Source organism: Argiope bruennichi, chromosome 1 (genome assembly GCF_947563725.1).
Source record: "Argiope bruennichi chromosome 1, qqArgBrue1.1, whole genome shotgun sequence".
NCBI lineage: Eukaryota > Metazoa > Arthropoda > Arachnida > Araneae > Araneidae > Argiope > Argiope bruennichi.
The window spans coordinates 117,970,320-118,042,408 of NC_079151.1; positions in this window are offsets into that span (position 1 = coordinate 117,970,320).

Sequence of the window (72,089 nt, forward strand, 5' to 3'; positions counted from 1 at the left end):
TGAGAGCAAATTACAGCGTATTTTGATTGAACCAATACGCAATGATCAAATTTAAAGGAGCTATTCGTTTTTTGTTGGTGTTGACAAAATATTCCTTCTCAAAATTATATTGCATTAGCGTCTTATTGCACGAAATAAATGGGAATTAAAGAAGCCAAATTGTAAAACATTTAAAAAAAGTATAATGACACTTTTTTATGTTACGTATTAAATCTAATATTTTTCATAGCGGGCAGTGTTTCACATATAAAGAGAGGTTCTGTCGCCCACCTATTAAAAATAACATTATATGAAAAGGAATCTGCAATTTCTCGGCAAATCAAAACCACTTACAAATGGGCAGAAACCTCTTATTTCGTCCTTTTCAGATTGTCTTGATGATGGGTGAAAAAGATTTTTTCTTACTTTGGTTTTTGCCGTTGTAATCTGCAAACACGTCTTTTTTCGCCTTTACCATCCCCAACGACTAATGACTTCTTTGACAGTGATCTGTGAGAAGGACTGCAGGTAATCCGAATGAAACTAATTTGCTCTGATTAACGAATTCCTTATCCTGAAAACGATTTAAGTGGGAGAGTTATTTTTTTGTTTTTGTAATGGAAGAAATTTATTCTTGTATTGTTGTCTTCAGAATAGAAGAAAATCTTTCTTAAATTATTGTTTAGGATGCAAAATTTTATAAGTATTTATTTTCAAATGTAAAGCAAAATGTGACGATTGGTTGGATGAATGGGAATGGAGTTGTCAAAAGATGATACTGCTAGATGTCTCAGTGTGTCTTTTATTGTGGTCGAACGAGTATGGGAACCGTTTAAATCCGAAGGCTCTGTATCTCCAAAACATATTTCAGACCAACGCGTGTTTAGTTACAACACGTGCAAGATATCATTTAGCTCTTTCGGCCAACAGGCAGAGAAACATGATTGTGCCGCAACTCACGGTAGATTATCTTGGGGCAACAGTGACAAGAATCTCTGCTATTACAGTGAAAAGATACCTTCGAACACAGATCTCACTTGCATGCAGATCTGCATGCAAGATGAGTAGTTGTAAGAATCTTCTTGAAGCTAGGAGAGATTCAAAGATACAAAGAGAGGTTCTGTCGCCAGCCAATGAATAATACAGATATCCCTATATTAAAAAAACATTGCATTAAAAGGAATCATGGATGGGAGGTGGGCCAGACCCCCACATTTTCGTGTATCCACAGGAATGGAGAAAACCAACCAATCCATACCGGAAGCTTCTTATCCTCAATTACGAGGTACCTCCCGTGAAATGTTAAAATTCGGTATTAGATTTCACATCTGTAGTGTAGATACCTGTCGAATTTTGGGCCAAATCGAACTACGGATTGACTGTCTGTCGGACTGTACTTTCAGTAACGTGGAAACAGGATAATTCAAAACGCAATAATTCGCAAACGCAATATCACATTTTCTATTGTATTTTGTAACTACAATTGCAGTTTTGCACTAAATCTTTGTTGTAACCGGCTGAGAAAAATGTCTCAAAAGCACAAATTCTATTTTTGGATACTATTAACTGGATTCCAGGGATAAATTGCCGAAACGTTTGCGAAGAATCACACGAAGATTCAATAAAAATGCCAAATTCGCAACAACAGTTTATATTTCTTAAATATTGTTCTCCAATGCCATGTACTGTGTTCCATAGCATGGCAAGTCTATTAGAGTATGCAAGAAAGTTTTGTGGAGACCATTCCTGCTGATTTTTCATTATTTTTTTTTATCCAAATATAGATATAATTTAATGATATCACGCGATTTGAAGGTATTTCATGCTCTCACTCTAAATTTTAATGCTTTGAATTCCCTTAAACCTGCAAATAATTATTGCCAATCAAGTAGTTCGAGTCTTAAAAGGCATTGGATTTATCTTTACGAAAAGATTCATTATTTATTGCGAAATGAGTTGTAATATTTTTCAATTTAATTCTAATAATATTTACAATTTGATTGAAGACGATTTTCTTAATTGTTGCAAAATCATAAATGCATTTGCAATATAATACTGATTCTAATTATCTATCTAATGAAATCAAAGTTTGCCATCGAATATTACTTTCCATCATCACAATATAATAAATACGTTATATTTATTTAAAAATAATTCTTTCTAAATTACATTAAAATTTTATTAATACTCAAAAAATCATACTTGCATTACTAATTATTGGCTGCATCTGTTGGATAATTTTTCCAACGATTCTAATGAGATAATATTTGAGATCTAATGTTAGACAAAAAAGCTTTATTTCCTTAATAGTTTTAGCAGCTAAATCTGAATTTGCTTAAAACATGGTAGAAAGTAAAACAAAAATCACATATTTAACTTAATTCTCGTAGATTTGCATACAAAATTGTATTTTAAATTTATGAAACAACGGTTTTTATTTTATTTGTTAAATATTTATTTTTGTCCCTGAAATGTTAAGTTTATACAAATAATTTAATTTATCACAGTCATGCATATTACATAAGCCCTTATTAGGCCAATTTGTACAATGGAATATGTAGCAATATACAGTAAGTTATAATTTTGAATTACGTAATCTGCTTCAAGGTCACGCAAATTGATTCTATACTTTTATACGTTTTTGTCCAAGCAGAGGGAAAAATAGCATTTATTCCATCTGTGTGATTGATTAACATAATACCACAGAGTTCGCTTGGGTAACATAATACCACAGAGCACTAATTTTTCTTCAATCAAATTTTTAAAAACGTGTCCAATAAAAAAAATAAATATCATTGAAATTCAGACTGAATGACGTTAATAACCATTCTCAAATAATTAACGAAAAAAATAACAAAATGTTCTTAGAAACATCCATTTTTTAAAGTATATTTATACCAAATAAAGCATCTTTAAGTCAAATGAACTTATCCCTTAGAGCACAAGCACACATCCACTTTTATTATTAGTAGTGATACAGGCTTATGTTTCCTTGAACTTTAAACTTTAAATTGTGATAGACATTTAAGACATTATCATGAGTTAATTCTTTTCATTATATGCTTTAAAGTCTGATTGTTTTCAAGTCAACTAACCGTTCGCGTCATTTAACTTCTAATTCCATACGGTCACCCACCTACTGAACGGTTTTTTATTTCTCCTGCAAAATAGGCAGCTATTTAAACATTATAACCGAATGACAACTGTTCTAAAATCAAAATAAAATTTTTACATCGAACCGCATGTTACCGGGATTTTAAAAAATCCAGAAAACAAGAATTAAGATATAGCAAATATAATCTGTTTGGTTAACGGATATATTTATTATTATTTTGAATATTATAGAATATTTTTATTTATAGAACAAAAAATTAATGAAATGAAAAAGAAAATAAATATTATAACTTTATCAGATAAAATAAGAAAATAAACAACATCTAAATTTCTTAGCCTAAAAACGGTATATAATTAAATATTTGTAAAAACATTTTCCCTTTTTTGAATTGCGGGGCAACTAAAAAAATGTGAAGTAATATATTAGAATATTTTTAATAATGTATTAAATTATAGATAAAAACGGAACAAAAACATAAAAAGTATTGGTGGAATGTATTATTTTAAGATGTTACAAAGATAATTTTTGGTTATAATAATTTCACAAATTGTCTCCAAAAACTTGAAAAACTATCTTAATATGTAACAAATTAAAATTATAAAATAATTTCAAAAATATTTGCCCTTAGGTGCATCTCGAACATTCACCCAAAATATTTTGAGCCAAATTTGGCAAATTTAGGTCAAATATTCTTCTTTGTGAAGCGGCAACAGATATATAGAAATAAAAATAAATGAATAACAAATAATGGGCCAAATTTCCTTCCTTGTAAAACGACAACAGATATAGAACAATCTAAAATTTAGAATAACAAATAAATAATAGGCTAAATTAGACAAATCTATGCCAAATCTTCTTCCTTATATAACGATGATAAATATACAGAAATAGAAAAAAAATTGGGATAACATAACTCCTAATTCTAAATGAAAATTCAGTTTAATAGATATTTGTGTAAAATGACAAAAAGAAAAATAAGCAATTAACAATGCTAAACAAGTATATAAATTAATCGCAAAAGCAAAATGTTCTGCGTGGGAAGCTAGTAAGAGTACTAAGTTCGAATTAAATAACGAGGAAAATGGCACAGAATTTCAAATTAACTGAACCAAATATTAAAAAAAATAAGTCTAAAGCTTTAAAATGTCATGTCAAGAATATAAAAAAAATATATCTCCAAAAAATATTTACGACATTTTTTTTTTCTTCTTCTTTTATTTTTATCGTTTGGTTCTGTAAATTACAATTCTTTCCTAGAACTCATTTTAAAATTAAACCTCTTTACCTGAGCTTAAGAGGAAAAATACATTTTTTTATTATCTACATTTCTCTCTAGGGACCTCATTAAAAAAACCCTTTTACTCTCTGCATTTCATTACATTTTGATTTTAAAAATAACTTCTCTCCCAGCCCGGGCAAATCTCGAAATATCTTCCATTACGCGCATTTTCTTTTGGCGTCGACACATTCCGGGAAAGGTTGAATAATGTTCCAGAAAGGGTCTGTCAACCCTGCAGAACAAATGCTGGTAAAGGGAGGGCATTGTGGGATGTTGTTGGGACAGGTACAAATGACTTAACCATTCCATGATTTTCCCACGACAAAAGCTCATCTTTCTGTGACAGACCGATTTATTCATGTTGGAGCCGTGGCATCTGACTCTGTGTGTCTGCGCCTGCCGAAAGACAATATTTTGTGGTTATTATTTTTTGTCATAGTTCGTTGACAAATAGGAATGTCATTTATTTTTTCCTTTTTAGGATTTCCTTTAGGATTACATTAGGATTTTCTGGACTTCTGTACTAGATGGATTAGACGTTGCGCAAAATTTAGAAATTTTAGATTATTTGTCTCAGAAAAATGTCAGTTCATGTTCATTGAAATAGATTCAGATAGATGTTTTATGAGGTATTGAATATTTAAGAAATGTTTAGATATATTTTGAGACCTTCCATTTTTTTCCCATTATCTGTAACAAAGGGGACCCTCCTCCCCCCCCCAGGGTGCACATTGAAACAAGGATGAGAAACTTCCGACAGGGTGGTTGGTGGGTGCACGAAAAAGTGAGGGTCTGGCTTCTCCCATTGATGACGGGGGCGTACTTCTTTAGGGAAGTGTTGTACCGTAGCCGGTGATGGCCCTTAGGACTCAACCACAGTTTCCGCCAGTGAAATTGTTGTAGCAGTCCGGTCATTCAGTATTTTTTATCAGTATGCCTTTGGGTGGGCCGGGGAGTCAGTGATATGACTTATCTATAACAATGGGATTAGTATTTTTCTCTTATTTTAAAGATCTCTTTAAATCTTTAAACTTCAGTGCATTTAGAGTGGATACTAAATATTTAACCCGTAACTATAGACATGATTTTTCCCACGCGCCCAGAGACATGGGGCCAAAATTACTGCTTTATTATTTTTCTGTTTTGTTTTTTGTAATCAGCATTGAAATTTATTTTGGAAACCCAATGCATTCTGAAAATCATGTAGTTACCAAAAATATTAAAACTATTATTATTAAAAGTGTTAAAGTTATAAGATTAAATATTAGAAAGATATTATAAGGAAAACCTAAACAATCTTTTAATGAGCTTTTACTTCTTTTAGATATTGCGGAATTGCATTGCTGTTAATAATTATTAGAATTTAACAAACAAAAATGACGAATACACTATTTTAAAATATTATTTTAAGAATATTTCTTTATTCCTTTTGCATTAGTCAAATTAAAAGCAGTTTCAGAGACATGGAGTCAATGTCTCCAAAAATAACAACAAACAGAAACAAAAAGAATAATTCGGTTATAATTTATACTTAGACTTTGGCCAACATATTGCTGAAAGAACAAGTTGAAGGTACTGAGGGGATGATTGTATTCAAGGACAAAATCCTGCTTGAGAATCAGAGCTAATGAACAACTCGGAGTCATTTTGACTCCTGTCTCCATTACTACTTAAATATATTTTTAAGACTACAAACTTTTTTGCATTATCTATACCAAAGTGATTAGATTTTTTTATTTTATAAATATTTCTATATGTCTTTAAACTTTAATGCATTTAGAGTGAATACTAAATATTTTAACCTATGTTAGCTCTCCTTTTATCCACGTTATATGACGTTCGTCTTAGTACATATTCCATATATTTTGTCAAAAATAACATAACATTGTAGTTAACATGAAAGCCAGAAACAATATATTTCCATGAGAGGCAAGGGAAATCTATACTTCAACATCTAGCGGTTAATAGAATTTTTTTTTCTTTCAATATTGCAAAAAATATTGTTTAATGAACCAATATGATCGAATTTTGTTAGGATTTATATCTATATTTTAATTAGAAAATCAAAAGAGTTACTTACCAGTCATAACTTTTGGTTTGATTTTTCTCTAATTAGTATTTTATAGAATTGTGTATTGAATGTGCATGAATTGTGTACTTATTTCGTATATTATTGAATGTGTGTCAATTGTGTATTTATTTTGTGTAGTTATTGAATTTGTGTGAATTGTTTATTTATTGAATATGTGGGAATTGTATATTTACTGAATATCTGGGAATTGTATATTTACTGAATGCGTGTGAATTATATATTTATTGAATGCGTGTGAATTGTGTATTTATTGAATGTGTGTGAATTGTGTATTTATTGAATGTGTGTGAATTGAGTATTTAATTTGTGTATTTATTGAATTTGTGTGAATTGTGTATTTATTTTGTGTATTTATTGAATTTGTGTGAACTGTGTATTTATTTTGTTGATTTTTGAATTTGTATGAATTATGTATTTATTAAATCTGTGAATCGTGTATTTATTTTGTGTAGTTATTGCATGTGTGTGAATTATATATTTATATTATAAAATGTTCATGACTTCCAAAATAATCATCAATGTTCACCTATTTTCCATTCCCACAATTTTTTAAAGAATAATTGCACTGTGTATTCTGTATGGGGAAAAACTCGGTACAAATTCTCAGAAACAATATCTATAGCGATTTCGAACATTTTTATTTTCTTTTAAAGCTCAAGATCCCTAGATGTGCCATTGATGGGTCTCTCCCCATTCACCTCCCCCCATCTACCACCCTCAATTAGAGTAATTTCATTAGTTTTATTTGAAAAACAATTCCATCACTTTAAATATCCCTATTAGCACAAAATGCCCAACAACATAGTTGTAATATCCGCACGATGTTGACAGGCATTTAGAATGCCGGACAAAATCGGGGCGATATCGTGCAATATCTTGTGCTATAAGTCTGTGTATTTTCTGTAGGCGGTTGAAGGTCACTTTTTCTACAGCGTTACTGGCACCAGACAACCAATAACGGTAGAAAATGTGACCTTGAACCGCCTACAGAAAATACACAGACTATAATAGGGGCGGATAACTGATAATAAAGATCTAGGTTTATTCAGCAAGCATAATTAAAGTACCTTCATTTGATATATTAAGTAAGATGTAGCACCTCAATGTTTATTAACAAAACTTAATACTATTAATATGGTAGGCAAAAAGCTGATAGTAGCAGGTGTGCAAGATATGTTTATCACATAAACGAGATATAAATTGCTAAAATAATTTTAATAGTATTAAAAATATTTATATTTTTTATTTCGATTAAAAATAATTTTGATGGAGAAGCACAAATACTCCGTAGTTTTGCAAAAATTTAAGAAACCAAATTCAGTACTTTTGGGATAAACTATTTGAAAACTGTATGCCAGGCATTGTCAGATAAAATAATTTCAAACCCATTGGTCCATTTTGACCTCATGAAGCAAATCTTTGCGTCACCGGAAAATCCACTAACTATTCATTCGCATCTCACGCCAATCCAATAATCCAAAAATGAAGGCTGGGGAATCGATCGCTGAGGGAAGTGCTCGATTAAAATTAAACAAGAAATTACAAATAGAGCTCCTTAAACATGGAGAGAACATCATAGAGAACAGAATTATATATTCACAGACCGACATATAAAATGAATAAGGATAAAAGTATATAAGAGAGCAAAATTATTTATTTTTAATCGGCATATAAAATGTATAAGAATAAGAATAAATAAGAGAGCAAGTTTATTTATTTTTAATAGACATATAAAAATGTATAAAAATAAGAGTGCTAAGAGAGCAAAATTATTTATTTTTAACCGACGTATAAAATGTATAAGAATAAGAGTTTATAAGAGAAGAGGTTTTTTTTATTTTTATCCAACATATAAAATGTATAAGAATAAGAGTATATAAGATAGCAGAATTATTTATTCTTCACCGGCATTTAAAATGTATAAAAATAAGAGTGAATAAAAAAGCAGAATTATTTATTTTTAAGCGGCATATAAAATGTATAAGAATAAGAGTGTATAAAAGAATATTTGTTTTTAACCAACATATAAAATGTATGAGTATATAAGATAGCAGAATTATTTATTTTTCACCGATATTTCAAATCTATAGGAATAAGAGTGTATAAGAGAGCAGAATTATTTTCTTTTAACCGACACATAAAATGTATAAGAATAAGAGTATAGAAGAGAGTAGAATTTTATTATTTATTTTTAACCGAAATGTAAAATGTATAAGAATACAAAACGAACATTAAGCCTACAAACCAATACAAAAACTAACTGGAGTAATCTTCCCAAAGTTTTCTCGCGTATCTCGCAACCTTGTTTAAATCTGGGAATTCATTCCATGGGATTAGCTAATAATAGCTACGAAATATTTGTCGTGAATTTAGCATTTTTACTGAATATATAATAAGAATTTGAAAGTTGGACATGTTTGACATGAACATTAATACAAAACAGTTGTAGTCACAATATAACATACTGCATTTCATTGATTTAATTCGTGTTTACATGCATCTATCAAATTTTGAACGAAGTCCATATATATTTCGTATACAAACTTGTGCACCAAATTTTACTATATAAATAACATAATACACTGCCTACACAAAACAATGCATAATTCATTGCGTTTTGTAATTATCAAGCTCATTTGTACTGAACAGCCATCCAGCCAGACTTCCTGTAAATGTATTTCGTTAAAACTTTGAGAGAATTTATAAATTTAGTAGTTATTCCGTATACGAAATGTCAACCCTCTAGCTAAAGTGGTTTTTAGGTTATCGTTTTCACATACAGATAGACTGACTGGCTGATAGACAGATAGACATAATACAAAAAATTTGTTTCTTGGACTCAAAGATCGGAAATGTAGAAATTCTTCAAAATTTGGGGTATCACCCCCCCCCCACCGCCTAAAATTCGGGATCTTGGACAAATCCATGAATGCCACCATTGCTCATAGTTTCGTTTTCAGACCCCCACACATGAAAGTTGTGTGCTCAATAGGAAATTAAGAAAACTGGTATTTGTGTATTAATTGTATGGCGTCGATGATCAATTGTTAAAGAATATTGATCTTTGGTGGGAATTTAGTGTTTTCACTGAATTTAGCGTAAAATCTTTGATGTCAAATTGTTGGCATAGTGTTAATACACAACTTTCAGAAAATTTCAAATGCATTCTGATCAGCTTTTTACCAACAAATTGAAACCAAATTTTGACACAGAATTAAAATTCTAATCGCAAAATCCCATACCAATTTTTATTCATTTAAGTCATTGATTTTACATGCATGAAGAAGTACACAGCAAAAGACGGTGAACATTTTGGTGTTCTTAATTTAAAATTTGGTACGAATTAATATTTTAAATATGAAGCCTGTGTATTCAGTTTTATCGATTCAACTCTGCACGTTTTGTCCGATTCCACCAAAGAACCATCGTGTAAGGGGATCAGTTGCACGTTAAATCCGTCATGACCATACGTCCTCCTGCTGGTGGGGTGTGGAGTGGGTGATGCCAGCTCAGGTGTCGTCCTCGTCATCTGACCGCAGTTCAAAATTTTGACTTTGTCATTTTGAACTTTTTAAAAAACGACATAAAAATCAATTAATCTTTTTTTCTTTGCAATTGCTTTATCATTTCAACTCTATTATCCATGCTATAAAGCTGATCTGACTGCGGTTCAAAATTACGACGTCCGTCCCAAAATAGCCCTAGTGTTGCTTTAAACGGGACGTTAATATAACTAAATTAATTAATTAAACTGCACGTTTTGTAGTTATGATATTCACTTACACTTGGACAGCCAGAATGGCATATTTCTTCTTAATGAATTACATTCAAATTTTGATAGAAATCTATAAATTTGGTGATACGTCGATATACCAAATTTCATTAGTCTATCTTAAAGCATTAATGATTCATTTTGTTCACAGAAAGGCAAACATAATTCCAAAATTTTGTTTTCCGAATTTAGAGATTCGTCAAAAATTCATGTTCGAATTTTTTTGATTATTACAATGCTCTCTTTCTCTGCATACGTTTTATGCAAAAAAGTAAAGAAAGTTCAGGATCAAAAGAAAAGTCGGTATTCCACAAAAGCCAAAAGAAAGAAAGAAAGAAATGATTCGTAATTTTAACATATTTTTTTCTTTCTTTTTTTGCTGGGAAATATTGCCAAGATTCTTGAACTATATGCTATAGTAATTAATTTGTGGGGGAGATAGTGAATAGCAATTGTTGAGATGGCAAAAGAAAAGAAAATGTTTGTATTTCATAATTAACCACTAGAGTGAATAGAGATATTTAAAAGTTTAAACAGACAATAGGAAGAAAAGTTCGTCTCTAGTAGAATAAAAATTAATTAAATAATCTGTTAATGATTTGAGTGACAGAATAAATACTGCACAGAAACTTACTCACCCTCATCCTATTTCTCAATTACTCCCTTAAATATCCCCTGTCATAAAGAAAGGTCATCTATCAATAAAATAAATCTGGACTGGAATATTCATTAATTCTCTACTGCTCGATGCTATTATTTGTTTCATAATAGTTGACGGCATTATTTTCTGATTTATTAATTCTCTACTGCTCGATTCCATTATTTGTTTCATAATTGTCGACCGTATCATTTCCTGTTTTGTTGACATGCAATTTTAATCAGGTAAAAATGCGGGAGCCAAAATATTTGCCATTTATTATGAATCTTAATATCCAATAAATCCCCACTCGTGTTCTTATTATGATCTGTTTCTTCCCTACTTGTAGGACAGTCTATATTGCAAACCAATTTTGTTTCAAAACTTCAGCATTTATCTAAAATTCTTCCGATATTTTACTGTAAATGTTCGTGAAATTTTGTAATCCATTATTTCTTCGCTAATCATCAGATATTTCGTAAAATAACTACATATTATAAGAAAAACCTGATAAATTAGTATTAGTTATTTCATGAAAAAACTCAGAATTATATAAAATAATTGATAAGTAAATTAATTATTTCACGAAATAATTAAGAATATATGAAATAATTAAATTAATCAATTATTTTAAGAAATCATTAAGAAGTCTATGAAGTAAATGATAAATTAATCAATTTTTCATAAAATAATTAAGAATTCTACGGAATAACTGATAAATTATGATCTATTATTTTATGAAGTAACTATGAATTCTATGGTATAACTAAAATATATGTTCTAATAGTAACATATATATTTACTCATAGTTACAAATATCATTTCTCACAAAAAAAGAAATTGAAACACGAAACAAATGTAATCGATAACAATGATGATTATTTAGAAAAAAATATAACAGTCTTGAAAAAGGCATTCTGGTCAAATTTCAAACAAAGCTCACTTGAAATCTGCATATTTCCTAAATTTTGTTAATATAAGCGATCTCATTAGTATTTCTTCTAAGGTGAACCGATTTACCGAAAGCTTATTATCATTTAAACTATTTATTTGATTAAATTTCAATCGCACACAAAAGACTTACAAGTAGTGATTATTACGAGAGAACTACATTTTTTATAAATTATGCAATCTTAAAAAAAAAAAAATGTAAATTATTTGTAAACATAATTTCATGCTTTCGCCTGTGATACAAAAAAATTAAGTACAGAAAAAATATGCGTCCTTGGATGATAGTTTAAGACTAGTATGTAATGACTAATGTTGGAGAAAATATAATTAAAAAAAATCAATATTCTTAATCTATCAACAATTTTTCTTATTAAACCATTTGAATCTTTTTCTTCAATTCTATACAGAATTGCTTTAATTTTTAAGTTTGTATAAATTACTTTTAATATTTTTTTTTCTCAAATTCTAAATTTTTGTTAAATTTTTCTTACTATTATTATTAAATTATATGCAATGCATATTTTCAGTGCTAATTTGGTGCAAAAAATTATCTTTAAATTTTGTTGTTCCTAAATTACAGAAGGGGAAGCTATTCATTTAAAAAATAAATTTGTTTAAAAAATTTATAATATGAAATTTCATGCTATTAATCTGCCAAATTCTGTTATTTAAAAATTTTAATAATAACACAGCTTTTCCTTCGATCAGAAGAAGGATATTATATTATTTTTTAAGTTATCTGCAAGATTTTCAGCAAATTATTTTGTAGGCTTTGAAATAAAAAGTTTTTGCGTTTAAGGAAGAAAGAAAAAAAAAACTTTTATTTTCCAAATTTTTAGAAACACTTTTAGTTTATAACTACAATATATTTGTTTCATAATATGTTTGCAATCTTTTTTATGTAAAAATCTAATATATATATATGTAATATTATTTGTTGTGAAGCATGATGCAGTTTGAAGACAATGAAGATACTTTTAATTTCGTGACGTCGTTTTATTTCATTTTGAAGAAGCAAGCATATGTACAAGCGATGCGCACACAGAGCGAAACGGAAACGGAATGAGGAAAAAAGCTCTTGGACATTTTATCCCTGGTCTTATATAACCTATGATTTTGATAGGGAAAATATTTCTTTACAGTGCTAATGTATTATGAGATTTCGATAGGTATTTTCATTACACGGGTGGACAAGGTAGGGGAAACACAGGGAGATTTTAAAAAAGATTTTGCTTGATCAGCGGTATGTTATCTCTTCACGCGCGGTGTGGGAAAGTTAGATTTTAGCTGATTCAACAATTTAACAAAGCTTCTCTTGAATGAATTAAGTAGAGACAGTGGAATTGGATCACGAAATAAGAGAATATTTTAGGATGAAGTTACTATGGGCTAAATTAAGATAAAATCTTGAAAATTAATTAAATTGAAATTAGAGTTAAAATATCATTACATATATATATATATATATATATATATATATATATATATATATATATATATATATATATATATATATATATATATATATATATATATATATATATATATAATTATTTCATAATATTTGTCTAAAACTGCATCAGGAATGTGTCAGATATTTTCAGACTATCTAATTTTCTTCTTTTGATGAAATATCTCTAACATTACTTAGATATCTATGGCGGTTGGATTTAACACTACATATTTTTTATATAAAATATCCTTTATTCTATTTCATCATTTTGATTACTACAGTACTATCAGATATAGCAAATCAGTTTGTGAGAAAGAAGAACAAATTCGTCAGACATTTTCGAGTTACTCGCTTTTAATTTAGCAGAACTGCCATTGTTCTGAAACGTTCTAATCTTGTAAAACGGGAGAAGCATTTAATGATTGATTTATTCCATTCTTTTCTCAAACAATTGTTTTAAGAGCTTTGTCTTTCACTCGATCGGATAAATGAAGCGCTTGCAAAGTGATGGTTAAATGCTGTTCGTTGAAAAGGAACATGCCATTTTCGAACAATACGGGCTGAAATAAAGCTTTCAAACTTTAAACTTTATATAGATAATGAGTGGGTATTAAGAATAAAAAAAAAAAAGATTTCCATATTAAATATGACAATTTAAGTGTTGATGAAACTTATATTTGGTAAAAGAGTTTTATTTAAATATTTTTATTAATGTATTTGTAAAATATTATACTACTTTTCATAAAAAGAAAATTATTCCATTCTTTTCTCAAACAATTGTTTTAAGGGCTCTGTCTTTCACTCGATCGGGTAAATGAAGCGCTTGCAATCATCGTTCCATCTATTATTATTAATAGATATCAATCCATCGTTCGAATTCTATTATTTAAAAATTGAATAGTAATACAGCTTTTACTACAGAATACATAATACATCAATAATATAGAAGAATTTTTTTAAAATATACTTTATTTAAACAAGAAATATTTAAAATTGCAAATAAAAAAATAAAAAAAAGGAAATTAACCTAAAACATTTTACGTTTTTAAAAATATAACTTAGATTTAGAAAATTTGAAAAATTAAATTCGCTTTAAATTTCTGTGCAGCGAAATGTTCTTAAACAATAAAGAAAAAGTAAATAAATAAAATAATCATCTCTTTTTTTAAATTATAAGCACCATATTAAGAAAAAAATAAAGTTGCAGAAGATCGCCACTCTTTATAAGTTCATTATGAGTTAGATGAAAATAATGGACGAGTTTCCGCAACATTTATTTAATTATTTTTTAAGTTCATTATTTCACAAGACAAAATTAACGCGAACACGGAAAATATACGACACTCAGAAAGCGATCTAATAATGACAACAAGGAAGGATCATGGGAAATATATCTTGATGTTAATAAGGTAAAGCCATTGGTTGTAACAAAAGAGAAGGTGGTAGAGTTATGTAACAGCGACAAAGAGCATGTAAAAAGCTAACATTTTAAAACTTCACAAAATCTTTTATAAACTACTAGCATATCGGGCTGCAGCAAGTTGGATGAACCATAAGGTCGTAGCAATCTAAAGGAAAGTTAAAAATGTGGATTTAGATGGCAATTCCATTTTCCAGCAGAACAACGATCCCAAACACAATACACGTAACGTCAAAATATGGTGTATTTTTCATTGTAAACAGTAGTTACACACATCACCACAGTATCTCGACATTAATGTCATCAAATATTCGTGGGCCATACTCGAAAAAGTGGCTCAAAAACACAAAATTAAAAGCAAAACTTATTTTAAACAAGCGTTGCAAGAAGAATGGGATAAAATACCTTCAGATACCGCCGAAAATGGGTCTAATCTGTACCATGACGATTAGAGGTCATTATAGGAGCCAAAAGACATGCAACTTAACAGTGACACTTTGATTCTATGCGAGATATTGCAAAAACTTCATTGGTGTACTCTCAATTTTTGAGGCAAAAATCTGAGTATGTTTATTTAAAATGCTGCTAAAATTTTTCAATTTAGAAGTTTTTAGTTGATTTTTCTTTATTTTTACTCTAAAATAAACCATTTGTTATGGGTAAAATTAAAAACATGTTTGTTCTTCTCGGTAATGTGTTATTTATATTGAAAGTCGGATTTATTAAATAAAAGTAAGGTGCACTCTCAATTTTTTGAGCCACTGTATCTAAAAAGTGGAACATAAGAAAGTTAAATCTTGATTTTATCATTATAAACATTTATTTCTTTTCAGATGGAATTTGCTTCAGGTTTTTTTTTCTTTTTTTTACATTACCTACACTTCTTAATTACTTAAGATTCATAAAGATTTTGAATTTCATTTTTGAAATAGAATGTTTTTTATCGGTAAAAGGAATGTAAATATTTCATTCTAAATGAATTATAAATTGTTTCATTAAAAATGATTTTAACTAATATCCCATAGTCTTCTTTTAGTCAAATTAAATATGCTTTAAAAATATCTTTTTAGTTAGAAAAATAATTTTTTTTACTAGGCAATGTCCTAAGTATATATATATATTCAAACTATTAGAACTGTATGTATCTTAATTGAGATTTCAAAAAATATGTCGAGTTACTTTTGATTCACAGCAGTATAAAGTAGCGCCTGGTTAAGGAAATGCATTTAAATTTCATTCTTAAAATTATGCAAACATTGTGTCTTATTTGATTTGTGATTGGTAGAAAGCGAGTCACCTGACACATGGCATTTGAGATTTGCTTTACCAGTATTGTTTGAATTATTTAATGAGAATTATTTTTACGACATAGTAAATATTTATATTTCACTTGACTGTAAAATAGTGACAAAAATCTCTAAAGTAAATCTTTAATTAATAACAAATGAGTTTAAAACATTACTTTTTGTTAATCCTACTACTATACACATCGTTTGTGGCAACACTATATGAACTCTGATGAATAGCGTTCCAGTTTATTTATAATTTTCGAGTCACGTCATTTTCGTAAGAGTAGATTGAGAAAATTTATTTCGTGAAGAGTGGATTGAAGGATTTTCAAAGTTTTCGCTTCTTTCATAATTTCTCAGCATCTTTATAAAATCATTTCAAAAACTGGTTTCAATTTAATCTAATTCCTAATTCACTTTTATATGTTCTCTGATTTCGAGCATGCCTAAATCTTACAAAATATTAGGTAGAGAATTTTTCTTGAGGAGTAAAACCGTGCACTAGTTTACCCCGCATAGAAATTCAATAGTATCAAATAGATATGGATAAATGTATTCAAAGGTTCTTCTTTTTTTTTTTTTTTTTTTTTTGTGAAAAGTTGGTCTGACAATATTGGCAAACGACAATTTTTGCTACTTCTTTTAAAAGAAGATTTCATGGAAAACCAGATATTCAAAATTCTAAGAAAGACGTCTATAACTTTCTATGTCTGAGAATTATCGAACAATTATAGAAACCGAAAAAATGGGAGATCTAATCTGATATATCCTGACATCCCTTTTATAGTATGTGAAAGTGATCCAAAACCATCCCTACATTTTAAATTGTAGAAACTGTTGTGCACATTTATTGCTGATTGCACGTAAGTAACAATTTCTTCCTTATTATTAATTTTCAAAGCTGGTTTGAAATACTGTATTTGAAAAAAAAAATCAGGAAAAACTTAGGACCAAATATAGGATTAGCATTACGAACAAAGTTACGTTCTCAAAGTTAAAAAAAGTGTAAAGTTAAATAAATAAAAATATTGTTTAGAATTCATAAAAATTTGATCTGTTTTGAGAAATTTCCTTTTTTTGAAATTGAATAAGATTTACTGAAAACAAAACATCTTTAACACAGTTCATTAAGAGGAAACATATTATAAAGACAAAGAAAATGTTCTCCAGTCAAAAGAAAAAAAAAATATGCGTAGTTGAAATATCTAAACTAGTATTGAAAGCGAATAAAATGAAACCGACATGATGATACAGACATGCCAACAATATCGCAACAAGACACAGAAAACGAAATGAAATCCAAAAATGAGTAAAATCGCTTAACATTTAATTCAAAACCAAAAAACAACAACAAAAAAAAGTAAATAAAAATAAATCACTGTTTCGAAAAATCGTTTGGAACGGTAACGCAAAATAAATCGTCTGAAGTAGAGCGTTTATTATCTGAGGCGCTGAAGGGAATTTATGATACATTTCCTGACCTCACTGATACGGTGGTTTTTTTTAACAGATAAAAATATGTTTTTGCTTTAAATGAGATTTCTTCCATACACTAAACTTCTGAAAATGATCTCGGAGAATTTTTACAGACGATATTTTCGTAAGCTGAAAACAGTTTAGGAAAATTGAAAATGTGTGGACGGTTTTTGGTTTCAAATTCGCGAATAAATATAGAACTAGATTTTTATAAATGGAATCTAAAAATGTTCCATCGGAAATAACCATAAAATTGCATGGTATGGAATTTATTGACTTTCACATTATATTACTTTTATTGCAAAGAAAAATCTAATACTTTTCTGTTTTTTAAAAAAAAAGGATTAAAGTAGTAGAATGCGAGATGAACGATAATAAAGTGTTTGAATCAAATTCTAAAACATTTTCGAATGTACATTTCATTTACTTCCTTTATTTAACTTTTTTTATTCGTACTTTATTATATTACAGAGAGACCTACTGCTATTTTATATTTTATAAAAGGGTTAAATAATATAATGCAAGTTGGGCGATAGTAAAATGTCTAAAACAAATTCTAAAACGTTTGAAAATGTATATTTCAATTAATTCTTCCATATTTAACTTCTTGCACTCATATTATATTATAACAGAGAGAGAGACAAAATGCTCATCTATGCTTTAGAAAAGAATTAAAATATTAGAATGCGAGTTGAGATATAACAGTATTTTCACCAAATTCTAAAACGTTTGCAAATGTATATTTCATTTAGTTTTTTATATAACATTTTATATTCGTATTTTATTATATTAGAGAGAGACCCATAATACTTTTCTACGTTTTAAAAAAAGGAATAAAATACTAGAATGCAAGTTGAGCTATAACAGTATTTACACTAAATTCTAAAATGGTTACAAATGTATCATTTCATTCTTTTCAATAAGTTACCTTATTTAATTATCTGTATTCGTATTTTATTATATCAGAAACATAATATTTTTTTCTATAATTTAAAAATGATTAAAATACTTTATGATTGAAAGTGTATGTTTCCTTTAATTCTTTTCATTCAGTTCTTTATTTTACTTTTTATATTCGAACTTTATTTTCATAAACATTTTGTACAATTGTCTATATAAAATCTGATGTAGTTGAAATATTTAGATTACTAGCCAATGTTGGACGTTTAATATTTGGTATGAAGCATTGTTACAGTTAATTTTATGGTCACTGATATTGTTCTGAAAGAATATGAACATGGATTAAGGAAGCCTTTAGTTTTTTTTTTAATTTAGGTTTTTATCTAAATTGAAAATTCTAAAAATTAACGATGATATTTCTCTTAAAAATAATCATGCCATAACAATTTGCAAATATTATAAAAATTTAAAAAAAAATAGTATCGAATATAATTGACAATGAATCCCCTTTGTTTTTTGTATATATTTCCTGTATTACTTTTATAAACCTACAATTGCGAGGTAAGGCTTATGGTTCTGGGTTCTACCTTAATCGAAGCTGAAAGCTGGTTGAATTTGACGTCAGTTGATAAGGCGTGGAAAAGAGATATACGAGATTACTGGATATTGTATTTTTCTCATTTTATAATTACGATTTAAAATTACGAGATAAATCTCAAAACATTCACCACTTTACTTTGAAATGGGGTATTTATACAGTTGAACTTGACTGAACTGAATGGAAACTTTCCACGTTAAGTCACTAACAATTCAAACCGAAAGTTTACTGAAAGCTATAAATAATCTACAAACTTTTAATAAGAGGAAGATATCTTTGAAATTTAGCAGCTTTGAATTCGAATATAGTTTCATTGCATGAAATAACCATTACTGGTTTTTAAATCTAAATCCTTTTTAAATACATCGTTTATTTTGAGTATATGCTGAATTATTTAACACAACGTAATGATTCATACATTATGATTTTCCATACTGACAGTTTGGGCCTTTCTATAACCTGATTATAATATATAAATGATAAATCTTAATTGCCACCGAGTCATTCAGCGCTAGAATGCTACCTTAACTGTTAATATGCAATTAATGTACATAGTTGACGCAGTATGCACCATTTCGTCCCAAGTTATCATTACAGCGTACAAGAAAATAAATAAATTATTTTTATTCGAACAATGTATTTCTTTTCTACTGTATTTATTAGATGAGCCAATGAATAAATATAGGTCTTATAAAATTTATTATTTTTTAAAATGTCAACTAACCAATATTCGAATTGAAGGAAGTGAATAAAAGCATAACTTCTTATATTGATGGAATTTTTTTAATTAATCGCATCACTTAATTTTCTATAATTGGATTATATAAACATCTACATCCAAATAAACTTAAAAATCAAAAATTAACTATTCCGACCCATCATAAGGTACACGAATAACTCTGAATTTCTGGATCACCGCCACAGCAACACTGGCAGGAATAGTATTCGAATCACAAGGGCTATCGCCTGCCATGGTACAACCCTTCCTTCCTGAAATACGTCCCATGATCGATTACAGGTAGCCACTCCCCCTCCATCTTTTTCTGTGCTCATCAGGATGGCGAGAACCAACCACCATACAGGAAGCTTCTCATCCTCATTTTTGGAGATCCCCCCCCAGAGGGAAAAATAAACTTAGTAATAAAATTTTAAAATTCTTATGCTATTAAATATAAATTTTAAAAATTCGATGCTAGAGTTTATATGAAATTAAAAACGTAGTTTTTGCAAATGGCACCGAATTTTGAGGAATACCTCTTTCTCAACTATTATGGATGGAGCTTGCAGGTGAAATTTATAAATTCTTATCTAATATGCAAGGCGTTGTATAATAAATTCTAAAGATATTTTTATGTATAATATGATTTTTCAATATCCAAACAATAGCATAAATAACAAGAAAAAATAATTGCTAGAATTAAAAATTATATATTATATATTAATTTTGAATTTTTTTTAAAAAAAATATTCTAATACACAAAATCTTCCCATTGTCCATTTTTAATTGAAATAATTTCTCTACGCATTTTTAATTAAAATCATAATATCGATTACGCCAAACGATTTTTTTAAATTGACGAAAGTGAAATTATTTCATAAATTAACGATAACTGGAATGACAGCAAATTTAATGAAATTTAAAAGCAGCAATTTGGGAGTAAATAAATAAATAAAGTGATTTAAAATAATTTCAATATTTTCATTCAATAGAAATGGCAACACTGAAACTAATCTTTTAGGTAAGAAAATAGTTATTCTTTATTAAAAAATGAATAGCTTTATTCATTAACATGAATCCTTCTCTTAAACGTCGTACATTCTTAAACGAAGAAGCATAATACCCTCCCCCCCCCCTTATTGCCAAACGATAAAACAGATTTTGTTGGTCATTTTATCAATATATTGTATTATCGACTAAATAATATCAATATCGCTTATTATAAACTTAATTTTCATACTTGGTACTAATTAAAACTTAACTCTTACTAAACTTTTTTTATAAATTAGTATTTGCAAGAAAAAATAACTGAAGTACCTGAAATTCGTAATACTTATATCCGGGGTAAATAAATAAACTTCTGACGTTTTAAATCAGTGAAAATGAAAATATGTTTAATATTAACACTCGATGGAATCTCGATATGCCCATTAACAAAGGTATTTTAATTATATGCATAAGTTTTCTGAAAAATATTATAAATCGCAATATATTTATGGCATCCAGTACTTTGAAATAGATTAAAATAATAAAAATGTGTTGTATCAAAATATTTTTAAAATCACATAGATTGGAAAAAAAGTTACAAAATGCCTGGAACGATTTTTAAAAGCAGCAGAAAACTAATTTTCCTTTATAACTTATTTATAATTTTTGCAGAATGTTACAAAATTAATTTAAACAGTGTGAATGGTATCTTAAACATTTGTTTAAAGGACTGAAAGTAAAGGTAACTATTTTGTAAAGTGAATATAAATATACATCGACCATTCAAACTAAGTAGCTAAATCAAGACTCAGCTTTTTAAGCAATAAGTATCAATAACGTTGTTTAAATATCAATAAGGGGAAAGAAAACTTATCAAATATTTTATTTATTTATTTATTTTAATTTAATGAATGCAATTTTCTACCGAATTTTGAGTTTCAACATTTAATTTCTTCATGCATACTACGCAAAAGAAACAAAATTTTAATTTACAAAAGAAATTTGCCTAACCCATCAATCGTAGCAAAAGTTTCCCTAAAACCGTCTTAATGATTTACATTATATATGAAAAAAACTATACAGAAAGATTATTGAAAATTTTGTATTCCTATAACGTATGAAGTATTTAAGCATTTAGTTTTTGAACAAAATTATGAATGCAAATGCCATATTTTTTGCTTCAAAAAAAAGATGTTTCAATCTTTGTTGATTATTTTCATCTGAAAAATTTGATTAATTATGAAATTATTGTTTTGAAAGTTAATTAAGTTATTTAATTTAATTTATAATCCATCTCACTCATTATTATCTAACAATCTATTTAATCTAATAATATATTTAATTTAAATAGACCAATTTATATTGTACTGGAATTTTATATTTGAATTAATACATTCATTAATTCGTATTTTTTTCCACAATAGAAACCTTTTACCGAAGTAAAGGTAAATTTTCTTGAATTAAAAAGCTCTGAAAATCCATATTCTTTAAAAAAGTGTCTTAATTCTTGAATAATGAAAAGCGCCTTCATTTTGAAAAATAACATTTCTAGAATCACCATTCATCGAATTCTAGAACCATCATCTAGAATCTTCAATCAGTGGATTCAAAAACCATCAATCGTGAAAACTGTTTCTAAAACCATTCATTGGCTCTAGAATCATTCATTTGTGAATAGATGTCTGTAAAAATTGAGACAACCTTTCACGAATGTTCTCCAAATCTTTTATAGACTCAGAGAATTTTTAAAACAATGGATTAAATATGCAAAAGGAAAGAAATCGGGCATTAAATATTCCTCTTCTCCTTTCAACCATTTTGAGTTGTTCGAAAATGATGGGAGTAATTCATAAATCAAAACAGCATAATGAAATTGAAAGTTTCCGGTTGGAAATGCTCACGATTCTTTTAGAATTTTTTTTTATTTATTTCTGTAATAAAAATAAATCATTCAAGTGCAAATATCAAATATCGTCTGCTTATTATTTTTAGATGCATTGTTATTTTATCAGTATTCTTCCAAACATTTCTCTTTTTTATTGTTCTTGAAGTTGGTTTGCTATTTTTTTATATATATATTTCGTTATAACAAAGTGCAAGTACTTTATGCTTTTTCTTTCCGAGGAATTTTCATGCTGTGTGGTTTCTTTGTTAATCCCAAGAGAATTGAAATGCCCAAGAAATTCTCTTGTATTAGTACAATGTGATTCTTTTGTTTCATAATATAGGAATTAAAATCGGATATGGATTTTGGCCGTTTCATTTTAACCAACTTTGTGTGAAACAATAATTTCAGATCTACATTACACCACATTAGTTTCATCCATCTCCGCCATTGAGTTTTTAGGTCATCATTCGACTAAGCTCACGGACAGACAATCAAAATGTCTGTCTCTTGATCAATTTCGCCTTAAAATTAATAGAGATCTAGTACTTTAGTGTTAGGAGTGAATCCTAAATGTTAATGATCTATTTGGTATATTTTTAATTTTACATTCACTGACTTATATTTATGATAAATAGTTTATAATATAAATATAACTATTTATATATAAATACAACAATAAATATTGAACACGATAAAAATATATATTCATAAAACTTTAACTTCATAAGTTTTATAAATCGCCGTATATATAATTTATTTATATATCTAATAGTTGTATTTATATATAAATTCTTAAGAAATCTTATTCACAATAAGTTTAATAACGCTTCCTAAGTTTAATGACTGATAAATTTATAGATGATATAAAAATATTTTCATTTTAGTTTAACTATACTACATTTCCATTAGTTCAGGTTAGTTAGTTATATTAACGTCCCGTTTTAAATCAACACTAGGGCTAATTTGGGAGAGACCTCAGGCTAATTTGAGAGGGATTTTGAACCGCGATTAGACGACACCTGAGCTGGCATCCCTCCCTCTCCACACCACGCTAAACCAGCGGGATGACGTTTGGTCAGGACATTTAATGTTCACCCTGAAACCCTTTGGTTCCAAAGCCGAGACCTTACCACCATGCCACCGCGGGCCGTACTTTATTTCCATTATAAAGGTCGACAAAAGGTCTATTTTGAGAGGGACTTGGTAATATTGATTAGATGATAAAGAATGCTATATGCGCCGACAACTTCATTTCCAATGTTCCATATCAAACATGTGGGAAGGGAGGAATGTTTGCCCCTCGACGTCAATTAAACCTGCACGAGCCCCATGTACTTGATTGATCTTTTGTATAATTGGCAATTATTTGTGGAAATGAAACCTTCCTGTCCATATGGCAAAAACTTTCTATTAGTCTACCAAGATTATTATTAACAGATTGAAGATCAATATACTTATAAAAGAAAACAAAAAAGATTTCAAATATCTCACAAAATGTGTGTAATTAAAGATAAATTCTTTATTAAACCAACTCAAAAATTGTTCATAACATGGCTTCAAAATTTCAAATTCTCTACGGCAGGACTGTTCAAATTGCGGGAAGCGGGTCAATATGTGCTGGGTCGTATTATGATATTGGGTATATGTATATTTTTTTTTAAATTAGCAAAAATTTGGTATTCCCTTAAAATTTCCATCAAATCACACATTCGAAATATTTTTTATGAAAATCATTTAATAATAAATATGTTTATTTCTCTTTCCAGGATTTCTTTTTTAGCTCAAAAGACCCTTCTTTCGAAAAAAACAGATTTATTTCTAAAAAAAAATTAGTGCACAAAGAAACAATTGAATCGCTGTAGATTCGTTGTCTAAAACGCGGACCATAATGTATAAAAGTTTAGAAACTCTTTCTCTATTGAGTTACCATGTAGACACTGATATGATGCACCTCCAAATGCTTATAAAATGCTTTTTTTAGTGCTCTTTCAAAATTAGGTTTCACAATAATTATTTTAAGCACTAACACACAATTACATTGTTTTGAATCAATGCCATGCGAATGAAGATTTAAGAATTCATTTGTCTTAGCAAAATTTTCAAGAAATCACTAAAATTGTCAACATTTATCGTTAAATTCATGTCAATGTTCTTTACATCATTTAGATTTAGTCCATTTTCTCACAAAATAGCATGTAAAGTCATCACAGTAAATTCTAGGCTGATTAGCAAACAGAAGTCTGAAGAGACATTTCTGACAATTAAATCCAGAACTTCCCAATTATGGTTGTTATTGGTATTAATGTTTATTTCCAATTGTGGTATAAATATGTGTTAGTAGTTGCCAGTGAACGTCTCTTCGGGTTTAAAATTTTTGATGTGTTATTTAATTATTCCAAACTAAATGGCACTTGCCTCTTTCCAGTGAGACCTTCAACAAATATTTTCATAATTTTATATCAATTTAAAATTAAAGAAATTGAATAGTATTTGATTGATTACAATTTAATTGTATCAAAAAGGTTTTCTTGATATAAATTTTTTAAAAAAGATTTGAGTATAATGCGTTATAATGTATTGTTAATAAAACAAAACGAAACCCATTTTATTCTTCAAAAGTTTTCATAAACATTGATTTCATTACAGGATTAAAGATAATTGTTGAAAAATATGTTTTAAAATATTTTTAAAACAGGTCAGAATGAAAGCGAATTGTTTATGATGATACATTTTTTTTTATTAAAATGGTAATAATTTTCCTGAAATAGTAAATTTCATGATTATTGCAAAAAACATCGGAATTTCGCGTGCCTTTTAATTATTTAAAGTTTTAAATAATTAATAAAGTTAAAAATTTTGGTACAAATCTCAATTAATTTCATACACCTGCCCTTAATGTGTGATTTCGTTAATTTTTGCAAATCTATATCCTACCAAAACTAGAGAAATGCAATTTTGGACAATGCATTATAAGAATTTTTTACGGTAATGCCTTAATTTGAAATTAAATTTGTTCAGTTTATAACATTATTTTGTTCATATGATTAAATTATAAAGTATTTCCAGAGTCAATCATCAACCTATCATAACCTTTTCTTCACCAACAAAAGAAACATATGAAATACGGCCAACCACTTTTCACGTTCTTCTTATTCCTTTAAAGAAGTTGAAGTATGGCAACTTAATTCTTGACAGAGAAATTTCGAAGTTTGGAATCGACGACTGTTCTCTACTGACTGTCAAGATAGAATTCCCATGATTCCTCACTTCGAAAAAGTGCCCAACTATTCTAAGAAGCCATCATTCAAATCGAAGCCTCGAAACTTCGATTTGGGAAAAGTAGAAATTCGAAATTTATGTCTTGTCTGGTAAGTGAAAAAAATTATCATGTCAGAATTTTTATTTAACTGTCAGTCTTCCTAGAATTGAGATTTCAGAACGACAAAATGTTTGAATAATTTTTGCCCAGTCTGGAAAAGAATATATCTAGCTTACAACTGGTGGGAAAATTTGGTTTGGAAGCACGTTTCACCAAAGAAATTTGAAGTTAAATCTCTAACTTTATTCAGGCATTAGGTGCATGAAAGGTGAAATACCTAATGAATTTCAAATATATTCAGTCAAACCTTTATATAATACGCTGAAAGATTCAAGAAAAAAAATCGATGCAAAGAAATTTCAAAATACAGAAATGTAAAACTACAAAAAATTTCCTTTTTTTTTCTTTCTTTTTTTTACAAAAGGCATCTATACAAAGTACTTTTTTATTAGAAACATTTTAAAAATTATTAAACGATAAAAGAAAAATTCTTAATCAGCTGTGTTAGTTTTAAGTAACAACGAATTTTCAAAATTGGTGCTACACTTGCAATATTTTCAAATTTCATACTCGTTTTTATTTTTGATCCCAAATCTAATGATTCTTAAGCTGAACTTGACTTTCATATTTAGAGATTTTTCATTTAAAAATCTATTTTCAAGTTAAGAAATTAGTTTGCAGAATAGAAGTTGAAAATAAAATGTGGCTACTGGTAAGCATTCATTGATTTTTCGTAACCCTTTCCGGCGCAGGAAGTAAAATTTTTGAAATATCATTAAAAAAACACAATCAATATGATTAATAGGTTGTATACACGTGTATTTTGCTGTAAAAATATATTTTCAATTGCCTCCTTTCACAGGGGATGGTGTCCTAAAACGAGGACACCGCCCATCTAGAGCAATCTCTGCGTAAGAAAATCTTCTGAAATAATTTAGTAAATTCCTTATGACAACAATAGTAATTATGAATATTTTAGGTTTATAAACACTTTTATAATATTCTATATATTTTGAAACATTTAAAGTACGAAATATGCAAAATATAATATATTTACTACACGAATTTTAAATTAAATCTTATAAATATAAATAATTAAAATAATAAGAACAATTGCAATTTAATACAAATTATAATAAAAAAATATTATTTAATTCAACTAAGAATAAAAATTATGCATTTAAAATGCTAAAAATAAACCGAATTTTTCTTTCATGTTTAGAGATTTTCATTTAAAAACTGCACTCATTATAAAAAATGTAAAATTTTAACGAATTAAAAATAAAAATTTATTTTCAAGTTAAGAAAATGTTTTGTAGAACAGAATTTAAAAATGTCATGCGGCTACAGGCAAGTATTATTGTTTTTTCGTAAAAACCACAGAACAATTATTTTGTTAAGAATTTTTCTTAAGTATTCTAAAAAAACTTATTCTTAAAACTACGACGATGTGAAAATAATGGTGCAAATTAATCATTAAATTCTTACTTTTCCTTTCATCTTAAGCATTTCTAAAATAATGTTGTCAACTCATAAATTAGAAGAGCGCTAAGAAACAAAATCGGTTGAATTGTTTTCTAATTATATTCTTACAAAGAGATAAAGTTTTACTTCTATTCATGTAATTAGAATAATGAAGAAAAAAGAAGGAAATGTCTTATATCTGGGTTATTATCGTTACTGCTATTAAATCCATTTTTTGATGTAATTTTTTCCAAGTTGCCTTTTCTGAAAGAAGGTTGTAAAAATCATTGTTTAATACAGAATTAAATAACATTGTTCTTTTCTTATAAACAAATCCCATAATGCTGTTTTTTTTTGTTTTGTTTTGTTTTTTTTTCGTTGGGGAACTCAATACTTTGTGAATACTCAGATAAAACTAAAATGAAAACCATTCAATAAAAAGTACTGAAATTTGTAAATCACTAAAGTAAGTGTGTAAGTAAAGTAAGTGATGAACTGATTATTCATTTTTTTTTTAAATACTGATATTGCAAAACTTGTACAGACGAAAATAATTGGTGGAAATAACGAGCGGGGGTGGTCTTCCTGAAACTTTCTTGTATATTCTCCAATAAATAGTTTTGTGCCGTTTCTTCAGCATCAAATTATGGACTTTGGGTAAGGCCATCAATTATTTGCGTAGCATTGGCGAGAGATTATTAAGAAATATGGATCTTTGGCTTGAATCTGTCATTTTCATTTAAGTTCACGGCAGTTTGCAACAACGTTTGGCGAAAATAAACTGCAAAAACTATTTCACAAGATGACATACGAATTTCACTGATTTAAAACCTTGTTTTTAAGAGTTTATGGATTGACATGCAAGCAAAAGTACAAACCCACAAATGGTTTATCGTTTGACAAATTTCGTTCAAAATTTGAGACGTATCTATAGCTTAAATGCAGAATCTGTGTGCTAAATTTAATCAGTTATATCTTTGCGTTTTCTAGTTGTTAAGTTCACTTTTACTCGTACTGCTAGATAAACAGACTTCCAATTGAATAAATTTCGTTCAAAATTCAAAAAAAAAACTACCTAATTGGTATAAAGGCCATATATTAAATGTTATCCTTTTTGAATAAAACAGTTTTGAATTATCTTGTTCATAAGCAAACATACATAGGTAGCCAAAAGTTTGTTTTTCGACTTCAGAAAAGTTTGAAATGTGGAGATTTGTCGAAATCCCGAGTTCGAATTTTTTCACGATTGCTATATTCCTTTTATCTTTGATGTAAGAGAAGGTAAAATAGCTTGTAAATTTGAAGTCAGATATACAGTATAAGAAAGTTAATAATCCAGTGCTAAAAAGTTTCGATCGCAGCATTGAGAATAACGCATTCAAATATAAGAAATTATAATTTAAATAATTATGATTACCATAAATTGTATGAAAAAAAAGGAATGATTCTAATTTAGTTAAATTTAAGGTGTAGTCACTAAATGTTTAACATAATAATAGCTTTAATATCTATTTTTTTTAGTTAACTACCTGATGTAAGAAGTTTTAAAGCACAGATTGCAATTACCATTAATTAATTGCCTATAAACGATTGGATTAACAATGCAATGCTATACGAAATTTATGACAGCGTCAATTTATTTGTTATTTTTATTTAACCCTTTCTTGGGCCGTGGGAAGTATGCTTCTCACCAAATTTATCAATCTTTGTATGAAATTATGTAGGTTGGCATAAGTTCTGACACATTTTTTAGTAAAACAGAAACTAGGATACTTCAGTTCTTTATCTCACACAAAATGACGTGTCTAGATTTGTTACTTAATTATTAATGAACCAAATTAATTAATTAATCAAATTAAATTTATCTAATAAGCTAAATGAATCCCTTTTCTTATTCTAATTTCAAGCCTCAAAATATTTTAACATAATATAACTAAAAAAAAAATGGCCCTTTGAAGGGTTAGTGAATATTATTTATTTCAGATAATTTTGTGTTTTAATTTGTATTTTTCTTTCTCAAATTTCTAGATATTTGCATTTTTATGGATATTTGGTTATTTGAATAATTATTCAAATCTTCATTAAACCACTATTTAATTAAATAACAAATAATATAATTATCCCTTCTTGCCAAAGTTTATCTTTTAAAATACTAATGTAATAAATTGACATTTTTTTTTATAATTAGGGCACATGCATGCAAAATTGAGCCTAAATATTATTGAAGTGGAATTAAAGTTTCTATACATTCGAGATATAAAGATTTAAAGTAACAATTAAACAGCATAACATGAGGTTAATTTTAGATGCAAAGTCTCAAACGCTTACCAATACAGTACACTCCCGATTATCCGCGGAATTGGGTGGCGCGGCCGCCGCGGATAACAAAAATCGCGGATAATCCGAAAAAAGCTAAGAACGGGTATAGCAAAAGAGAAAACAGTCATTCCAACTTTGAAAAATCGTTTTATGTACAATAAAACGTAAAATAAACAGCAGGAAATGTTTAACTAACGCTTACTATTTTAGTAATCACTCAAAACTAACCTAAAATGCATTTTGTTAATGAAAACAGAAAAGTGCTTTGTACTTACGGGAGGCGTCAAGGATACACAGAAAAATTAATACATATGTACTGTTTTAATACTGTAATGTATTATGTAATTACAAAAGCATAACTGTAAAACTACACCTTTTTGAAGAAATCAGTCATTTGTGTTTGCTTCTTGCTTTGGAAGCATTCTCTCTTTTCTTGGAAGCAAAAAAAAAAAAAAAAAAACTTAGTGCGGCAGGCGCGGATAACCCGCTCGCGGATAATCGGGAGTCTACTGTGTGTTAAAATTTACGACAGAGGCGACAGAGGTGGTGATTTTTTTACCCTATTTTGTGTCTGTATTCAAGTCATCATACCATTTTTAATTTTAAAAAATTTATATGCATTATTTTAATTAACAGCCTTTAAATATATATTTGAATGTTGTAAACCTATTTTTATTCTATTAACCTGCCGTTATATTTGGTATAAATTTTTTTTCTGTACATCAAAAGTTGACTTTTCTATTTGTTGCTATCATCTTCCATATTCATTCCAGAAGGCTCAACTTTTAGAAATTCTTCTTTGGAGTTATTAGCTGCTGTTGAAAGGATTCGATTCATCGAGAGAAAAGTTAGAACATAAAAGGATACGAAACTACCATCTATTATTTGGAGAAAATCGCCAAGAAAAAGTGTATGAAGAGGACCAAGAGAGAAAATTATTCTTATATGATACTAATTATCTTCCAGCTATCTTAGCAACGATATCTTGATGCATCATAGTGAAAAGATCTTTTTTCAGTTGTTCTCTATGGCAAGAACCTTGATTAATCCATCTTAAATGGGACCGAAGACTCGGTATGTTTTCATTGCAAATATACCTTCTATTAATCTACAAACATCATTTCATGAAACAAACTTGGATCTCTTTGGTGAAGATAAAAACACTCAAAAGAAATTTTAGTTGATATATGGAATCAATCATCCTTTTCGAATAGATCTGGTGGCTGAGTTTGGTCCAAAAGAGTTTATTGGCGCAAAAACAATCTATGATTAAGCTACGCCAAACATATGATGAGAGTTATTCTGAACATTTCTTGATATGGAATGAGTCCGAAGACTCGGAACTCATTCAAGAAGGATAATTTATCACAAATGGATTCAGAGACCTAAATATCTGGTATCGTTTTTGAACAAAAGCATCTATTTGCTGATGAAAGATACAATTGGAAGGAATTGATGAAGTCTATGGAAAAAGATTCTTTTCTTTTCAAACCCATAATGATTTTTGGTACCATTAATTTTTTTTAACATCAGGCTAGTTTCAGTCTTTTATAAAGTTAAATAAAAACAAAATCATATCACAAAGTCACTGCTTATTTGATATTCTCCAATGCTATCTGAAGTTACAGCGCTGGAGCACACTGTTCCAGGAAGCAAAGTGAAATTCAAAATAAAAAGGTGCTGAAAGTTCGACTCGGGTGGATCCTAGCACAGCCCACTTCTTGGCGTCTTTTTGAATTCTTGCCAAATGAGTGGCGATAAGGTCGCCAATGTAGTAACCTAGACGGATTATGTGGAAAAATTGTCTAGAATCTTAATTTTTAAAAAAAATTAAAAAATTAATTATTTATTCATTTATTTATTATTATTAATAATAATTATTTATTATTATTTAATTTATTATTATTATATTATTAATTGTAATTATTTAAAAAAATTAAATTTTTTTAAAAAATTATTATTATTATTTCTAGCCAAGTATCGTTTTTTAATTGAAAAATAATAATAATAACAAATATTCAATTAGTAGTCAACTTGGCGAGATTTCAAATAAGTCGCCAAGAGATGGGCCCATCTAGGATTTTACCGTTTGACTCATGTCAGTTGAGCATGAATTTGCACAATTGTATGCAACACTATAATTACAACTGGTGACATGGAATTGATATTTACATGTGACATTAATTTATCTGATAATAATAAAGACTAATGAAAGTAAATGTATGTGTGTTTCCACACTGCCGGAAATACCGTTCATTCTAAATATTTCAGATTTGGCACATGCATGATTTCTAAGGAATGGATATGCCTTTGAAAAAAATTTCGTTAGTTTGAGAGATGAGAGATTTTGATACTCTCCCATTATAACTTCCGAAAATATTACAACGCAAAATTGAACAATATGTCATTCTAAGTTTTAAAAAAAAATTGTCTTTTCACTCTACAAATATAATTACAGTGCAAGTGTTTCTTGAATTTACAGAATTTAGATAAAATACTTTATTTCATAACTCTCCGCAAATTATATCATTGTTGCGATAGAATTGAACCTTATTTCATTATTGTATTGAATTTTCTTCCATTGCCGAAAAGGTAAGGTAGAAAAATTCTGATAATTATGTGTACAGTTTTATGAAGAAGAAGAGAGTGAAATGTCATTGCGCAGTTTGGAAGATATTACCAGGAATTTTCAGTTTTTATTGGTGCAATTATGTTACGAATCTCAATTCCAACACGAAGGCTCATGTATATGATGAACATCCCCTAAGGAACTCTCCAGATATTGGGTTAAGAAGTCTTTCGGTATTGTTGTTGGCTCTCGCCATCCTGGTAAGTACAAAAATGATGTGAATAACTACCTCTTACAGACAGTGGAACGCATTTCCTCAACAAAAGTTTAAACCATAGTCAGTGATGTTTATACCCAAAGTTCGGTCATTCAGGGATGGTCAGTGTAGTTTGCAATAATTATGCGTTTAATGGAACTGATATAAATCTATGAAAGCAATGCAGATATAATGTATGTCACATAGTGACGCTTAACATTACTTAGTTAAAATAATCATGAACATCGCGTTATGCATAAGATATTGTTACGAATCTGTGAGGCGGCTTCCCAGCATAGTGGGTTCCATAGGAGGTCCCAGAGCTTGGCGACAAACGTGGCGACTTGGCGACGAATTTGGCGAATTTGGCGCCAAAATGGATTATACCCGAAACATCGAGAATTTTCCCGTTCCGTCCAGTAGGAACGGTGATACGCCTCGAACGTTCCTGATTGGTTGAGAGGCGTCTAGCCCCGCCTCCTGAGACCTATAAAAGGAAGCAGCCGCAGCTGCCGGGTAGTCGTGAACCGGGAGCGGTGAATTGAGAAGCAGTCGGAAGCGGCAGAGCAGAGTAGGGTGAACCAGTCGTGAATTGGAGTGGTGGACCAGTGGAGTCGAAGAGTAGTCGGAAGCGACGCTGAAGAACTCGTCTTCCAGGGACTAGCGGAGCAGCGACGGAGTAGAACTGCTGTGTATACTGTTGTATCCTGCTGTGTATACTGTTGTACCCTGCTGTGTATACTGTTGTATGCTGCACGTCTCGCCTGAAGATAATCGTCTTCTGTGCTGTATAGAGTTGTCGTCTTTGTGCTGTCCTGTGTGTCTTCGTGTAAATAAACGTCGTTGTTTTATTTTCTACTGCCGCCTGCAGATTGAGTGTTCTCCACACCATATAACTCCCACTATCCAAACGAACCCCGGAAATTTCGTAACAATATATTTAATTGAAATGAAATACAAGTAATATTTATATCAAACATATTACTCTCCAAATGTGGCTAATATTATAATTAAACTATATATCTTAATCCTATAACTAATTTAGGTCTATTTGCCAGTAAAATTACAAAATAATTGATATAATTTCTCTGTTACTAGAAACAAATAAATTAATAATTTACCTAGCTTATAAAATATTGACAGCATATAAAACAAACTTCATACTCTTCACATTTTTTTTTCTCTGACGACTGTGACATTAAATACAAACATAGCAATCGAAATCTTATTTTGGACTCATTTAACTCCCCTTCAAAGACAGTTTAAATCCAGTAACTCAATTAGTGACGGCGAAATTCCGACGTCCAAAATCGAAGAACATTCTCCTCAGACCGTCGAGATTGAATTCCCATGATTCCTCACTTCGGGGAAGTGGTCGACAATTCCAGAGAGCCATCATTCAAATTGGGGTCTGGCAACTTCGATTTGGGGAAAGTAGAAATTCGAAATGGATGTCTTGTCTCGTAAGTGAAAAAAATGACCGTGTCGGAACTTTTGTCGGGCTGTCAATCTTCCCGAAGAATTGAGGTTTTAGAGCGGTGAGGCATTTGAGCATTATTTTATAGACAACGGAAGAGAGAGTTGCATTATTTCAATTTTTAAATTGTTAGAATATTTTATTTCCAGACAATATAAACCAGGATATTTTAAATAATATGTTGAACTCTTTGAAGATATTTGATGGTTAAAATTGCAGATGCAGAATATTTTGACTGTAGATGTCTTTGATTTATGATTTGATTTTTACAGAGTTTAATGGAGTTTGATTAAAGATGACTATACGTTCCTTTTAACTGATGTTTGTCATAATCTTGCATAAAAAAACAAAAAAGATCATTTTGTTCACTAAGCATATCTTTGCAGATATTTCAAATAATAATTGTGCTGGAAAACAATTTTTTATACATATAATATGCTAAAATATGTGGTACAGAAATCGGTCTTATTACTTATTTCTGAATAGCAACACTGAATTTTGGTTTGGTTATATTAACGTCCCGTTGTAAAGCAACACTAGGGCTGTTTTGAGACGGACCTCGTCATTTTGAACCCCGTTCAGATGACGAGGACGACACCTGAGCTGGCACCCCCCTCTCCACAGCACACCAGCGAGAGGACATTTGCCATGACGGATTTAACGTGCAACAGACCCCCTTACACGACGGTTCTTCGGTGGAATCGGGTCTTGAACCTGAAACCCTACGGCTGACACGTCGAGACCTTACGACCAGCCCACCGCGGCCTATAGCAACACTGAATTGTAAGCAAATCAACATATGAATATTTCAGAGTCATTCACTAAACACTTTTGCAGCTGAACTTAATTCATTATTTCTCTTACCTAAAATATGAAGCTGCAAAATATTTTTAGAAATCTCGGAAAGGGGCTCCCTGTGTTACAAAAATCTCCATTCAGTCGGAGGAAAGAAATGTAAAGGAAATCGAGATACTGAGGTCAAACAAAAAATTTAATAATAATGCGTAAATTAAGCTTTAACTGCGGGTAATCGCTATGATTTAAATAGTTAAAACATAAAATTCGTTATTTAATATAATCTATTCGTTATTTAATATTATATATAAAACGTTAGCGTACATCTCATAGAAATCGAGCTTATTACTAATTGTTGAATGCAACAGTTAAATATAAGCAAAACATCATGCGAATTTGAAATGACTTTATTCATTGAACATCATAGGTCTACACTGATTCAAACGTGTTGCTTAGGCAGTCAATGGAGGTGCAAAATATTATTAGAAAGAAGATATAAAGGAACAGGCTTCAAACAAAAAGTTCAATCAAGCGCAAAAGTAGAATTAACCGTTGTCAGATTAGTAATCGTGGCAAGGCTTGAGATTAATATACGGTTTCTTACATCAAAATAGTGGCAATCGTGCGAAACCCTTCTAAGCGTCTGCAATCTTTTAAAGTTGTAATTAAAAATCGTGACGATTATATTTGGAGACAAATCGCTCAAAAATTGTTTGGTTTTGGTAACCGTATATTAATCTTAAGTCTATCCCACATTGGTACCCACATCTTCAAAATAATTATCTAATTAAAATGCTGTTTGTATTATCTTGAGATTTAAAAAATACCTTTTTAACAATATAAATTTGATATCCATACAGTTTTTTTCATTTAAGTATAATAATATTTTTTATTTAATTTTATATATTAACTGAAACAATGTTTTTATATGCTAGAATGGAATTCAAACTCTCCATTATAACATTCTAGCATGTACTTTTACCAATCATACAATCCGTAGTAAGAATTTTATTTCCGATTTCATTTCGTAAAATATACGCTTTTTAAATTGCAGTAAATCTTTTTAACAGAATTAATGTGTTTTAGTACTATAAAAAAGATGAAATTGAAACTGGTGAAAATTAATAGGCATAACTATTTGAAATGTTTTTTAAGGAAATGCATACATATTAATAATTTAACAGCTTAATAAACTAATACTCTGAGTGAACAACCTGGTCGCCAAAGGCGGCTAGTATTTTACGAAATAACACGAAATTATGTAAAATAATTGATAACGCTTAATTCTATTAAATGAACTGATTTATACACTTTAGCAGTATTATATTCATACTTTAATTTGCTTTATCAATAATTTAGTGTACATGATTCCTTTTCATTCATAAGTTTCGGTTTTATTAGCCAAGTCTAAATTTTTATAAATATATTAGTTTCACAGCTAGAAAAGTAAATATTTTTCGAGAAAAACGAGTCGCCAAAGAAGGTTAGTATTTTATGAAAGTTACAGTGAAAACTTCTATTATCAGTAATGAAAATCTAAGTTCAATATTTCGTTCAAAATTGATTCGTTTCATTGAAAACTAAATTTCTTAAAGAAAGCGATAGAAGTGCGCGCTATTTTAGCAATTGCAGATGTAAAATAAGATTCAAGCATTCGATAATTATGCAAATTTTATGATTTAAAATTATTTTTATATTTGAAAATATATTTATCATATCACTCTTTTGCTATAATTCCACATTATTACTGAATATTAATGAAATGTAAAATAAAACTATAAAATAATCAGCACTCAGATCGATTTGAGTTTTCTCAGAATAGATATTAATGTAGCATAAACGGTAGTGAACAAGCAGCTATGATTCAAAAATAGAAAAAAAATATACAAATTACACAAGCTTACAAAAAAATTTTTAACTATTTTAATTTTGATTTTTTTTATCGTATCAGGCTTTGTCAAAAATGATTTAGTATTTGAGGAGAAATAAATAAAAATATTTTGACGTTTTTATGTCAACACGTAATAAATCATGTTTACAATTATACAGTAGATCAATCATTATTTAAAACATAAAGGGATTTATGAAAAAAGATCATAATTTGTGATTGTGGCATCTTCTTTTTAACATTTTTTTATGACAGATTTTTCGGGAATTTGATGTAAATGCCTTTTCTGACATTCAGAGAAATACTAACAATTCCTCTTCCTGTTTTTCCTTTCCCTAATGTGCTGGAGAAATTTTTCACCTTGCTTTTCTCAATCTGCGCCTAAATTTTTATGAAAACATTTTAAAACTTTTCTTATATTTTATAAAATTTCGTTTGTCAGGAGTACCATTTGTATATAAAATAAACTCTTGTCAAGCGTTATAGTTGTGGAACTAACTTTTTGTATACATGGCAAAATCACTTTTTGCAAGTTGATTTATTTTATCGAAAAAATTTGTCAGGTTGATTTAAATTTTTAAAAAATGTGTTTATTATTTTCAAAATTTTTAGCGGGTCTAAATATTTTTACATAAAAATATGCGTTAATTTAAAGGATCTTTCTTATTGTTTAATAAGAATTGCTGGATACAATTATTCTTTTAAATCACTAAGAACTTAACAATGATTTATTTTACGGTAAGCAGCGCACCATTTCTCAATTTTTTTCATAAAATACTCTCTTCTCTCTTCATTAAAATGCATAAAAGAATAAGATTCTTCTTATTTCTTTTAAAAATTATTTTAATTTTCTTATGTTAAAGCATTTTATATATATATGTGTGTGTGTGTAATGATATTTTAAACACTTAATTTCAATTTAATTAATTTCCAAGCTTTTATCTTAATTTAGCCCATAGTAACTTCATTCTAAAAATATTCTCTTATTTCGTGATCCAATTCCACTTTCTCTACTTAATTAATTCAAGATAAGCTTTATAAAATTGCTGACTCGGCTAAAAGCCGATACTTTCACACGCTCAGCGTGAAAGGGTAAAAATTGTCCAGTAAGCACATTCTTTCCCAAAAGATCCCTGTGTTTCCCTTACATGTGATTGACATGTGTCAGAAATCCCTATCAGAATCTTATTAATACATTAGTACTATGAAGAAATATTTTCCCTATCAAAATCTAAGGTTATATAAGGCGAGGGATAATTTATTTCGGCCCTTCTTCCCTACTTCTGCTTTTGCAACGCTTTGTGTCGGACGTGCGATGTCCGCGCCTTCTTGTAAATAATCATGCTTGCCTCCCGGAGAGAATAAATCGAACTTTAAAAATTACTTAGTCTCTTCACTGCTGGTCGCACCTGCATTCAGCTTAAAATAAAATAATATTACATATTAAAAAGCCGATAGGATTCGAAAAGTGTTATATATATATATATTCATTATTTCTGCTAGCATTATGGACCAGTAATACAAGAACATGCAGTTTTTCTTTCTAGGTAAATCTTCCCTTTTTCTATATCTGGAAACTCCTCATATCAGTTGCTATTGTAATACTTTCTATTTTTTTAAGTTTGATTTTCAATCAATGAAAATCGCTTAAAATCGGATTAAAACTTCTTTCGAATTAGTTATAGGTATGAATTTTAGCTTGGGACAAATTAAATGGAAATAATGAAAACAACGCATATGTGCGCAATTGAATCCTGAAAATCGTACTCAATATTGTTTTTATTTTTGTCTTGATTTTACAAAGTAATAAATTTATAAAATCTTTATTTTAGCTGTATTTCTAACTAACAAAATATACTATGTACAGCCCTCTAAACTCTCCATAGATTTATAATGTTAATATATAGTTCAGATCAATTCTACTGCCAATTATCTTTTGTGCAATCAGACGATTAATTGATTCAGCAAACGATAATCGCTCACATTTGGTTCTCTGGATCTGATCTGGCATGTGTTTATGTCCCGGTAGGTGACACAGCGAAACATCTGGAATCACGTTTACAGTAACTCGATGCGTTTGAAGACTTTCAGCTGGCTGGTTCGAATTGTGACAAGATGTTCGCGAAGCGTACATATGTGTGTCTCATGTGCATAATAACTGTAGATTAATTACAATAGCGGTGCACCGCCACCTGTAATTTCACGACCCAATTAATAATCTTTGAGTAAGCACGCATACTCTTGGATTGTGCGCGTAAGTCATTGTAAATTCTCACTTATTGCATCTGCAGTTATTAAGGTTTTCGGATACTTTGATTTGAATATAGATTGATGGATAAATATTAGCCTTGCGCATGAGCAGTGGATTCAAATGGATGAAAAAAGATCAGACCTGAGACAATATTATTTACAGAAAAATGTTACAAACCTTTGAAAAGACTATTTTTAACATTGGGTGAGATTCATATAATAAACGAGTAAAAATAAATTCATATAATTCTTATAATAGACGCGCTACAATTTTCCAAACGATAATGTCTCATTTAAAAAGGTTGCAATAGTGTTATATATATATATATATATATATATATATATATATATATATATGCCCAGAAAAGGTAAAACACCTTGTTGGGGCTAGAGGAAAAATGTAGAAAAGAAGAAAATGCTTACTTTGCAGCTTTATTAGTAACTAAACACAAAAATTATTATTATTGTTGGCAGTTTTGAAATTTTTGATAACTTAAAGCATATATTAGTTTTTTCTCTTTTATAGATAAAATTATTTAAGAAATAATAATAGAACCAATTAAAATAAACTAGATTAGTTTTAAAATCAAACATATAATTCATGCAAACCTTGATGTACCTCGGGGTATCTCTAAGTTATATTTACCTTGATACAATACAATGTCTTTTGGAGAAAAGTTATGAAGTATCTGAAGTTAATTATAGAGTAAAATTAACCCTACACTCACCTAAGGGTTTAAAAAAAGTTTTCACTGGCATTTTTACATTGAACAACACAACAAAAGGAAAAACATAAGATATTAGATGATGATGAAAAAGTATTTATTCATCATAAGAAAGTTTTCAATTTTTCTTAATAACAACGCCAAAACACGTAGTAACAAAACTAAACATGATTAACCACTTTCTGAGAAATAGAAGAATTACAACATTTTAAAATTGAGCGACACGGAGTTTAATTTTTTAAAGACTCGATGAAAGCTATTCATTATTTTTTAAATCGAAAAATTTAATTACTTGCAATTCTGTAATTTGTAGTCATTATTTTTTGTGTGAGATCATTCATATGCTACATAGGCTAATTAATGCTGTTAATAGAGGGAGCTGCATGCACTCTCTTAACTGTATAATTTGAGTGAGTGTTGAGCATTTTTTTTTCTCACGGCCGTGACTTTTTGTTAAACTTGTGCAATTAGGCTTAGCACTCACGTTGTTATCGACAATTGTTAAATGAAAAATGTTATATGTTATCTCGAATGTTTTGTGATTTTTGTCCATATTTTGTATGTGGATGTGATATCTAATGGCAAAAGTTAATAAACAAAAGCCACCAAGAATAATTGCTTATTGGATAAAAATTCACAAACCCAATGATGGAGAATAAAATTGATGATTTGTATAAAAATTATAGTGTATTTCCTTAACTTTAATAGTGTAGTTTCTATGTAAATGATCAATTCCCAGTATCAGGTCTTCAACCATGGTTGTAGATATTTCACAATCAGTGGAAATTTAGAATCAGTCAAACAACCTTTTTTTGAAATAATTTACAGAAAATGATTTATACGTTTGATAATATTTCTTAGATAAAGTACATTAATAAGTATTTTTATTCAAAAATCAAGCATTTCAATAATTTTTTTTTCTCATTTTGGTATTGAAAATAAGGAAATCAAATAGATATTCATTTCATTTTCATTTAAAGTATTACTATTTCAAATTATTTTCTATTATTATTCAAAAATCCAGCATTTCAATATTTTTTTTCATTTTGATATTGAAAATAAGGAAATCAAATAGATATCCATTTCATTTTCATTTAAAGTAATACTATTTCAAATTATTTTCTTATTATTCAAAAATCCAGCATTTCAATATTTTTTTTTCATTTTGATACTGAAAATAAGGAAATCAAATAGTTATTCATTCCATTTTTATTTAGAGTATTACTATTTTAGGTGTTCCGTTTGTCTTTCATTCCCAGAAATTGGCGGGTTATAGACACAATTCAATTGAAACATTACCTGAAATAAAAGGCATGCATACGTTAAAATAATGCCCTCGACCATCATTTAAAAATAGTGAAATACAATAGACATTTATACACTTTCAATAAGAGTATCTACACATCTTATCTTTCACCTTACTTTTCAGGCCCAAAGATTGATGAGGAGAAAGATTATAGATTTATTATAGACACAATTCCATTAAAGCGTTACCTGAAATTCAGGTCATTCATACGTGAAAATAATCACCTTTAAACATCATTTAAAATTAGTGAAATACAATAGACATTTATGCAATTTCATTTACAGTATCTTCCATCTTAGTTTTAACCTTGCAATTCAGTTTCAGATACTGATGAGTTATAGATACACATCTTTTGACAAATTACCTGAAATTCAGGTCATTCATACGTGAAAATAATCACCTTTAAATATCATTTAAAATTGGTGAAATACAATAGACATTTATGCACTTTCATTTAGAGTATCTACCATCTTAGTTTTAACCTTGCATTTCAGTTCCAGATACTGATGAGTTATAGATACACATCTTTTGACAAATTACCTGAAATTCAGGTCATTCATACGTGAAAATAATCACCTTTAAATATCATTTAAAATTGGTGAAATACAATAGACATTTATGCACTTTCATTTAGAGTATCTACCCTCTTAGTTTTAACCTTGCATTTCAGTTCCAGATACTGATGAGTTATAGATACACATCTTTTGACAAATTACCTGAAATTCAGGTCATTCATACGTGAAAATAATCACCTTTAAATATCATTTAAAATTGGTGAAATACAATAGACATTTATGCACTTTCATTTAGAGTATCTACCATCTTAGTTTTAACCTTGCATTTCAGTTCCAGATACTGATGAGTTATAGATACACATCTTTTGACAAATTACCTGAAATTCAGGTCATTCATACGTGAAAATAATCACCTTTAAATATCATTTAAAATTGGTGAAATACAATAGACATTTATGCACTTTCATTTAGAGTATCTACCATCTTAGTTTTAACCTTGCATTTCAGTTCCAGATACTGATGAGTTATAGATACACATCTTTTGACAAATTACCTGAAATTCAGGTCATTCATACGTGAAAATAATCACCTTTAAATATCATTTAAAATTGGTGAAATACAATAGACATTTATGCACTTTCATTTAGAGTATCTACCATCTTAGTTTTAACCTTGCATTTCAGTCCCAAAGACTGTTGAGTTATAGATACAATTGTTTTGACGAATTACCTGAAATTCAAGCTATTCATACGTGAAAATAACCGCCTTTAATCATAATTTAAAAAATTATGAAGTACAATAGAGATTTATATACTTTTATTTATAGAATCTATCATTGTATCTTTAACCTATTTTTTAGACCCAAAGATTGATTATAGACACAATTATATTGAGAGATTGATTATAGACACAATTATATTGAGAGATTTATTATAGACACAATTATATAGATATATTGAATATAGACTCTATTATATAGAGAGTCTAAATTCAATAGTCTATATTATAGAATATAGACATTATTCTATTGAATCATTATCTGAAATTAAGATCATTCATACGTGGAAGTAATGGCATTTAAACATTCAAATTTACAATGATATTATTTGGTTGTGTATATACATTGAAATATGATTTCGATTCATTGCAATATCTGCTTAAATTCCTAAACTGGGTGCTAATCTAAATAATGCATTTAGTACATTGGCTGCCATCAATGAAACTCCACTGCATTTTTTCAGATATAAAATGTTTTTGATAATATGTTCAAATTCCATTTCGTATATCATTAATATTAATATGCAAAAAAAGGTTGAGGTTAAATATTGAATATGTCAATGAAGGGAAGGAAAACAGAATCCTATAGTAAATTTACAAAAGATTCCGTTTCTGAAACTTAACAAAATATTTAAGCTGAAAAATTTATGCAGCATTAAGTCTTACATCCATGTGCTTATTTGTGTTAGTTTAATTGAAGATTTACTATTTCATAAATATTAAAAACAAAACCTCCATTGCATAATTATCTAAGGATTTTCAGACAACAGCCGAAAAATGGTTGAAATTATTTTTATTCCAATACACATTTCATTAAAACAAAACATCTTGTAAGCAAAATGGCGTGTGTTTGACTTCATGATTGAATGATTAATGGAAATCATCTGCCTTATCTTCATAATCGAGAACCGATTTTGCTGTGTTAATCTGCCCTTTACGGTTGAAGCACTTTAATTATTCCCCCATTTTTGCTGAGTAGATTTTTGAACAAATTCTTTTGTCATAAAAGGAGGTAACGGAGCGTTTTAAAACTTTACAAAGAAAGTATTCTATTAAAGTTATTGATTCACGAATCCACCCTCATTCACCAGGAAACTGATGCTTGAGGACATGCATTCTTCTGTGATCCAGCTCAAGTGCTTGGAAATTCGGATGACAGCTTTCCATTCAGCGTTTTTTGAAGAGTCCAAGGGCGTCGGAATAGATTAGCATTAAAATGATGGAGAAATCTCCAAATTAAAATCTGTGTGGTGCAGAGCTCTTGAATATTTTTAACATAGAATATATTTGATTAATGTATCAAACATTTAACAAGAATTTTGTAAACTCGCACTGCATATAATTGAAAAATGCTTATTTCCATTCTGAGAAACATTATGTCAATAATGATTATGATAAAGATATTAACTGAAATTTAATTAACTAATTATGCTAGATGAATTAATGTTATGGTATATGTCGTTTACCTTGATAAAAACAATGGCACTTTTTTTGTCTTCACGAATTTGGTATGGATGGATTATTATGATTATATCAATAATTAAATGATTGCTGGTTATTTACATATGAAAAATCAAATTTCGATTTAAATCCTAATCGTTTCTTGGAGTTCCCACCGAAGCACCAACAAACGCCCACGCTTACCGGTGTCAGCCACCAACTCCCGCGCGCAACTGCTTCCCTCTCTTCACATCATTTCCTTTCAGGAGAGAGGCCGGAACAGCTGCGTGGAGTTTAGAGACATCGCAGTACATAAAATAGGTAATAAACAAGCTTCAGTACAGAATAGTAGTACATTGCGAATGTTTATGTTTAATAAAAGAAAATTGTATAAATATAATGATGCTTTATAAAAAAGAGTGAGATTAGGATGGCAAGTATTATTCCGAATTGGAAACAAAGCTATTCTGTCTATTATGACAAAACAACTGTTTAGAAAGACAAAATAATTTCCTTTTTTTTATTTTTCTCATTTCTGATTTTTTATTCTAAACTACTGTAGATTTGCTAAAGTTTTGCGGTATTTTCTTCATCACTCATCAAGCGTTTTTTTTTTATTTTCTAAAGAAAAGTCTTAATTTTACATCTATAACTTAAACCTAAATTAATGAGTCAATCGATAAAAAATGATACTACCAATTCTTGCAAATAAATGGTAGTAGGAAAAAAAACAACCCTCGTGGGTTTTTTAAATTTTTTTTTATTTATATATATATCTTTGACTGAAATTTGTGTTGGATTTTATAACAGGTTCTCAAATATTAAACTAAACTAGATAAAAAAGAATAGTGATAGTATTATATCTTTGACTTGTTTGTCTACTTCCAAAGCATGGTATATTTTGTTTTGAGATTCGAACATATATTTCAAAAAAACATTTGTTCCAGTGTATTAAGCTGTTACGAAATTCGAAACTTATTTACGATTTTCGATGATAAATCACATACTTAAATCTATGCATTCATTTTATTGAATATTTTTAAAGCAGTTCAGAATAAACTTGGAGAAAAAAACGTAATGAATTTGGGTGTACAATTTAAAATATACCGTAATCATGGCGATTAAAAACTCATGCTGCATTTCACAGCCCAAGCTAATCGAATTTTTGAATTATCTAAAACATACCAACAGATAATTTTTTTTTTCCAAAATCCACTGAACGAGAAACGAGTCTGAAACGAGAATGCTCATTTTTTACAATGATTTGGTGTCGATTGTTTTAATGATTAAAATTAGAACATATTACACACACACAAATATGCGTGTGTGTGTGTGTGTTAATATCTATTAATCTATTTTAAATTCTAATTAATCTATTAAATTCTTTTCCATAATTTATTTACTTTATTCTAAAATTTTCTCTTATTTCCTTATCCAATTCCCACTTTTTTTATTTAATTAATTTTACACGCGCTCTAGAAAACGGATGGCCTCAGCATTTTCTCACGCTCAGAACGAAGAAATAAAAATCCCTAATGCTTACAACATTCTTTTAAAGATACCTAAGATTCCCTTTTCTAAAACTACGCATATCAAAGAAATCCTTATCCAAATTTCACAATAAAATCACTGAAGGTAAATATTTATGACTCTTTTACACTTGTATCGCGATGCAATCGTACTTCAGTTTTATCGTCGCTTCTTGTACATAAAATGCATCCCGTAGTCAAGTGAAGCGAAGTTAAAATTTGAAAAGTTTCTTCTTTTAGGTCACGTATCTGCTTTAAATATGTTACATCTATACTACTATTATAAATGTGAAAGTTTGGATGTTTGTTAGTCAATCACTCCAGAAAGGCTCGACAGAATTGGATGAAATTTAGCTGAGAGATAGATTATAGTCTGGAATAGGACATAGGCTACTATTTATTCCGTTTAATTGAGTGGTTAATTGTTTATTAATTAAAAACTAACTTTCCCGCCAAAAATCTGCGAAAACACGCCAAATGAGTTAAGCTACAGGGTTACTTTTTCCCACGCCAATGAGATTAGGCTTAACATGATTTTGACTATTATTTCAAAGGATTCTGTTTATTTTCTTAGTGTTCGATACATTTAAAATAAAACATTGTTAATTAATCGATCTTTCGGATTCATTCTGAAGTACTTTTGAATTAAAATAAAACAGAATAAAGGAAATTAAAAATTTATAATCTACATTGCGTTATCCCAACTGGCGTAGAAAATTCAAATATTTGTGTTGTCCCAAATGGCGTTGAAAATTCACGCATGCGTAGGAGTAACAAAAGTTAAAGCCATTGATGCTATAAATTCCAATCTATTTCCACGCATACGAAGTCGCGGGTAAAAGCTAGTATATAATAAATTTATAACAACAGTAAATATAAATGATGATATTTGTTATCCAATGGATTCATTTTAATATCTTATATAGTTATTTTTAATATCTTATATATTCTCTTTTTATCGAATATACATATTATTGCAAATAATTTAGTAGCGCAACCCTGGTACATGATGTAAAAAAAGCTAAGCAGATGTTCCCTCTTTTCCGAATTATTTTCTTTCTAAACGAATCAACTGGAAAATTTCAAATAAAAAAGTGTAGCCTATTTTATGGAAACCAGCAAAAAAAAAAAAAAAAAATCTACTACCTTAGATTATAAATATATTTTTCGCAAGCAACAATTTCCATTTTTATACTTTTTTCCCTCGCATTTTTTAATGGAGTAAAATAATTGTTGATGCGAGAATTTATGCAGACGAAAAAAAAAAAAAACTCTTCCCAGGAATGTACTTTTACTTCAGCGAATTCGCAGTCAAACTTCCAAGATTTTTACCCAAGTTATTGAGTTTTCTTTGAAATCCCCAAAGACGGCCAATATTCAATCATCTTAGAATTAATTCACTTGGCAATATAAAAAAATAAAATAAACAGCAGATGCGCCAACAGATTATTTTCACAGATAGATTGTATCAAACGATTTAATAATCTGATTCTGCTTAACAAAACAAGTTATATGCAAAAAAAACTAATTAAAGATAACGCAGACGATGCTGTGATGTTTTTCAATTATGTGATATTTTGAAAATATATCTTAAAAAGCAATTCTTTCTTTTAAAGAATCAGTGTTTAACGAAGTAGCAACGATGTTTTCATTCATTCATATACGCCTCGGCTAATTTTGAGAGGTTTTACTTATATTTCTTCAAGGAAAAAAGTAATGAGGTGCATTCTTGCACGAATTGTTTTTTTTTTTTGTTTTGTTTTTTTTTTTCCTTTGTTAATCTTTCTCTGTCTAACGAGTTATTTAGAGATTCTCTTCTGCAGTTAAAAAATAAAGACTCATTATCTCTAAAGATATTAATTAATTAATTAATTAATTCAATCAGCATTGCTACTCATTCCTTAAAGTGATTTTTTTTCTCCTGTGTAATGAAAAATAATTAAATTGGTGATAAATGTTTGACTATCATATTATTATAGTGATTTTTTGTTTAATAATATCATTTAAAGAGGCATTTCTCTTTTCTTTTGATTTTTTACTTGATTTAAGTATATGCTTATATTGGGGCTATTTAATACATATAATTCATCAAGGGGAATGTTTGGTTAGTATAAATCAAATGAAAGGAAATATGCAATTGGCATATTTTATTCAACATTTTGAACTAGTATAAACCTCCCAAATAGTTTTATTTTAATTCATTTGGTACTTTAAATATGGAAGAAGCTTAGAAAATAAAACATTTCATTTTGGAATTATAATCCGATATCAGGATGATTAAAACCTTTCTGACAACAATTCTTTCATGCAAATATTTATTACTGCGCTAAAAATACATATTTATTTAAATATCTTTTGCTTTTTAATCCTAAAAGTAATATAATGTATTCTTTAAACTAATATCTTCTCCCAAATTCACAGACAGGTAAAACAACTAATAAGAAATCTTAATTATTATAGAATGTATTGGTTTAACTAAGTTCAGAAAAAAAATTTAATTCGTGGTTTGTCATTAAAAACTCCCAAGTCTAATTTCATTACTGTGCTAAAAATACATTTTTATTTAAATATCTTTTGCTTTTTAATCCTAAAAGTAATATTATGTATTCTTTAAACTAATATCTTCTCCCAAATCCACAGGCAGGTAAAACAACGAATAAGAAATCTTAATTAAACCAATACATTCTATAATAATTAAGTTCAGAAAAAAAATTTAATTCGTGGTTTGTCATTAAAAACTCCCAAGTCTAATTTTATTACTGTGCTAAAAATACATTTTTATTTAAATATCTTTTGCTTTTTAATCCTAAAAGTAATATTATGTATTCTTTAAACTAATATCTTCTCCCAAATCTACAGGCAGGTAAAACAACGAATAAGAAATCTTAATTAAACCAATACATTCTATAATAATTAAGTTCAGAAAAAAAATTTAATTCGTGGTTTGTCATTAAAAACTCCCAAGTCTAATTTTATTACTGTGCTAAAAATACATTTTTATTTAAATATCTTTTGCTTTTTAATCCTAAAAGTAATATTATGTATTCTTTAAACTAATATCTTCTCCCAAATCCACAGGCAGGTAAAACAACGAATAAGAAATCTTAATTAAACCAATACATTCTATAATAATTAAGTTCAGAAAAAAAATTTAATTCGTGGTTTGTCATTAAAAACTCCCAAGTCTAATTTCATTACTGTGCTAAAAATACATTCTTATTTAAATATCTTTTGCTTTTTAATCCTAACAGTAATATTATGTATTCTTTAAACGAATATCTTCTCCCAAATCCACAGGCAGGTAAAACAACGAATAAGAAATCTTAATTATACCAATACATTCTATAATAATTAAGTTCTAAAAAAATTTTAATTCGTGGTTTCTCATCAAAAAGTCCCAAGTCTAATTTTTTAAAAATTCCAGTACATCAAAAGACGAGTTTAAAATCGACTAGAAGATAATTTTCTTAAAATTTCGAAGATTGAGTAAGAGAGTCCTCAGATATAGCAGTGAGTGTTTTACGGTATGGTAATTGGTTCTCATTTCCGTGGTTGGTAAAAACGCTGATAATGATTTTTATTGGTCTATCGCTGCTACAAGTGTCATATTTATAGGTGAAGTGATGCCACACATGCTGCTCTTAATGTTGCTTATTCACTATTGTGCCTAAAGAATTACTATTCGCTGCGGCCTGACCATTTAGGTCCCATGTTTGGTCTGTTTATTCTCTTTTGAATATCAAGCATGAACCAAGCCATGGTGAATAAAATAAATTGAACCAATTTTAGATGATGATAAAAATTTTAAAAATCAGACGATGACTACATTTGAGCAATTCAAAGACTCGATCATACGGTATTCCATATTCACTTTAGAATCGTTATGTTTGAGTAGAATTATACCAGAACTGCTCAAAAACTAAAGATGAATTAAGTCGATTGATTAAAAATTGATGATGCTTATTTTATAGAAATCCTTCTTTCTTATAATCTACCAACAAGCGAAGTTTTGATACCCAGATATGATCCCCCCCGGAGGGGAGGCACCTCGAAATGAGGATGAGATGCTTCCGGCATGGTGGTTGGATCTCGCCACCCTGGAGAGTATACAAAGAAATGGGTGCCTGACTCCTCCCATCGATGACGGGACGTACTTCCGTCGGGAAAGGTTGTACGGTAACCGGTGATGACCATTAGGACTAAACCACAGTTCCTTTCAGTGTTGGTGTTGCAGCGATCCGGTCATTCAGTATTTATTATCTGTGTGCCCTCAAGCGGGTCGGAGAGTCAGTGATATGACTTACCCCAGATATAAAAAAAGTTGTATAATATGTTCAAAATTTAACTCCATTACGATTAGTCCCTTCAGAGGATTCCCCCCCCCCTATTTTACGAGGAAGTTCATTCTAGTATCAGTTGTGGTACCGTTAACATGCCTCATCATCGTTTCTGTACCTCCAAGGGAAGTCAGTGCCCATTTACTTATTTTGAGAATTCACTTTGTAATAAAAGCCAGAACCACAATGTCAATTTCGAAATTTTTTTATTTCATATGAAACTAATTTCGAATCTTTTTATTTAAAAACTTCTTAGACCATCATAATTTATTGTTCATTCTTCAATACTCGTCATTTTGTGGAGGAAATTTCTAAAACATTACTTTACATTCTCTAAAGAAAAATACGTTGATAGACTACTCCAATGACATTCGTACAGCCTATTTCAAAAATTTTGATTATATGAAAAAAAAAAAGACTCCTGCTCCATAACGAGTTAAAGCTTAGAGAGATGCTGTAAAATGAAACATTGGCAAAGCTAAACAACTGGACTGATTTCGCCAATTTGTACGCATTGTTAACCAATCAAAATGCACCATGTTTATTGTGCACGTTTAATTTAAGATATAATTTTTGTTTTATTGTGATAATATGCATATCTATCGATTTAGTTGACATGACGTTAAATTTTGTTACTTTCGCTGATATAGTCGCTTGAGGCGGCTAGTATTATATTAATATATCATTCTAAACGGATTATTTCACTGCCTTTGATCATGTTGACTGGGGAGGATAAATTTTGTTCTACTGTACCACATCTCAATAAATAGTAAAGTTTACTCCAATGTTTAATTTTGAAATTAATTTCATTTGCATCACCGAAATCAATTTACTTCTATTATTTTTAATATAACCCGGTGCAAACAAAATCCATTCTGAGCAGCGAATGAATATTTTAACAGTTACATCTTAATAATCAGTGAGCAAACTCTGTCCTGCGTCTGGTTTCAATATCCTCCCGACGGTTGATCGGGAAACATTATGACCACTTGTACCACTTCCGGTCCCAGTCAACTTGAAACTGGGCAAATATTTCCCAGATGCTGGCAATTGTTAGCCTCTTCATCAATATTTCGGAGGAATATTTGCATACATATGCGCGATTAAACGGGATATATTGCGTTTGAATATTAGCTTGCCTGCTTTGTTGTTTTAATTAAAACGGATATGCGCTTGTTCGATTAATCTTTTAAAATACGGGTACGATATTCAACCCCTTGAAGTAATAAAGATTCAATGCGCATATTTGTAATTCACTCATAAATTTCTCAGATTTATATTCCAATAAATTTATGATCGCGGCTTCCTTGATTAAAAGTCTTGCATTCGTAACATCCATAGGTTATTTAATAAGATAATTTTATTTGTGTTAAAAAATTAACGAATTGATTGTTTAAGGAATATTGTAAAAAATGCCTTTACCGTTGTATAAAAATATTGTGAGTTAAAGGCCTTATGCAACAGATTACATGAAATTTGTTGCATAAATAATTTGGACCACAAATTGAATATAGCAGATTTAGATAAAGTAGCATTTTACATAGATCAGGGAGAACATCATGTTGTTGCTGTTGTTTCTTCTGGCATTTGTCACAGACAAGCCCACTGACGTAGTCAGCTATTTTAAGCCGAGAGAGCTTCTCTTGTTTTCAGTAGCGCCATCTGGGGCCAATGGTAAGACTTAGCTACTCATGCCTCACAATTCTTTTTAGGGGCGGACTTCATTCACTTAATCACAAGATCGTAATTTAGACCTGAATCACAGAACCGTACCCCTACGGTATAGTCTCGACTTGCAGGATTTTGTGGCCATGAAAGATTTATACGTGAGCCAGCCATCACACACACGGAGAGTCTTCGTTGGGTGGGGGTTCGAACTCGCAATTCGAGGAAAGCGAATCCAAAGCCATACCAACCAGACTATCCCGGCCCGCGAGGACATTAAAGTCATAACAGTAGTTATTATATAAAAGAAATTCAAATTTTTATTTATGTTATTTTTTGTAAACTCTTCACAAACTAAAAACCTGGCATATCAGATGTGTTTTTTTTAATTCGTAAACGGATGAGGATGTTTGATATTGTTATGATTCTACCGACAGTAAAAAGATTATTTGCTGCACATTCAATTACAGACAAAATGATTCACAATCCTATATCTGGAACCGTTAGAGAGTCACTGATTGAATAGAAATGATACTGTATTCGTATGAAGGCGCAAATCTAATGCGTAAAGAGAGACTGCCAATTGGTATTAACCTAAACGTAATAGTAGCACAGTAAAAGAAAAGAATACATAATCCGAAAATAGAAGTAACAGAAAAGAATATATCTACTAACTAAAATCTGGCTCATACAATTTTAGACAGGAGCTATTAATAGAGCTGGGAAAGAATGGTTGTATATAGATCTCTCATTATATGTAATATAATAATATGAAATCAGGAATAGTGGAGCAATTACGCAAATAGAGTATTGAAAAAACTGACCAATTCACCCAAGATAATATTAATTAATGACCTCATAAATAAGTAGTCATATAAATAAACTAAGAATTACAAATATAAAAATTCAAATTAATAATAATATTAGCTTTACAGATATAAACAAATAAAACTATGTAAGTAATAATTCAAAAATCAAAAAAAAAGATTGTAAGTTTCTATAAATATATAAAAAGCAAACATTTTTTTAAGTACTCAGAACAATATATAATAAAATTGAATCCAAGAAACAAATGAAATCCAAATCCAACAAAAATACAAACTGCAATCAGTCGTGCGTTGTGGGAAAAGTAAGACCGGAAATATTTATTACGAAAGTTTTCAAAATTCATTAACATGTCTGAGTGAAAACAGACATATCGAACACTAAACATAATTTTACAGATGTTGCATTCCATTCTACCAGTTCTTGAATAACATAAAGGAGAAAAGACCTAAATATAAAGCAGCAGGTCTTCTGAAAAATGTTACCCAGAGAACGACTTGCGTAGTATTGGCGTACACTTACGGCATGAATTCATCATTTTTACTGAATGTATCATGTGAACCTTGTCGAGATATTTGGCAATGAATCACTGGCAAGTGGTTAAAAAATATCTGAAAATAGAATTTGGATTTCAGAAGCTTTTATCCTAACAGAAAATTGACCCAAAAATAACTACACTTATAGTTACAAAATCACATAACAAATTTGATATATGGAAGATTTCGAATTATCGCGTTTTCCTTTAAATGCCTGCCTCCAGACGGTCAATACCTTATCGGATTTGACTCCAAATTAGATAGGTATCTAGCTTATGTATGTTAATTCTATGAATCAAATTTTATCTATTTGGCTCTATATGTTTTGTAGTTATCGTGTAAAATTATATTCAAACAGCCGGGCAGACAGACTTTCTCTGAGCGGACTTCGAAAAAATTTGACAGAAATCTACAAATTTGGTATAAAGACCATATACCAAATTTCATACGTTTAGATCAAAGCGTTTATGTGTTATCTTTGTCATAGGCAAACAGACGGACATTTTCCAAAAATGTATTTTTCCAACTCAGCAAGGTCTAAAATGTAAAGATTCGTCAAAATCTCGAGTTCGAATATTTTGATGATTTCTATACTTTCTTTATACTACGTATACGAGATAGAAAAAAACAGAATAGATCTAAAAAGAAAAATTTGGCATTAAATAAAACTTTGTAAAATATTGATATAATACTGTGGTGAAAGCTTATAATCCAGTTAACAGCTACGTTGCACAAGCAATTGCTTTTGTAAAGTGGTCATGTTACTGGGCTGCGAACCATAAGGTCCCAGGTTTTATCCTCGCTCATCCCAATCGGTTACATTGGTGACCTCCGACGATGAACCTTCAACCTTCGTACAGCTGTTGTGGCACCCTCTACCCGCAACCAAAGTCGTCAGACTCACTTGACGCAGCAAAAAAGCATCAGCAACCACACACCTCGCCATAACGCTTGGCGCTACTTAAATGGGTACAGGCGCATTATAATCAACAGCATCACCACTCAAAACATCACCACTCAACAGATATATCTTTCGGATCACCTCCGACTCACTGGAGGGAGAGTCTGTGGTGAAAGCTAATAAGCCAGTTAACATCTGCGCTGCACGAGCAATTGCTTTTGTATTCTGGTCATGTTACTGGACTGCGAACCATAAGGTCCCAGATTCTATCCTCGCTTATCTCAAACCGCCACAATACTAAACAATAAATAGAGCAAAGTAATTTCCAAATGCAACAAGTCAATACTTCTTTCTTAACCATCACCTATATTTGCTAATTAATAACTACTTAAATTTAATAAATATACTTAGAAGCATTTGACAGATTTCAAACAAGAATATTAATCTTATTTAGTTGAGCAGTTATTCAGATATTAATAGAGAAGTTATTCCAAGCATTAATAGACTAGTTAATCAAGGTACATTATAATAAATGTAGAGGGCGCAGGTGGGCACTCTATCTGTCTACCATTTTATACGTTCATTGAGAAAAATTAGTTGTAGCATTTATTGAGAATTAGTGGGAAAGCTTCAATGATTTAATCCGCAAAAGTAATCATGATATTTAGAAATGGAATGCGAAATATTTGTCGAATCCGTTTGAAGCATTCGTTTAATAGATGAAGTTGTGGTCCCTCGGGGTTAGTTAATGAATCCACTTCATGTCATTAATTCTGCTTGTCCCGCTGAAAATTCAATTCCTAACTATTTATGGAAAGTCAAGTGGTTACACAGATTTGTTTAACTGGTAATGAGTTAATGATTTTTGATGACTACCAGCTGTTGAGAAGATAAATAATATTAAAAATAGAAAATTTTGGTTTATTTGAAATAACAAATTAATAATGGAAATTTACTAGCAACAGAATATTTTAAAATGTAGATTTGTATATTTTTATGCTATTTATAGTATGTAAGGAATCTTAATAATTTATTTATAAATGTTTTGTTAAATTAATAAGAGACTAGCCAAATATTTGTAAATGCAGTTCTGTGATCGTTGTATTTAGCCGTAATATCGTATGATATAAACTGTGAGAATAGTTGAAAATTTATCAAGCAATTAGTTTAATATTATTTTGATGTACATATAATTTAGAAATATAATACAATGAGAATTATTATCATCATTTTAGTCTTAAGCAATCAAAATTTAAGAGCAATTATTATTTTTTGTGATATTAATATTAATTTTGTTAATTTAATATTCATAAGCAAATAATTGTTTAGCGTTATTCTTATAACGCATCCACTTTACTACTTTCGTTAGGATCTTTTAGAGAAAACTCATCTTTTATAATTTAAAGATTACTGAAGCAAAAGAATTGGATAATAAATTGGACAATTTTTGACGTTTTTCCCACCCGATTGAAACAAAAATTTGCCACAGAATTGCAGTTGACGTCATAAGATCACATATCAAATTTGATATATTTAATTCATTTCCATTCCTGAGTTATTGGATTTAAGTATTTCTAAAAGTATATACAAACAGGCTGTTAATCTCTTTTTGGATTTGATATAAAGTTTGGAGAATGTCTACACTATCGATGTTTATTCTGTGTATCGAATTTTTTTCTATCTAGCTCTCTTCGTTTTGAATTTATCGTGTTTAAATTACATTCGAGCAGTCTTCCTCTGAGCGAAGTTTGCTAAAGGTTTGATAGAAATATACAAATTTTGCTGAAGATTTTAATAACAAATCCCATCTGCTTAGATCAAAGCTTTTTTTAGTTATCTTTGTCACAGACGGACAGACGAATATTTTCCAAATATATGTTTTTCGAACTCAGAGAGTATTGATATTAGTAAAAATCTCGAATTCGAATTTTTTGACGATTACTATACTTTCTCTATACTACGTATACCAGAAAGTAAAAATAGAATCCATTAAACGATTCAAACGCCACAGAAAGCAAACGGGAAAAAAAAATGCTCTTTAACTATTTGGAATATTCTAAGAGTGAAAACTATTAATTATTATTACTATTTAGTTGGACAAATAAAATAATCAACAGCTTAATTAGGCAATGTTCTCACAAACAGATTCGAATTTTTAACAATTATTTAAGCCTAACCTCATTTTTACAATAAAAGTAAAACTCAGCCTTTTATGAATCTCGCATATATCGTGATAGTAACAAATTGAAAAATTCTAGAAAATATACCCCTTTCTGTCCCCTTTTTTATACTTAAGTAGCAAAAAAATTCCCCAATAAAAAGATCAATAACCATCTTCCCATTCACTTCGACAGATTTTCAATTTATCTGTTAAAGCAACATCTGGTCAGCGAGCTGATGAAAGTTTGTTTCACAGGAATTGAATCGGCACGTTTCGTTTGGAGTTTCCCGATAGAAAATTACTGACGAAAGCAAACGGTAACCGAATCAATGGCCAGCACTTGCACAGTTATACGTGGCAACAGTTCCGCTTCGAAGAGTCAAGAGACTCAGAGGAACAGTGGCACGATGTATGGCAAGTTCTATATTTGCCCAAGAAATAATTTCCTAGAATCAGCAAAACTACAATTTTTTTCGGTACAGCAAAGAGATAAGTAAAATTGCTTTTCTGAGCTGGAACAGTAATCATTTTTCTATTACTAACAGAAAACAACTCTTTTTCTTACAGAAGAAATGAAGGTAGATGCATATTATCGAAAGTCTGTTCATATGTTCAGTTGTATACATGGGAATACAATAGCTAAAATGCTCAACGAATTAAAATAGATGAGATAGTAAGTCTTATTAATAAAATCTATCTGTCAATCTATCTATCTGTCAATCCATCGATCCGCCACAGCCTATACTAGTAAACAAGTGTAAATTAGAAGTGTTATTCATTTCTAATTCTGGCTTTCGATATACTAATTTCTTGTACATATATCCATTTTCTTGTATGTAAACAGCATTGGAGTTATTTCATTACAATCTGGTTCCAATTTGATTCTTGTCACAATCATAACATACGCAAAATTGTGAAGAATGATTATAAAGATTAGCTGAAGTTGATAGACAATTTGACATAATATATTTGTCCTTTACATACATAAAAGGCAAATGTATTCTTCATTATTATTAAATAGTTCAGATGTAAATACAAGAAAGATGTATGCATTCCGTCTAAAGAAGTCTATTATCAATAAACAGTACAAGTATTTACTAAATCTACATAAGTGGTAAATTTATGAAAAAATAATTTAATAGTGCAGAGGGACGAGACTCTTCACAACTTCATTATGAGGTAGATGAAAATAATAGACGAGTTTTAGGAACAGTTATTTAATTATTTTCTAAGTTCCACATTCCACAGGACAAAACAAATACGAACACGAAAATACACGACACTCACTTAGATTACAATCTAATAATGACTCCAAGAAGGATCATGGGAAATATGGTTTCATGTTACTCAACTAACGCCATCTGTTGTATAACTAAATCTACACAAGTGATAAATTTATGAAAAAATAATTTAATAGTGCAGAGGGACGAGACTCTTCACAACTTCATTATGAGGTAGATGAAAATAATAGACGAGTTTTAGGAACAGTTATTTAATTATTTTCTAAGTTCCACATTCTTTCATTATGAGGTAGATGAAAATAATAGACGAGTTTTAGGAACAGTTATTTAATTATTTTCTAAGTTCCACATTCCACATCACAAAACAAATACGAACACGAAAATACACGACACTCACTTAGATTACAATCTAATAATGACCCCAAGAAGGATCATGGAAAATATGGTTTCATGTTTTTCAAGTAACGCCATCTCTTGTATAACTAAATCTACATAAGTGATAAATTTATGAAAAACTAATTTAATAGTGCAGAGAGACGAGACTCTTCACAACTTCATTATGAGGTAGATGAAAATAATAGACGAGTTTTAGGAACAGTTATTTAATTATTTTCTAAGTTCCACATTCCACAGGACAAAACAAATACGAACACGAAAATACACGACACTCACTTAGATTACAATCTAATAATGACCCCAAGCAGCATCATGGAAAATATGGTTTCATGTTATTCAACTAACGTCATTTGTTGTATTATTAAATCTACATAAGTGGTAAATTTATGAAACAATAATTTAATAGTGCAGAGGGACGAGACTCTTTACAACTTCATTACGAGGTAGATGAAAATTATAGACGAGTTTTAATAACAGTTATTTAATTATTTTCTAAGTTACACATTCCACAGGACTAAACAAATACGAAAATACACGACATACACTTAGATTACAATCTAATAATGACTCCAAGAAGGATCATGGAAAATATACCTTGATGTTACTCAAGCAACGCCATCTGTTGTATCAAAAGAGAAAGTAGTAGAGCTCAGTAACCGCTACAATAGGTAATATCCAAATTTTTAAAACTGACATCAACCTGTAATTGTCGTACTACATTTTAAATTGCAATTCAAATACTAAGTAAAATTAAATACAAAATTAATTTAAAAAAATGTTTATAATTCGAGTAATTTACATTAACCTTTAAAAATGTATTTAATGTTTTCCTTAAAATATCATAATCTCTTAATTTTTTATGCGGAAAATAAGCAGCAAATATTCTCTCATTTTCACTGATGCTGGCAAAAGTTTTTATCTATTCCCAATTGATCAAGAACTCCATAAATCATAGGTGCTCTCATAAAGATACCGAAATACATCCCTCCCAACACTTCCATCACCACTGGAAGCCTCAGATCAGAAAAATGAAAGCAGGAAATGACAAATGAATCCCGGATGCGATTCATCATTCCAATCTGAGGTGTATGAAAAGAAGAATTCGAGCAGATGTCTAAGGACAGATTGCTGTGGTCCAGATGCTATTATGTCATCTATATCACCGGTCAGTTCATTACTCCTGGACCGGTGGGCATTGATCACGAAATATTCGTGCTGGAATTACGCGAAATGAATTCCTTTTGCTCTCAGACGAGTCCTTATTTGGGATTCTGGTGATTATGTTCTACGTCTGGGAAAGCATATTGCATCTGTTTCATTTAGCTTGTCTGGAGAACTGAAATCCGAAAGACGAATAGATAAATGTTGGTCATAAGCAAAAAAGTTTTGTAGTTGTATATCTTAAATAATTGATTGTTGATAAATGATAAGATATAATATAATAATCAATGGTATAATACAATAATTAAAAATTTCATTTTAAAGGATAATGCAAAAATATCAATGATGAATCAATTCAATTCATTCAATTTCGTTGGCGAAAATTTCAGATGAACATTCTTAATCTTTAGATGATTAGGAATGAGCATTCTTTAATTTTACAAGAAAATGTAAAAATTATGTGAATGTGAAGATTGAAAATTGATTTGAATTGAATGATGTGAATATTGAATTTAATTTAGCTGGCGAAAATTTCAGATGGGCATTTTTAATCATCACATGATGCATTCTTTAATTTTACAAGAGAGGACAAAATAATAAAGATGTGAAAAGTAAATTCAATTTTGTTGGTTAAAATTTTAAATGGATATTCTTAATCGTCAGATCACTATGAATGAACAATATTTATTTTATAAGTGACTGTAAAAATATTAATGATGTGAAAATTAAATTCAATTTAATTGACAAAAACTTCAGATGAGGAATTTTAATCACGAGATGATTATGAATGAGAATTCTTTAATTTTAACAGAAAATTCAAAAATATTAAAGATGTGAACATTTAATTAAATTTAGTTGTCCGAAATTACAGATGAACATTCTCTATCATCAGATGATTATGAATGAGAATTCTTTAACTTTACAAGAGATTATTAAAATATTAATGATGTGAAAACTAAATTAAATTTTGTTGGCGGAAATTTCTGAGAATATTCTTAATCTTTAGATGATTAAAAATGAGCATTCTTTAATTTTACAAGAGAATGTAGAAATATTAATAATGTGAAAATTAAATTCAATATAGTTGGCAAAAGTTTTAGTTGAATACTCTCCATTCAGATGATTAAGAATGGACAACTTTTAATTTTACAAGAGAGAGTAAAAATATTAATTTGAGAAAATTTAATTTTTTGGCAGAACTTTAAGATGAATATTCTCTATTATAAGATGATGGTGAATGCGCATTCTTTAATTTTATAAGAATGTGCAAAATATTAATGATGTGAAAAGTAAATTTAATATAATTGGCGAAAATTTCAGATGAACATTCTTAATCATCAAATGATTATGAATGAACGTTCTTTAATTTTACAAGAGAATGTAAAAATATTAACGATGTGAAAATTAAATTCAGTGCTATTAGTGAAAGTTTAAGACGAACATTCTATATCATCAGATGATTATGGATGGGCATTCCTTAATTTTACAAGAGTATGTAAAAATATTAATGATGTAAAAATTAAATTCAGTTTAGTTGTTGAAAATTTCTGATAAACATTCTTAATCTTTAGATGATTGTGGATGAGTACTCATTAATTTATAGAGAGTGGGAAAATATTAAAGATGTGAAATATAAATTCAATTTAATTGATGGAAATTTCAGAGGAACATCCATGTTCATCAAGTATTTATGAATGAGCAGTCTTTAGTACCTTATGCTCTTCATCATTAGATCTGTAGTACTAAATATTACATTTTTATCTTAATTTTCAACATTTTAAACTGATATGGTAAATATATGTCACAATGCCTAAATTCCATTTGAACAAAAACCACACTCTCGATTGGCACTCTTCTTTCCAAACTGCTGCAATACCTGAAAGAGGACGTTTTACTTTCAATGTTAAGTTTAGTGTATGGGTGAGATGGGTTTCAAACTTGGATCCTCAAACACTAAATCCTAAAAACATTGACAATCATTACCTACCTTAATCAATGGGGTTATTTTTTTATTGATAATCGTCCTATGGTTTTAACCGAGAGTAATCAACTATCTACTGGCAGTTCATGAAAGGCAATGTGGTCATTGGCAGATGTCAGAACAAATTATTGTTAAATTGGAATTGATTTTATCACGTTATTTAATAATTTTTGAAGTGTGTAAAAGTTCTTAACATTTTATTTCACATTTATTTATTGCATAGGTATTCCATGAATAATAAATCATGAATTATTTTTCTCGGTATATTAATGCAAAATCTATAGTTAACATCATTAACTATGTTTTTAATAATATAGTTAATGATATCAATTATATTATTAAAAATAGCTGAAAGTTAGTAATTTAAAAAATAATGATAACTTAAAAGTTAGCTATTGCTTTTCAAAAATTTTTATTTGATTACAAATTTTATTTTTCGCTAATTTTTAAGCATAATCAATTTTAACCTAAGTAAATAGTATGTTTAACTTCTGTTTAAATGTTAGAATGTTTCCAAATTAAAGTTCAAACGAAAATTAATTCTTTGTACAACTTTTGATTTAAATATAAAAATTAAATTTTCTTAAAGAAAAATATGCAAACTCAACTTTATTTTGATTCTCTCGTATTAAACTGTATTTAGAAATGAAATGTTGGCAAATAATAATAAGATAACGAAAAAATAAAAATTTTGTTATTAAATTTAAAGGACTCAAAACTGTTTCATAGTTCTTCTTAAACACAAAAGACCATATAAGAATGCTACGAATGCATTGTTATACGATTTTAATTCAAAACAAAATATTTATCTCGAAAGAAATGAAACTCTTTTCCTTTCCTTTTATATTTATAATTTTTTTAAATACTTGGCATCAAATCAATATGAGGAACAATATTCTTTTTTTTATATTGATAAAAAAAAATAAGTGTTTGATGAAGTGAATGAAAGTTAAGAAGATAAATGTTTTAATGCATTTAATTTTAAATATTTTTACTAGAGAAATAATACTTTTTGGATATCTAAAAACAAAATGAATAATTATTGCTTTATTTTAAGAGACTTAAGTTCGTTTTTCAACAAAAGTGCCTCTTTTATCAAAGAAAAATCGACATCTGTCTTGTGGAAATCGAATTACTTTCACATGTAGCCCTAAGCCACAACGACGTCGTTATAGTTTAAAAAGTGTTTTGACAGATTTTTCTATTTTCAATTCAAAGAATTTTCTAAAAAGGATCTTATGTCATCTCAAATGGACACTCGTGACTTACCAAAGGACCTTATATTATCTTTTAAGATATTGACAGTTAGATTTTCTTTTCTAGTTGTTATTGAAAAGTTCGAACGCTAATTCAAAATATATTTACTTTTCCATGAAAAAAGACTTCCAATTTTATTCTTTCATTTTTTTTTTTATAAAAAGAAGTAAAATCGATGATGCATTTCTTTTTAGTTAAGAATATTTTTTATAAAATTCCTTTTTTGATGCGGTTTATTAGATTAGAAGTTTCTGATGTTTGTCAATATCAAATGGGTAATAAATATTTTATTAACTTATTTATGCTCTGGACCTCTGAATGATGGCTCAATTATGACAATTCAATATTATTATTTTTTTTTTGCTAGTGCTTTATTATTTAATTTTAATTCAACATAAAATGTATTAATTTGTGAAAAAAATTGCAATAGCATAAATCTTAAACATTCAAGCAAAAATCACTCAGTTCTTAAAATTCCTTGGAAGAATTGAATTATTTTTGCTGCTGAATATAATTAAATATTCAGAAATATAATCCGGCTGTTCAAGCAATATCAAATTATGTGTTTGCAAATTAAAATCTTAATTAAGGTAAGAAAGAATTAAAAATCTGGGACATAATTTTTATTATTAGATTACTAAATCAAAATTAATTAAATTTCCTTTAACTATAACACAAAATCATAATTTCGGTTCTTATGAGTTTTCCGTGAATGCCGATTAAATGTAATTTCATAATAATTATAATAATATTTTTTTAGATTTTAATACAACATTAAAACATATTCTATTTTATCAATAATTACAGTGTTACAAGAGGGTATCATGACGCCATATAGAATTTTAATTATTTACTTAATATTATCCCTTAAAAGAATTCCATATAAATCAAAGAGCTTTCAAAAATAATTAAAATATTTTTATTATCAGAATATGTCATATGAAATATTATAATATACAAAATTCTTTTATCGTCTGCAATTTTAATTAAATGAGAATAACAGAGATAATTTATAAATATTCAACTTAACGAAAAATTACAGACAGTACCTGAAAGAATTATAAAATCCGCCAAAAGGCACTATATTTCAGATTTTATTAATAATTATTAATGAATTATACGAAATTTTAATTGGATTTTGTGATAAGTAACTGTATGAAAGAGAATTAATAATATGGTTTAAAATATTTTTATTGAGCACGAACGACAACATTAAAAATAAATAATATTTTCTATCGTCGAGACTTAGTTTCAAATTAATGAAAAATTAACAATATAATTAATTTTAAAACATCTTCATTGATTCATTTCTCTTATTTTATTATCTGCGAATAATACTTAAAATAATCTTTTCAATCTATGGATGAAGAGATATTGATATGCTTATGCCATAAAAATATTTCTAGCAAAGATTTAAATTATCATGTATAAAAGCAGAAAGTACATACAAACAAACTATCAGTTTTTATATATATATATATATATAATACGTTTATTCAAAGTATTCCAACGTCTGTTACATCAAGAATTTTAATCATTCTTAATATTGCTGCAGTTTCTCAAAAAATTTTTGAATGTTCCCATAAACAACCGAAAGTTAATTTCTTTTATGTAAGTTATGCATTATTTTTTAAGGACTGCTAAAACATTTAGTTAAAAATTGTGAATGGCGATTTAAATATCCGTTTAAGATTTGAATTTGAGGCAGACATTTTTAATAGCGAATTTCAATCTTTATCACCCATTAAAAGGAGGTGATCAAATTTTAATCACTCTAAAAGTAAAAAATAATAATAATAATAAACCCTCAAAACAAATTCAAGAACCTTTTTTGAGTATCAATAAGGTAAAATAAACCTCATTTAAATATTTTTCTTCCAGATATTTGGGCTAATTAAAATTAATTTTATTTGATAAATGAAGCTAACTATCCTGTTGCTTGCAAGAACAACATAATGTATGTGTGAATTGAAACTTAATTTCTAAATTTTAAAAAATTAGTTACTTTTTAATCGTCCGCAAACCTTCACTAAAATTGTCCCACTACTACAACTAAGTGCATAGATTCAAACTCTTTTAAAGAAACCCTGAATGTAAGAATTCCAAACTCCATTCATCAAAAAAAAGGTGAGAATTACCAGATCAATGACAAATTAGTGGCATTATTCTTTTGAGATCGCACAATAGGATTTACAAAGATTTTTTTTTTTTGTAATATTAAATTGCTTTGCTCGAAAGAAAAATTACTCATCTTTGGCCCTGATATTCTAAGTTGCAATGCATTTTAAAAAATGAAGTGACTTTGTTTTATTAGTTTGACACAAAGTGCACCACAATAACACATAATATCATATTCCTTTCATAGCGTTTCAAATATCTTCCTTAGTGAGACATTGATACTGCAGTTCTCCGTCACTTCCTTTTACGATCCCTCCTTAGCGTCACCGACTTTTAAACTGTTTCGATGTCTGACATCTTACTAGAAAATAGCTTTTAGACTTCTGATCACAGTAATCTCACAGTATGTATGAAAAATTTATTAATTTTTTTTTACATATCAGTCATAAAATTTTATGTCACGAACGTAAAGACGTTTCAATTAGATGAATAATACGTTTAACACTTTCACTACTACTCCAGCCTAATGGCCAAGCAAGTTCTGTGCTGCCTTGCTATTTTCTGTTTGATGTGTATATTTGATGTGCATGATGTTTGATATGTATATTTCATGTGCATGTTTAGGTGTATGAAGTAAAGTTAGAACATCCTTGTGATAATTCGTTTTACATCTTATATTCTTCGCTTCAAACAGGAAGAGCTCAGCCGGGTCAGTAGTGAAAGGGTTAATGATATTCTTATGTTATTAATTAAATAGATAATACGTTTAATGATATTCTCAGCGAACCGAAGTATCTATGCTTGTATACTAATTAAATTCTATTTCTTTAAAGTTTACCTTTGTTGATTTAAAGCGTACATTGCATTGCAGTATGGCTTACCTTAGAATATCGAATTATTATGGCTTAATTGTCCACAATTATTGCATGTCAAAAAATGCTCACAATAGCAATCACTAAAGTATACCAAATTATGTCTGTATTCCATGGGGATTATTATAATATTATTATAATTATTCATTCCTAAAATTTGATTATACATATGATACGATGACTAAAATGAATTTATATTCTATTCCAAATAATAGGCTAAAAGTGAAAATTATTTTTGGTGCATCTACGAAAATATAAGCATTTTAGAGAGATATAGAAAGTAATTCATATCTCTATATAATACACGAAGATTCTTAGAAATCCAAATGACACGATTTGTAATCATTTGACGTCATTTCTTCAGGGGAAATTGAAATTCCTGCTCAACAATGACAATTTTCTAGATGGAAAAGGGAATTGAACTAGATGGATTTCTGATAGTCTCGATTCAATCGAAATTTGAATTAGTGAACGAAGTTTCCTCCAAGAAAATTCGAACAAGTATTTCTTTTCCGTTCCTGGATATCCTATAATTACATGCTGGAAGGAATTACCCTACGGAATCAAGATGCTCAGAAAGTTTTGTGATTTAAATCTTGAACAGCGTAATTCGTATTCAAGATACAGCATTCGTACAGAAAATAATAGTACAGCATATTTTCTTCAACATCGATTTTTTATTGGCTATTTCACTGCAAAGTCACAAAATTTTGAAGAAATAAGAATTCTGGTATATTAAATATGATATATGTTCATTCTGGTTTATATAACCTTGGATATGGCAGTTAAAAAATCGTTTGAAATTATAGTTTTAATAAAGCAATATCATAATTACAAAAGCTTTTATATATTAAACATTAACATGCAGAAATAATTCTTATTAATTACTGTCGAATGGCAACGAATAAATAAATTGCCGCATGAATATGTTTCGTTGTTTCATTTAATGTTCTTACAGTTGTATTTAATGCTACTATTCCTTTAGCGAATTAATCTCTTGACGACAAAATAAAATTAGAAATGCTAAAGCAGGGGTCGCCGTACTATCAAAACTTTCATTCAATCAGAGAGCAGATGTAAAAGATGGGTTTAATCCAAAGCGAAAATAGGCTTAACCATCAACAAATACATAATCGCTATGGCTTGCCTATTGGATGATGTCCATAACTTGAAATTATTATTTCACAAAAATTAATTTTGCATGATCTTAAAACTCAAAAATTAGTTTTTTAATAATATCATTTTTGACTCTGTACAATAGTTTCTTTTATTTTTCATATTTTTTTTAAATAAAATTTTCTGTCCATCCTATAACAATATTTTTAATATTAACGCTATGATAAAATTTCAACGTATCCATCAAAACATTCAATTGCGTGCTTTTACCAAAGTTAAAAATAAATCAATATCTGCTCTCCTTGAAGATTAACACCAAAATAGGATTTTCACTTCTGCTTTAATTTCGAGATTATACACACTTTTAATTTGAACGTGCAATAATTTATATCTTGCTAGTTCAATTAAATCCATGCTTGTAAGGTTTATCAAACAACAAGTTGAAATTTTCTTAAAAAATAAAGAAAATAATTGAAAATTGATAGTTTAACAATCCAACTAAAGAATCCATAATTTAAGCATACAAGCTAATCATAGAAGGCGACTAGATCTTAAAAATAATTCTGATCATGAGTATTGCTTGTAATACCTATATATTATAAGTTATTTATAATACAAAATTCGCTTCCCTTCTTCATAATGTTTTATAATATTTAGAATGACGAACAAGGTTGTTGAAATATTGTATTAATGTAGTCTTCTTTAAAATTGTTTTTCTCCACTTGTAAATTCATCAACGTTCGTATTAAGGGTGCATAGCATCTCGAAATAATTTTATTCCATCTTTACAGAATTAGAGCCACCATGTGCCATGGGAAATGTTTTAATGGCACAGAAACGATATTAGTTATTCTGAAACTATTATAAAGTTAGCAAATAAGATAACATTCCTGGTAAAAAAAAAATTGCATAATTAAATATGATGACAAATTTTCAGTTCACATGTTTTCAGTAAATTAATTTTTCTATCAATTTATTCAGCGTTCAAATTTATTTCTTGGTTACATTTAATTAGAACGTTCTCGTGGTTTCGAGCGCATTGTGAAAAACTGTTTTTAAAAAAATTGGATACCTGAATGCCAGAATTAGATTCTTTATCACTTTATTGTACCCAAATTCTATTTCATCCACAGATAAAAACTATGAAATATTATAAACTGATACAACTATAGATAATGACTTCATTGTTATTGTATAATTTAGTATTTATTGGTAAAAATAAAACACAAACTTGTTTTGTTTAAGTGTTTTATTAAAACTAATTATAAAATTTTTATTATTTATTAAGTGCCTTTAAATAAATGACAAAAGATTATATCAGCCATCAAAAACTAAAAAATATCGTCTGGAATTTTAAAAATACCTAAAGAAAATAATTATTGTTTGCAATTAATTTTTCTTTAAATTAAAAGCAAAAAGTTATATTTTATGATATGAATTAAGAATTTATCGTTTTATCTTTAAATTATATTGGCGGGAAAATATCGTCTGATTTTTTAACATTAGAATTTTTATATGTTGCACTTTTGAATATTTTAATTATAATAATTAAAGGGGAAGATGCCACTAATTTTTTAACATATTTATCTTAAGACTAGAAGCAATGTTTTTTAATACATTATACTCTGAATAATGCGGCAGATTTCAAACTACATAACCGTTACATGAACAAAAGTTCCTGATTAATGAGGCTCCTTAAAAAGCCCTTTTAAGAACAAGATTTGTTTATTGCTCAAAATTATACAAAAATTATTCTACATGTAATATTTATTACAAAATAACATTTAAAATCTGAACAGCCTCATTGGTACATAAGCTGATCATGATAAAATCAGTTTCCTAAGCATTTTATTTGAATATCAAATTATTAAATATTTCCAGATAGTATTTTATTATATTTAAAGATCATTTGCTTATTAAAACGCAATTCGGTTATTACTAAGAGTTGTTTAATTTTATCAAAATTTTTAAGTCTGAAAGTGGTAACATTAAGCGTCAACTACTGCATAAATAGAAATGTTAATCGTCTAATAAAGAAACATGCTGTGATATCAGTATATTTTTACATAAAAAATATTTGAAAAGGATCACAAGCATACAATTGAAAGATTTAGATATATCAAATTTAAGTATATAAATCCATTTTAAAGCATGCATGATACTAAAACACTCATAACGGATCAAATGACGAAAGATATATTCGCAAAAAATATTTATCTCTATGGAATTCTGACCATATTCGTGCTCGTAAGAAAAGAAGGCAACCATTTATCCTGAAGTTTTTTTAAAAAAATCTAAAACTCTTTCGACATATTTTCACAAAAGTACCTCGTTTCTACCAGGAACTTCCAAGTACTTTAAACTCGTTTATTTATTTTTCTGCGCCATAAATATTTCACGAAAACCAAGTATTTTCACCGGGGAACTTTGGCAAAATATATATATGCCCTCAGAAAAGTTTTCGCTTCTTTTTATGCAGCATGTCCGATATCTTCCAACGTGAAAATGCTTTGGATAATATATCGGAATTTGTGCCATTTTTTGAGAAATCGTTATAAATTGTTTTTGGATTTTTTTTTCTACGGTTGTGTGAGCAATCCTAATTCATCAAAAACTGTTTATGGAATTTTTTTTTTTGGTAGTTTTGTGAACAATCATAATTCGAACAGAAAATAATTTTAGAATTATTTTCTATAGTTGTGTGAGAAATCATAATTCGTTCAAAAACTACTTTAGAATTATTTTATGTAATTGTGTGAGAAATCATAATTCGTTCAGAAACTATTTTTAGAACTATTTTCTGTTAGTTGTGCTAGCAGTTATGATTCGCTCAGAAACTATTTTTGGAATTAATTTCTGCAGTTGTGAGAGCAAACATAATTCGTCAGAAATAGTTTTCAGAATTATTTTCTGTAGTTATGTGAGTAATCATAAATGAAGTTAAATATTTCTTCAAAGCTGTAAACTATCTTTGTTGAACGTAAGTCTAGGAAACAATGTTTTATATCACAAAAAATGAAAAAAAAAAAAAAACTTACAATTTGACCGGAATATGCAGGCTTCTTGATCGGTATCTTCTTGTCCTCAGCAATCTGTCCCTAAAAAATTCAACAAAAATAATAAAGTTAAATGTATTTAATAATAATAAAGTTTAATTCTAAAATTGTCTCTAAATCTTCTCAAAATTATATGTCTTAGTTCGATAAAAATACAATGAAAGTTAAAAAATAATTCAGTTAAAAAAATCCTGTAACAAGTATTTTTGTTGGCAATACTTTATCAGATAAATGGCGCAAATTTCTTAAATTTTGGGCCATTATCTAATAATTATATATATTCATTTCTTTACGTGAGGTTTTCTTTTATGGTTTTTACTATACAGCAATCCCTGTACAGGCAAAGTACATATTAACGCATAATAAAAGTATTTTTTAATTACTCAGTGCTCACCTTCAAATAAAGATATTTTTGACTTTTTTTTTTCTTCTTCATTTCTTACTGGAATGAGAAGTTAAAGCTGTTATTACGCAACTATTCATGAAATTCTGTTTTTTCCCCTTTCAATAGTAAAAAAAAATAATAATAGAAAGTATAAAAAAAGTGCCTCTTCCACATTGTTTGTATTCTTTTTTTTTTATTTCGCTAACCATTATTACAGCAAAAAAACAAACAAAAAATGACGTCATTGAATCTATACTTTAAAGCAAAGTAAAAAAAAAAAAATGCTTTCGATTTTTTATTTTTTTATTTTAATAATTTTTTTCTTTCATTGAAAAATTTTACTTACCATGATTAATTACATGTATAAAAATTAAAGAAAGACAGAACAGTCAATTACTAAACCAATGATTCTGCGAATGATGAAGTATTAAGTACTTTTTGCAGACTTAAAAAACTTGATTCTTTTATGAGCTGTACATTGATTCGAAGCAATTTGGTTTTTTTTTCCAGGATTTGAACATTATTTCATTAAATCTTTTCATTTTCAGTATTATTTTTTATATATATGTCTTTGAAGTTAATATTTTTTCCTTAAATACGCGAAGCATTTTTTTTATTCAACTAAATGTATTAAATACATAATTGCGATTATAAAAATTAAATGATCTTAAATAAAAAAAATGCACAGATATCGCTCGGAGGGTGAATTAATCAATTCAAAAGCACTGTTAACAAATAATAGAAATAGCTCGTGAAATTAAAAATTTAATGAAAAAATTCAATTTTAATTTTCAGTCCAAGTGTTCTAAACTTTGAGACAAGTGAGGATTTTGAGTGTGTGTGCATCTTTCTACAATTTGTAATAAATGTTAAAGTGTTTAAAATCTTCATCAGGCTTCCGATTAAAAGTAATTTTTGAGATGTTATATTAATGATATAACTTGTTTTCTTTGAAAAGGCTCATTTTTGGCCTATAAAACCCTTTTACTGAAAGAACCTCAGCCGTTCGACTATGGAAAATTCAATATGCCGAAATGGGTCTCTAGGCATTCAATTAAAAAAAAATATCACACTAATAAGTCACTTATAACTTTGGTACATAATATTTCAGTTCGAAACAGTGGACTATGATGATGTCTTAGATTTGATTATTCTATCTCATATCTTAATTTTTATATTTGCTTTTAATTCCATCAATGATAACGTACTCATAAAAAGTACATTTATCAGCGCCACAACGCACATTACCGATTACAACTGTCGTTATAAAATTCTACGGAAATGTTTTAAAAAATAAATTATAATTTTTGAACTTGAAAAAACTTTTAAAATTAATAATGGGAAATAAATGGAAATAAAAATTCGATCACTTAATAACTATTTAAAAAATTAGTGGAGTGAAACTAACCTGAACAGAAAATAATAAAGAAGTAATTATTGAGGAAAAACAATAAAATTTTAATTAAAAACCTAATTATATTTTTAAAACATTTCTTATGGAGAACTTAATTTTTTAAATGTAACTCCCTGATTATTAAATATTTGGTTGTAGAACATTTCCAGAGATTTTTATCATACAAATAACAAGATGCAATTACTGTTATATTGCAACCTATAAAGATTTTCATGCTAAATATTATCAAATTAAATAATATTACACACTTACTGTTTAAAAAATAAATTCATAAATTTTAAAACACAATTTTTCTTATATTTCTTTGTAATCAAATATCACATGATTCACTGACTAGCAACAGAGGGCGCAAAATATTCTCTATGTAGTTAGTTCCTGCATGTGTTATTCGTTATTTGCTTTTTTTTTTTGCTATCTACACCTAGCTAATTTAATATCTCATTTAGAAGCAGCTCTTGCTACATCGGAAAGGACCTTGAGAATCTGAGTTGTGAGCTCGTTAAGACGGATGAAGGCTGTAGCAGCAACAGCCTTTCTAGAGATTCCTTTAAATACCTGAAAGAGGCCATCTCACCTTCGGCATCAAATTTAAGGGGTAATTCATTAATGGCAATGGAGAAATATACCTGATTGCGATGAAGTGTCCGATGAGTTATTAGCGATCTTTTTTCTTAGAATTTACTCCAGTGATTGGTTAGAAATGGGAGAAATCTGTGTACTACCCAACTGTTATCAATGCACTTCATATTGCGTCTTCATTTTCATAGTCGTGTCTGCAATAAAAATTCCTCAATCACATATATAAGGCAAATATGCAAGAAAATCGGATTTCTTTCCAGTTCTGATGTCATGATTTCGCCACCAAGACACCACGGACGCAGACAATTGTGAATTATCTGACCTCTGAACCAATATCGTAGATTATAAGAATTGCACGGAATTTGTGGGTTATTGTTTTATGGAAAAAAAGAGTTATGTCATCATCCGACTTCGTTTTGATAACCTTTTCGCAGATAAGGCAAGGTATGCCTGCAGCTCTGTTTTAATGTATTGCTAATTATCAATCAAAACAATCTGGTGTTCAAGGTTACTTTTTTAATGGAACACGTTTTGACGTTTTTATTGAACTATAAAATCAAATCATGAGGATTTTAAAAATACCCGTCTAAAAAGACTGAAAGTAAGTTCTCTCCTTTTTTCAAGTCAGCAAAATATATATTGTCTTTTTTTTAAGGATAATGGATTAACCTATGATTGCTTCCTCGATTCATAAAATTCAACTTATTTACATGAATAAGTGTGATAGGATAAAATAAAGCTATGTAGAAAGGAACTAGAGTTCTCTATACATTTTTCCTCGAAGAGTTGAAGCTTTTATGCTATCACAACACGACAATTGCATCAACCTATATACAAAGAAAAAAAAATCATAATATATTCATATATTTCATATAATGTATCATTCGTTAATAATACAAGAAGTT